The 71,155-nt window shown below is 45.2% G+C and overlaps 1 protein-coding gene and 10 non-coding genes across 11 annotated transcripts; 4 read left to right on the top strand and 7 right to left on the bottom strand.

Annotated features, from left to right (window-relative positions):
• Window positions 1–6,459: 6,459 nt before the first annotated feature.
• trnag-ccc (transfer RNA glycine (anticodon CCC)) lies at window positions 6,460–6,530 on the bottom strand. The gene has a single exon. It is a non-coding gene; the product is annotated as a tRNA-Gly (tRNA).
• Window positions 6,531–12,531: 6,001 nt separating this feature from the next.
• Window positions 12,532–12,604, bottom strand: trnav-aac (transfer RNA valine (anticodon AAC)). The gene has a single exon. It is a non-coding gene; the product is annotated as a tRNA-Val (tRNA).
• A 6,411-nt stretch (window positions 12,605–19,015) lies between these two features.
• On the top strand, window positions 19,016–22,409 carry LOC137336099 (zona pellucida sperm-binding protein 4-like). The gene is made up of 9 exons (XM_068001587.1): window positions 19,016–19,246; window positions 19,828–20,006; window positions 20,076–20,173; window positions 20,249–20,382; window positions 20,463–20,652; window positions 20,845–20,992; window positions 21,129–21,201; window positions 21,968–22,081; window positions 22,156–22,409. Exons 1-9 carry the CDS (start codon window positions 19,024–19,026, stop codon window positions 22,302–22,304), a joined length of 1,308 nt encoding a protein of 435 aa, XP_067857688.1. The 5' UTR covers window positions 19,016–19,023; the 3' UTR covers window positions 22,305–22,409.
• Window positions 22,410–30,744: 8,335 nt separating this feature from the next.
• On the bottom strand, window positions 30,745–30,818 carry trnan-auu (transfer RNA asparagine (anticodon AUU)). Its single transcript has one exon. It is a non-coding gene; the product is annotated as a tRNA-Asn (tRNA).
• Window positions 30,819–36,625: 5,807 nt separating this feature from the next.
• On the top strand, window positions 36,626–36,708 carry trnas-uga (transfer RNA serine (anticodon UGA)). The gene has a single exon. It is a non-coding gene; the product is annotated as a tRNA-Ser (tRNA).
• A 4,257-nt stretch (window positions 36,709–40,965) lies between these two features.
• trnat-agu (transfer RNA threonine (anticodon AGU)) lies at window positions 40,966–41,039 on the bottom strand. Its single transcript has one exon. It is a non-coding gene; the product is annotated as a tRNA-Thr (tRNA).
• Window positions 41,040–45,306: 4,267 nt separating this feature from the next.
• On the top strand, window positions 45,307–45,395 carry trnap-agg (transfer RNA proline (anticodon AGG)). Its single transcript is given in 2 exon segments — window positions 45,307–45,342; window positions 45,360–45,395. It is a non-coding gene; the product is annotated as a tRNA-Pro (tRNA).
• A 4,945-nt stretch (window positions 45,396–50,340) lies between these two features.
• trnas-gcu (transfer RNA serine (anticodon GCU)) lies at window positions 50,341–50,422 on the bottom strand. The gene has a single exon. It is a non-coding gene; the product is annotated as a tRNA-Ser (tRNA).
• Window positions 50,423–53,802: 3,380 nt separating this feature from the next.
• On the bottom strand, window positions 53,803–53,876 carry trnat-ugu (transfer RNA threonine (anticodon UGU)). The gene has a single exon. It is a non-coding gene; the product is annotated as a tRNA-Thr (tRNA).
• A 5,659-nt stretch (window positions 53,877–59,535) lies between these two features.
• Window positions 59,536–59,608, bottom strand: trnav-cac (transfer RNA valine (anticodon CAC)). Its single transcript has one exon. It is a non-coding gene; the product is annotated as a tRNA-Val (tRNA).
• A 5,491-nt stretch (window positions 59,609–65,099) lies between these two features.
• Window positions 65,100–65,173, top strand: trnan-guu (transfer RNA asparagine (anticodon GUU)). The gene has a single exon. It is a non-coding gene; the product is annotated as a tRNA-Asn (tRNA).
• The last annotated feature ends 5,982 nt before the right edge of the window (window positions 65,174–71,155 follow it).

Genomic DNA, 71,155 nt, shown 5'->3' with positions numbered 1-71,155 from the left:
GTGGCATATCTGTTTGAGAGGGGGATGGACACAGGGGACCCCTGCACTACCTGCCTGCATCTCTTACTCTTCCTGGTGGTCACCCATTCACTTCCTGCCTGTATACCCTTTACCTGCGGTGTGACCAACTCGCTAAACGTGCTATCCACGAGTTTCTCTGCATCGCGGATGCTCCACAGTGAGTCCACCCGCAGCTCCAGCTCCGAGATACGATCGGTCAGTAGCTGCAGGTGGACACACTTCCCGCACACATGGTCGGCAGGGACACTGGTAGTGTCCATGACTTCCCACATCTTGCAGGAGGAGCATATCACGGGTGCGAGGTCTGCTGCCATGACTTGCCTTAGCTGAGTTACCCCTTTTAAATTACGTTGAAATTAGAAAATGTTAACTATACTAGGGACCTAGGTTCACTAAAAAAAACACTATCTGCTATAAAACCTGCAGATCTTCCCTTTCTTATTACTTTACTTACAGTAAAATGGTAGAAATACTCACCTGAACCTACTCACCAATCAGCTGCCTCCCCTGTGCCGCGTCACTTTCTGACTGGTGACGTCACCCCGAACTGCCGCTGGTCTCAGAGTCTCGCTCTCAGAGTAAGCTCTGGTCTCACTCTCTCCGCACTGTTTATATCCCCGCTCTGGTCTCACTCTCTCCGCACTGTTTATATCCCCGCTCTGGTCTCACTCTCTCCGCACTGTTTATATCCCCGCTCTGGTCTCGCTCTCTCCGCGCTGTTTATATCTCCGCTCTGGTCTCACTCTCTCCGCACTGTTTATATCCCCGCTCTGGTCTCGCTCTCTCCGCACTGTTTATATCCCCGCTCTGGTCTCGCTCTCTCCGCGCTGTTTATATCCCCGCTCTGGTCTCGCTCTCTCCCGCCGCTCACCGCTCTCAGGTCCACTACCGCTCTGCAAGAAAAGCAAGGCAAAGCAGCACCTCCTTCCCCCAACTCCCACACGTACCGAACTCTCAGCACACTGTGTAATATCCGCACACCCAGTGTTCCGGCTGTACTGGAACAGCTTGGCTAGAGGCGCAGCTAGTTCTGGAGCACAACAGCCGGGATGTTTTCGGGTCCCATAGCCTTTGCTGTGTCCAGTGCCCTCAGCCGTTTCTTGATATCACGTGGAGTGAATCGAATTGGCTGAAGACTGGCTTCTGTGATGGTGGGGATATCGGGAGGAGGCCGAGATGGACCATCCACTCGGCACTTCTGGCACTCACGTGCTGGACTCCGCCATCGTTGAGGATGGGGATGTTTGCAGAGCCTCCTCCTCCCGTTAGTTGTTTAATTTTCCACCACCATTCACGACTGGATGTGGGAGGACTGCCAGAGCTTTGATCGGATCCGTTGTTTGTGGAATCGCTCAGCCCTTTCTATAGCATGTTGCTTCCGCTGTTTAGCATGCATGAAGTCCTGAGTTTTCGCTTCATCAGGTTGGCACCTCATTTTTAGGTACGCCTGGTGCTGGTCCTGGCATGCTCTTCTACATTCCTCATTGAACCAGGGTTGATCCCCTGGCTTGTTGGTAATGGTAGAATGAGGAATATGCCGAGCCATGAGGTGAAAGATTGTGCTGGAATACAATTCTTCTGCTGCTGATGGCCCACAACACCTCATGGATGCGAGTTTTGAGCTGCTCGATCTGTTCTGAATCTTTCCCATTTAGCACGGTGGTAGTGGCACACAACACATTGGATGGTGCCCTCAGTGCGAAGACAGGACTGCATCTCCACGAGGACTGTGCGGTGGTCACTTCCACCAATACTGTCATGGGCAGATGCATTTTCGACAGGTTGATTGGTGAGGACGAGGTCAAGTAATTTTTTCCCTCGTTTTGGCTTCACTCACCACCTGCCGCAGGCCCAGTCTGGCAGCTATGTCCTTCAGGACTCGGCCAGCTCGGTCAGTAGTGGTGCTACCGAGCCACTGTTGGTGATGGACATTGAAGTCCCCCACCCAGAGTACATTTTGTGCCCTTGCTACCCTCAGTGCTTCCTCCAAGTGGTTCTCAACATGGAGGAGGACTGATTCATCAGCTGAGGGAGGGCGTTATGCCGCAATCAGCAGGAGGTTTCCTTGCCCATGTTTGACCTGATGCCATGAGATTGCATGGGTTCCAGAGTCAATGTTGAGGACTCCCATGGCCACTCCCTCGTGACTGCATATCACTGTGCCGCTACCTCTGGTCGGTCTGTCCTGCCGATGGGACAGGACACACCGAGGGATGGTGATGGAAGAGTCTGGGACAATGAGCTGAAAGGTATGATTCTGTGAGTTTGGCTGTGCAGGGCTGCTGCTTGACTAATCTGTGGGACAGCTCTCCAAATTTTGGCTCAATTCCCCAGATGTTAGTGAGGAGGATTTTGCAGGGTCGACTGGGCTTGGTTTGCCTTTGTCCTGTCCGGTGCCTTGTGGTCCGTCCGGTTTTATTCTGATTATGACTTTTTTTAAATCGAGATTTTTACAACTGAGTTGCTTGCTTGGCCATTTGAGCGGGCAATTAAGAATCAACCACATTGCTGTGGGTCTGGCGTCACATGTGGGCCAGACAGGGTAAGGATGGTAGATTTCGTTCCCTGAATGACATTAGTGAAGCAGATTGGTTTTTACGACAATCCGGTAGTTTCATGACCACCATTATTGATATGAGTATTTTAATTCCAGATTTTATTTAATTAATTGAATTTGAATTCTCCAGCTGCTGTGGTGGGAATGGAACTCATGACTTTGTGATTATTGGTATAGGTTTCTGGATTATTCCGTCTCGTAACAGAACCACTATGCTACCGTACCCGTAGGTGTTGCGTTTTATTCATATTTAACCACAGATTGAATTCTTGCTTGTTTCATATTAATTGATTTTTAGTGGATAACACTGCTGTTTGGTTTTGAACCGGGCAATTGTTCGGTTGGATTTAGCGAACGTGATAACCACTACACTACGGAACCTCTACTGTGCAAACAGCTAAAGGAAATGCTCAGAATATAGCGGCCGTCTGCAAATGCTCTCAGTGTGGAAGATGGGTCCGGTTCCCGTCCAGGGAATTAACTTTTACAAAATAGTTTACTATATTAATTACGCAAAACTAATTGAAACTCAGTAAAAAGGCGAATAGTTGTTCAAATCGCCATTAATCAACCAATAACTTTCTGCTTCAGTCTGACGGAAATCCTAACTTTTTTTTTATTCATTCACCAGGCAGAATAAAGAAAGTTCAGAGGGGAAGTGAAAAATGAAACAATAGGTGCAAAGAGAGAGTATGAGAATGGACTGGCGGCCAACATAATAGGGAATCCAAAAGTATACTACAGGCATGTGAACATTAAACGGGTAGTTAGAGCCCTCCTCTGATTAGGGGCCAGAAAGGAGATCTACTCGTGGAGGCAGAGGGAATGGTCGAGGTATTAAATGAGTAATGACATCTATCTTTACCAAGGAAGAAGATGTTTACCAGAGTCTCAGGAAAGGAAGATATAGTTGAGATACAGGATGGGCGAAACATTGATGAAGAAGAGGTATTTGAAAGGCTGGCTGTATTTAAGTAGATAAGTCATCAGGTCCGGATGGGATCGGCCGAGATTGCTGAGGGAAGTAAGGGTGGAAATTGCGGAGGTACTGGCCGTAATCTTCCAAACATCCATAGGTATGGGGGTGGTGTAGAGGACTGGAGAGTTGTAAATGTTACACACTTGTTCAAAAAAGAATGCAAGGATTACCTCAGTAACTATAGGCCAGTCAGTTTAACCTCAGTGGTGGGGAAACATTTACAAACGATAATCCGGGACTGAATTAACAGTCACTTGGACGAGTGTGGATCGATTAGGGAAAGCCGGCATGGATTTGTTAAAGGCAAATCGTGTTCAACTAACCTGATAGAGCTTTTTGATACATTAGCATAGAGGGTAGATGAAGGCAATGCAGTTGATGCAATGTATATGGACGCTTCATAAAATGCCGCACGGTAGGCTTATCAGTAAGATTGCGGCCCATGGATGAAAGGGAACAGTAGAAACATGGAGGCAGAATTTTCCCAATGGATTGATTTATACAAAATATTTTATTGTATTGATTTCGCAAAACTCATTACACTCTGTAATGTTCTAATCGCCATTAATCAACCAGCAACATTCTGTTTCAGACTGAAGGAAATCCTAACATTGTTTTAATCATTCATGGGATGTCAGCGTCGGTGGAAAGGCCAGCACTTATTGCCCTTGAGAAGATGGAGGTGATCCGTCTTCTTGAACCGCTGCAGTCCGTGTGGTGAAGGTTCTCCCACAGTGCTGCAATGTAGGGATTTCCAGGATTTTGACCCAGCGATGATGATGGAACGGCGATATATTTCCAAGTAAGGATGGTGTGTGACTTGGAGGGGGCGTGCAGGTTGCGGTGTTCATATGTGCCTTCTGCCCTTGTCCTTACAGGTGGCAGAGATCGCGGGTTTTGGAGTTGCATCTTGTGGATGGTACACATTGCAGCCACAGTGCGCTGGTGGTGGAGGGAGTGAATGTTTAAGGTGGTGGATGATGTGCTAATCAAGTGGGCTGCTTTTTCCTGGGTTGTGTCGAGCCTCTTGAGTGTTGCTGGAGCTGCACTCGTCCAGGCAAGTGGAGAGCATTCCATCACACTCCTGACTTATGCCTTGTAGATGTTAGAAAGGTTTCGGGGAGTCACGAGTCTCCAGTGTAATCGCATCTTTCCTGTAATGTGATGACCACAACTGCACGCAGTACTCAAGTTGTGGCCTAACTAATGTTTTATACAGTTCTAGCATAATCTCACTGCTATTACAGTCGATGCCTCGGCTAATGAAGGAAAGTATCCTGTATGCCTTTTAACCACCTTATCTACCTGTCCATCTACCTTCAGGGATCTGTGGACATGCACTTCAAGGTCCCTGTGTTCATCTACACCTCTCAGTATCCTCCCAAGCAAGGTAGTTTCAGAGCAACTAATTCTGAAACGTCTTACTTGATAATACAGGTCGTACAGTCAAAACCATTTGATAAAGGGAGACTAATATTGGTGACTGGAAATAGTTAGTGTACAAGTTGATGTTGCTGTTGCCAGAATAGAAAACGAGATGGGATGGACAGAAGCGGTCTGAAAGATGGCTGATCGGCTGTGGGAGGCAGCGGACATTTATACTGGCTGCACGACGGTAGCGACAGTGCTTTGTTGTTCTCGGGATATGATTATCACTTCGGGGATTTTATTGATTAATGATACGAACGGTCCCGGGTTCGAATCCACGACGAACCTGACAACCACAAGGCTTTTTGTGAAAAGTCACCAATTGGATTCTGATACCTTTTCGGTGTTGCTGTTGGTCGAATTGAATTATATCGAGAGCATTTTTAAGATCCAGAGGAGAGAGTGCGGAAGTTTCCAAGGCGAAACACATGTGAAGTAAATAAATGTCTCAAGCTGATGAGGAGATTGAAGCTCAATGTGAATTTACCTTCAGGCGGCCTCATTGATATTAGATGATAGGATAGAAAGCCACATATCCAAGTTAGCCGATAACACCAAGATGTGCAGCATTGTACGCAGTGCAGATGGAAGAACAATATTACAGAGACATTAATATAATAAACGAATGGGCAAAACTGACAAATGTATTTCAATTTAGTCCAGTGTGAGGTCATCCACTTTGGACCTGAGGAGGATATTTCAGAATACTTTCTAAATGATGAAATGCTCGAAACTGTGGAGGTCCAAAGGGACTCAGGGGTCCAGCTACATAGTCATTAGAATGTCATAGACAGGTGCAAAAAAATAATCAAAAAGGCGAATGTAATCCTGGCCTTTTTTATTTAGAGGCATAGAATACTAGAGAATAGACATTATGCTACAGCTATTCAAAGCTCTGGTTGGACCACACTTGGAGTACTGTGTTCAGTTCTGGGCACCGCACCTGAGGGAGGATATATTGACTGTGGAGGGAGTGCAGTGTCGATTTACTACAATGATACCTGGACTCCAAGGGTTAAATTCCAACGAGAGATTACACAAACTCGGGTTGTTTCCCCTGGAATTTGGTAGGTTCAGGGCTGATTTTATCGAAGTTTTCAAGATATTAAGGGGAATTGTTGTGGTAGTTCGAAAGAAACTATTTCTGCTCGTTGGGTGCCTGGGACGAGGGGACATCGCTTAAACATTAGAGTCAGCAATTTCAGGAATGAAGTTGGGAAACACTTCCACAGGCAAAGGGAAGTAGAAGTTTGGAACTCTCTTTCGCAAACAGCAGTTGATGCGAGCTTAATTGTTAATTTTAAACCTGAGATTGATAGGTTTTTTTGAACCAAAGGAATTGATGCTCAGGCGGTTTTATGGAGGGAGGTCACAGAACAGCCATAATCTCATTGAATTGCGGAACAGTCTCGAGGTGCAAAATGGCCGACTCCAGTTCCCAAGTTGCTCATTGGTGCAGAATGCAAAACGATTCTGCATTGGCCGGGAATCGAACCCGAGTCCCTCGCGTGGGAGGCGAGAATTCTACCACTGAACCACCAATGCTGGCACATCTGTTAACTGCAAATGTCCACTTAGTTCTCTTCGCTCTCATAGTGAATGAAAGCAGCAATTTGAGTCAAGTTTACTGATGGTCGAGTGTGCGTTGTGACGATATCGAGACAGTCGACAATATTCAGCGCAGTTGATTCTGCAAATTGTTGCTTGATATTACAAGTCGTACATTCAAAACGATTTTGATAAAGACACTCTAATATCAAGAGTAATGGGACCTGGGCGTGCATGTTTTGAAATCAGGGCAAGTTGATAAGGCGGTTTACAAATCATAAAGGATACTTTGCTTTGCAAATAGGGGCATTGAATACAAAAAAAAGGAAGTCATACTAATCCTTACAAATTTGTGTTTAGGCCTCAGCTGGAGTATATTGTACGGTTCTGGGCACCACACTTTAGGATGAAAAGGCATTGAAGAGGATTCAGAGCAGGTTGGCCTGGATGATGCCAGGGATGAGGGACTTCAGTTATTTGGAGAGATTGGAGAAGCTGGGATTATTCTCCTTACAGCAGAGATGGTTAAACGGAGACCTAATAGCGATATTCAAAATAATGAGGGGTTTAGAAAGTACAAGTAGGGAGAAACTGTTTCCTCCGGCAAGTGGGTCGGTAAACAGAGATCATAGATTTAAAATAATTGGGAAAAGAACTAGAGCGGAATTGAGGAGAATTTTTTCACACGGAGGGTTTGTTAAGATCAGGAACTCACTTCCTGAAAGGGTGGTGGAAGCAGATTCCACAGGATCATTCAAAAGGCAATTGGACATGTACATGAAGAGAACTAATTTGCAGGGAAAATCTGGGGTGTGGGTCTAATTGGACAGTTCTTCGAAAGATCCAGCACAGGTACCACGGCGGAATGGCCTCCTTCTGTGCTGTAAGCTTCTGTGATTCTATGATTACCTCCTGAATCATTACAATTGATGCTATTCAGTGTTGAGGAACCAAGAAAATTATTAACGTGATATTCGTCATCTCCATTCCCTTACCAATATCGCAGATTATAATGTACAGGCGGGGGTGGGACTGAATGGGGGATAGACTGCGGAAATTGGAATGGAAGCCCAGCAGAATGAACTTGGTTTCATCAGTTTTGTTAATTTTCCTACCAGTTGCCCGAAGCAGGCGGTGAATCTTCTTCTCGAGAGAGGATCGTCATTTCAGTTCAGAAGGAAAAATGTATCAAGAAAATCGGGTGACACAGACACGGAATGATCTGGGACTTACGGCACATCCCTTTTAAACAGACACAAACACGGAATAATCTGGGACTTACGGCACATCCCTTTTAAACAGACACAAACACGGAATAATCTGGGACTTACGGCACATCCCTTTTAAACAGACACAGACACGGAATGATCCGGGATATAAATCACAATTGTGGTCGATTAGTTTCTCTTCCGCTGATCACAAGATCAACTCTTTTTACCAGGACACCGCTGTCCGGTTGATGCGTCGCGATCTCCCAATCTCTGCACCTTCGTGGAAGGAACTGTTGCTGATTGCAGCAAACAACCCAAAAAGCTCGGTCTGCCGTTTCGGGAAGCACGGGACTCACATCCACACCTTCTGGATGGAGTGAATGAGAAAAACAAGACTTGAACACAATACCGACGAGTCTGGATTCGAACCCACTCGTGCGAAACACAATAGATTAACAATCCGTTGCCTTAACCTCTCGGCCACCGCATCACAAGAGTAGGACTCCGAAAGTCCTTTTATTCAAAATGAAAATACTGGCTCAGTTGCCAATCTGAAATAATAACAGTCGATGCTGGAAATCGTCAGCAGGTCAGACAGAATCTATAGATACAGAAACAGAGTTAATGTTTCAGTTCGATGATCTTTCGTCTGAGCTGAGTCAGAATAAAAGCGCTTTCATTTTCTTTTTTTGAATGCAAAGCCCTGGACTCTGAGGACAAGAAAGTCTGACCATACAATGTGACCTGCCCATGCACCCAAATCGAGAATGTTGAAAATACCCAGTCAGCAGAAAACTTCGGTGGAAGAACAGATTTTGTCACTGCATGCAGCGTGGGGAATTGCCAGGATGCCAAGCATTAGGATTCACTCGATATTTTGTCAGAGAGGCCGTTGATGAATTTCAGATGGAACAGCAACATGTTGAAATCCAGTCGGTGTGTGAAAGAAAGCGAGTGCTGATGGAAGGGGCTGGGAGTTCACCAGTGTGGGGCCGTGTGCCCAAACACAGCAGTTAAATCCGATTCTCAATTAGTGAACCCATCCAAAAGATCTGTTTGTTTGGTTGAGGTTTTTTCTTATTCGTTCATGGGATGTGACCGTCGCTGGCGAGGCCGGCATTTATTGCCTATCGCAAATTGCCCTTGAGAAGGTGGTGGTGAGCCGTCTTGTTGAACCGCTGCAGTCCGTGTGGTGAAGGTTCTCCCACAGTGCTGTTCGGTAGTGAGTTCCAGGATTTTGACCCAGCGACGATGAAGGAACGGCGATATCATGTCGATGAAAACATAAATTACAAAGGGAGATTGATAGATTAGGTGAATGGGCAAAATTGTGGCAAATGGAATTCAATGCAGACAAATGTGAGGTCATCCACTTTGGATCAAAAAAGGATAGAACAGGGTACTTTCAAAATGGGAAAATGTTAAAAACAGTGGATGTCCAAAGGGACTTAGGGGTTCAGTTACATAGTTCATTGAAGTGTCATGAACAGGTGCAGAAAATAGTCAATAAGGCTAATGGAATGCTAGCCTTTATATCGAGAGGACTAGAGTACAAGGGGGCAGAAGCTATGCTGCAGCTATACAAAACTCTGGTTAGACCGCACCTGGAGTACAGTGAGCAGTTCTGGGCACCGCACCTTCGGAAGGACATATTGGCTTTGGAGGGAGTGCAGCGTAGGTTTACTCGAATGATACCCGGACTTCAAGGGTTAAGTTACGAGGAGAGAGTGCACAAATTGGGGTTGCATTCTCTTGAGTTTCGAAGGTTAAGGGGTGATCTGATCGAAGTTTATAAGATATTAAGGGGAACGGATAGGGTGGAGAGAGAGAAATTATTTCCGCTGGTTGTGGATTCCAGGAGTAGGGGGCGCAGTCTAAAAATTAGAGCCAGACCTTTCATGAGCGAGTATAGAAAACATTTCTACACACAAAGGGCGGTAGAAGTTTGGAACTCTCTTCCGCAAACGGCAATTGATACGAGCTCAATTGCTAAATTTAAATGAGCGATCGATAGCTTTTTATCAACCAAAGGTATTAAGGGATATGGGCCAAAGGCAGGTATATGGAGCTAGATCACAGATCAGCCATGATCTTATCAAATGGCGGAGCAGACACGAGGGGCTGAATGGCCTACTCCTGTTCCTTTGTCCTATGTTCCTATATTTCCAACTCGGGATGGTGTGTGACTTGGAGGGGAATGTGGCGGTGGTATTGTTCCCATGTGCCTGCTGCCCTTGTCCTGCGAGCTGGTAGAGTTCGTGGGTTTGGGAGGTTCTGTCGAAGAAGCCTTGGCGAGTTGCTGCAGTGCATCCTGTGGATGGTACACACTGCAGCCACTGTGCGCCGGTGGTGGAGGGAGCGAATGTTTAGGGTGGTGGATGGAGTGCCAATCAAGCGGGCTGCTTTGTTCTGGATGGTGTCGAGCACTCATCCAGGCAAGTGGAGAGTATTCCATCACACTTCTCACTAGCGCCTTTTCGATGGTGGAAAGGCTGTGGGGAGTCAGGAGGTGAGTCACTCGCTGCAGAATATCCAGCGTCTGACCTGCTCTTGTAGCCACAGTATTTATGTGGCTGGTCCAGTTAAGTTTCTGGTCAATTGTGACCCCAAGGATGTTGATGGTTGGGGATTCGGCGATGGTAATGCCGTTGAATGTCAAGGGGACATGGTTAGATTCTCTCTTGTTGGAGACAGCCATTGCCTGGCATTTGTCTGGCGCGAATGTTACTTGCCACTTATCAGCCCAAGCCTGGATGTTGTCCAGTTCTTGCTGCATGCGGGCACGGACTGCTTCATTATCTGAGGGGTTGTGAATGGAACTGAACACTGTGTAATCATGAGCGAACATCCCCATTTATGGCCTTAGGATGGAGGGGAGGTCATTGATGAAGCAGCTGAAGACCATTGGGCCTAGGACACTGCTCTGTACTGTACACTACTTTTTAAAATATTACAGATAAGCAGATCACTTGAGCAGTCACAGCTGTGACTTTGACTTTTCTCCCTCTCCTCCAGATCTCCCCCGCAACTGCCACTAACCAACCGCAATCTTCTGTAAAACTTCTCCACGAGAAAGTTCCGTGCCTCAGTTTTCAGATGAAATAACGTCCATCTCTTCAGTCACGGACAGCCCAGAGAGACTTTCTGAGTTTCAGGTCCCACTTTGCCTCAATCCTCCTTGAGGTACCATGAAAAAATGTCCTTCAGTTAATAATAATACAAATAAAAGTTCTTATCTTTTGGGGTTTTGTTTAGATTCCACGGCTTTTAAAGATCATTGCGGATATTTGACGAAGCGCCTCTTGATTGGCGGCTTCTCTTTGACAAAGATCCAGAAGCGATCATTGAGAGGCTGAAAATCAAGCTGTTTGATAAAAGCACTGATACTTCGGTATTTATCTAAGCAGTATGGGTTCTGGAAGTGCTCAGGTTGTGAGTTCAAGTTTCACCTTCAACAATCAAACCTTTCAATCCGGGCATTTTGACTGGAGTTCAAAGTACAACTGGTATGTTCCATGACGCATCTGCTTCTTAGTGTTCCCATGTGGGCACTTGGGTTCCTCTGGCCTTCCGTCTTGCTTGAGCAGATGCGAGTTTCGTTGTTTTCGAGGGAGAGGGGGATCTCAGCGTCAGCTGTCATGGCAAAGGGGCCGGGATGAGATCTTTAAATCGAAGGAACCAAACATACGATTATTCTTTTCGTTAAGCGGATATTCATCCGTTGCAAATTTCGTGCGGGGAAAATTTGGAAGGGAAATCTGCTGCCTGGTGTCACTGTGTAACGGATGAAATTATTCAGCTTACAGATGTTAATACGCTGAAAGGTCGAGAGGCCTTTTCCAGCTCCCGTGTGGGACAAGTTCAGCTTTTGGGCCACTGGGTAAAGTGTTATTTTAATTCGTGCCAACGAATGACAAGACATTTGTCACAAACACGAAGAATTTTAAACTCACGAGTTCACTGTCCATGTTTCTTAGAAAATGTTCAATAAAATCAAGGATACCCCTCAACACGTGACTGAGAATTTTATAACAGGGACCCTCACCCCCGTTCGACGTCTTAGAGGGATGATTCAGAGTCCTCTTATGAATATTTAAGATGGGAACTTAACGACGAGCGAGCCTGGGTAGCTCAGTCGTTAAAGCATCAAACTTTTAAAGCGGGTAGTGATATCAGAGTCCAGTGTTCAAGCTATAAATTTTGAAACAGCTGGTAAGTTCTGCCTTTGTTGCGGAGCAACAGCTCCGGGACAGACGATGCCTGTGATGTGTTGTCAAAGCTTCGGTGGTGTCTTGTTTCCAGGGATGGGCAGTAATGCGCTGTCTGTAGCGGGAATTGCAGCTTCCCGCCAGCAACGTGTGATTGGAGAGAGCGGGGCCGAAAGAGGGGCTTAATGTTGTTTCTGTCGTGGCCTCAATCAATCCGGGAGCTGGGGAACATCAAACATCGAAAAACTGATGTTTGTTGCGGCGGCCGCAATGCTGTCTTTAACTGTGGTTATTAACCGAAGCTGCACTTCAGGAGCCTTTAATGATCTCTCACAAATCAGCTGAAATTATTCGCAATGTGCAGCTTTGAGAGGGGCTTTCTGCACCGTCAGTTCAGGAAACGTGAGTGAGTGTTAAACACTGTCTGTATATGTGTAGTGTTTGAGTTTGGATTGAACTATACAGAGAATGGAAAATATACCTGTTCTGTGAGGTGTGGTATTTTATTCACATTTAACCACAGACTGAATTATTGCTTTTTTCACACTTATTGAATTTTCGTGGGTCACGTTTTCAAAATGTTTCTGCCCGGTTTCGAACCGGGGACTTTTCGCGTGTTAAGCGAACGTGATAACCACTACACGACAGAAATGCTGGTGCACACGATCGTATAGGAAGCCCTCAGAAGATAGCTGCCGTCTGCAAATGCTCTCAGTGTGGGAGACGGGTCCCTTTCCCGTTCAGGGGATTAACTTCTACAAAATAGTTCACTGTATTAATTTCGCAATACTCATTAAACTCTGAAAAAAGACGAATAGTTGTTCAAATCGCCATTAATCAACTAATAACTTTTTGTTTCAGGCTGACGGAAATCCTAACTTTTTTTTTCATGTATTCATTCACCAGGCAGAATATGGAAAGTTCAGAGGGGATGTGAAAGAGGAAATAAGAGGGTCAAAGAGAGAGTATAAGAATAGACTGGAGGCCAACTTAAAAGGGAATCCAAAAGTCATCCACAGGCATGTAAACATTAATCGGGTCGTAAGAGCCCTACTCTGATTAATGACCATAAAGGAGATCTACTCATGGAGGCAGAGTGGGTGGCTCAGGGACTAAATGAATACTTTGCATTTGTCTTTACCAAAGATGAAGATGCTGCCAGAGTTACAGTATAGGAAGATATAGTTGAGATACCAGATGGGCGAAACATTGATTAAAAAAGAGGTACTTGAAAGGCTATCTGCACTTAAAGTAGATAAGTCACCCGATCCGGATGGGATGCATCTTAGGTTGCTGATATAAGTAAGAGGGGAAATTGCAGAGGTACTGGCCATAATCATCCAAATATCCAAAGATACGGCAGTGGTGCAGAGGAGCGGAGAATTGCAAATGTTACACCCTTGTTCAAGAAAGAGTGCAAGGGTGAAGCCAGCAACAAGAGGCCAGTCAGGTAACATCAGTGTTGGAGAAACTTTTAGAAACCATAATCCGGGACAGAATTCACAATCACTTGGACGAGTGTGGATTGATTAGGGAAAGCCGGCACGGATTAGTTAAAGTCAAAACGAGTTTAACTAACCTGATGGAATATTTTGATGAGATAACAGAGAGGGTAGATGAAGGCAATGCAGTTGATACGGTGTATATGGACTTTAAAAAGGCATTTAATAAAGTGCCCCACTGTAGGCTTATCAGTAAGATTGCGGCCCATGGATAAAGGGGGCAATAGAAACATGGATACAGAATTGGCTAAGGGACAGGAAACAGAAAGTAGTGGTGAGCGGTTGTTTTGTGGACTGGAGGGAGGTGTACAGTGTTGTTCCCCAGGGGTTAGTGATGGGACCACTGCTTTTCTTGATATATATTAATGACTTGGACTTGCGTGTACTGGGCACAACTTCAAAATTTGCAGATGACACAAAATTTGGAATGGCGGTAAACACTGTGAAGGATAGTGATACACCTCAAGAGGCGATAGACAGACTGGCTGCATGGCGGACACATGGCAGATGAAATTTAACGCAGAAACATGCATAGTGATACGTTTCGGTAGGAAGAACGAGGAGAGGCAATATAAACTAGAGGGCACAAATCAAAAAGGGGCACAGGTTCAGAGAGTTCTGTGGGTTTATGTGCACAAATCTTTGAAGGTGGCAGAGCAGGTTGAGAAAGCCGTTATAAATCATACGGGATCCTGGGCTTTAGAAATAGAGGCATAGAGTAAAAAAGCATGGACGTTATGATGAACCTTTATCAAACACTGGTTTGGCCACAACTGGAGTATTGTGTCCAGTTCTGTGCACCGCACTTTAGGAAAAATGTGAAGGCCTTCGAGAGGGTGCAGAAAAGATTTACTGGAATGATTCGAGGGATGAGAGACTTTAGTTACTTGGATAGACTGGAGAAGTTGCGTTGTTCTCCTTGGAACAGAGACGGTTGCGAGTAGAATTAATTGAGGTATTCAAAATGATGATGGGTCTCGACAGAATCGATGGAGAGAAACTGTTCTAATTGGCAGAAGGGTCAAGAAACAGAGGACATAGATTTCAGGTGACTGGCAAAAGAACCAAAGGTGACATGAGAAAAAAGTTCTTTACACAGCGAATGGTTAGGACCTGGAATGCACTGCCCGAGGGCGTGGTGGAGGCAGATTCAATCATGGCCTTCAAAAAGGAACTGGATAATTACTTGAAAGGAAAAGAATTGCACAGCTACGGGGAAACGGTGGGGGAGTGGGACGAGCTGGATTGCTGTTATATAGAGCCGAATGGCCTCCTTCCGTGCTGCAACCTTTCTCCGAAATCCATGATTTCATGGGAAGTGAACGTCGCTGGCAATGACAGCATTTATTGTGTATCCCTAATTGGCCTTGAGAAGGTGACGGTGAGCCGTCTTCATGAACCGCTGAAGTCCGTGTAGTGAAGGTTCTCCCACAGTGCAGTTAGGCAGGTAGTTCTAGGATTTTGACCCAGCGCCAATTGAGCATGGTGTGTGACTTGGTGGGGAACGTGCAGGTGGTGTTGTTCCCATGCGCCTGCTGCTCTTGTCCTTCTAGCTGGTAGAGGTCGCGGGTTTGGGTGGTGCTGTCGAAGAAGCCTTGGCGAATTGCATTGCTACAGTGCATCTTGTAGATGGTACACACTGCAGCCACGGTGCGCTGGAGGGAGTGAATGTTAAAGATGGTGGATAGGGTGCCAATTAATCGGGCTGCTTTGTCCTGGATGGTGCCTAGCTTCTTGATTGTTGTTGAAGATGCATTCGTCCAGGCATGTGGAGGGTATTCCATCACACTCCTGACTTGTGCCTTGTAGATGGTAGAAAGATTTTGGAGAGTCATGAGCTGAGTCACTCGCCGTAGAATGCCCAGCCTCTGACCTGCTATTGTAGCCACAGTATTTAAGTTTTTTTATATATATTCGTTCATGGGATGTGGGCGTCGCTGGCGAGGCCAGCATTTATTGCCCATCCCTAATCACCCTTGAGTGGTGGTGGTGAGCTGCTTTCTTGTACCGCTGCAGTCCGTGTGGTGAAGGTTCTCCCACAGTGCTGTTAGGCAGGGAGTTCCAGTATTTTCACCCAACAGTGATGAAGGAACGGCGATATATTTCGAAGTCGGGATGGTGTGTGACTTGGAGAAGAACGTGCAGGTGGTATTGTTCCCATGAGCCTGCTGCCATTGTCATTCTTGGTGGAAAAGGTCGTAGGTTTGGGAGGTGCTGTCGAAGAAGCCTTGGCGAATTGCTGCAGTGCATCCCAAAGATTGTACACACTGCAGCCACTGTGGGTCGGTGGTGAAGGGAGTGAATGTTCAGGGTGGTGGATGGGTGCCAATCAAGCGGGCGGCTTTGTCCTGGATGGAGTCGAGCTTCTTGAGTGTTGTTGGAGCTCCACTCATGCAGGCCAGTGGACAGTATTCCATCACACTCCTGACTTGTGCCTTGTATATGGGGAAAGGCTTTCGGAGTCAGGAGGTGAGTCGCTCGCCGCAGAATACTCAGCCTCTGACCTGCTCTTGTAGCCGCACTATTTATATGGATGGTCCAGTTAAGTTTCTGATCAATGGTGAACCCAGGATGTTGATGATGGGGGATTCGGCGATGGTAATGCCGTTTAATGTCAAGGGGAGGTGGTTCGACTCTCTCTTGTTGGAGATGGTCATTGCCTGGCACTTGTCTGGCGCCAATGTTACTTGGCACTTATCAGCCCAAGCCTGGATGTTGTCGAGGTCTTGCTGAATGCGGGCTCGGACTGCTTCATTATTTGAGGGATTGCGAATGGAACTGAACACTGTGCAATCATCAGCGAACGTCACCATTTCTGACCTTATGATGGAAGGAAGGTCATTGATGAAGCAGCTGAAGATGGTTTGGCCTAATGCACTGCCCTGAAGAACTCCTGCAACAATGTCTTGGGGGTGAGATGATTGGCCTCCAACAACCACTCCCATCTTCCTTTGTGCTAGTTATAAATCCAGCCACTCGAGAGTTTTCCCCTGATTCCCATTGACTTCAATTTTATTAGGGTTCCTTGATGCCACACTCGGTCAAATGCTGCCTTGATATCAAGGGTCTGTACCTCTCACCTCACCTCTGGAATTCAGCTCTTTTGTCCATGTTTGGACCAAGGCTGTAATGAGGTCTGGAGCTGAGTGGTCCTGGCGGAACCCAAACGAGCATCGGTGAGCAGTTTATTGGTGAGTAAGTGCCCCTTAATAGCATTGTCGACGACACCTTCCATCACTTTGCTGATGATCGAGAGTAGACTGATGGGGCGGTAATTGGCCGGATTGGATTTGTCCTGCTTTTTTGGACAGGACATACCTGGGCAATTTTCCACATTGTCGGGTAGATGCCAGTGTTGTAGCTGTACTGGAACAGCTTGGCGAGAGGGGCGGCTAGTTCTGGAGCACAAGACTTCAGCACGACAGCCGGGATGTTGTCCGGGCCCATCGCCTTTGCTGTATCCAGTGCACTCCAGCCGTTCCTTGATATCACGTGGAGTGAATCGAGTTGGCTGAAGATTGGCTTCTGTGATTTTGGAGATATCGGAAGGAGGCCCAGATGGATCATCCACACGGCACTTCTGGCCGAAGATGGTTGCAAACGCTTCAGCCTTGTCTTTTGCACTCACGTGCTGGGCTCTGCCATCATTGAGGATGGGGAGGTTTACAGGGCCTACTCCTCCCATGACTTGTTTAATTATCCACCACCATTCACGACTGGATGTGGCAGGACTGCAGAGCTTTGATCTGATCCGTTGGTTGGGAATCGCTTCGCTCTGTCCATAGCATGTTGCTTCCGCTGTTTAGCTTGCATGTCGTCCTGAGTTGTAGCTTCACCAGGTTGAAACCTCATTATTTGGACGCCTGGTGTTGCTCCTGGCATACTCTTCTACACTTCTCATTGAACCAGGGTTGATCCACTGGCTTGTTGGTAATGGTAGAGTGAGGGATATGCCGATCCATGAGATTACAGATTGTGCTGCAGCTGATGGCCCACAGCAACTCATGGATGCCCAGTTTTGAGCTGCTGGATCTGTTCTGCATCTATCCCATTTAGCACAATGGTAGTGTCACCCAACACGTTGGATGGTATCCTGAGTGCGAAGACGGGACTTCCTCACCATGAGGACTGTGCAGTGGTGTCATGGAACAGATGCATTTGCGACAGGTAGATTGGTGAGGACGAGGTCAAGTAAGTTTTTCCCTCGTGTTGGTTCGCTCAACACCCAACGCAGGCCCACTCTCGCAGCTCTATCCTTCAGGACTCGACCAGCTCGGTCAGCAGTGGACATTGAAGTCTCCCACCCAAAGTACAATCTGTGCCCCTGCTACCCTCATTGCTTCCTCCAAGTGGTGCTCAACATGGAGGATAACTGATATCATCAGCTGAGGGAGGACGGTAGCTGGTAATCAGCAGGAGGTTTCCTTGCCCATGTTTGACCTTATGCCATGAGTTTTCATGGGGTCCAGAGTCAATGTTGAGGACTACCCAGGGCCACTCCCTCCTGACTGTATGTCACTGCACCGCCACCTCTGGTCGGATCTGTCCTGCCGGTGGGACAGGACATACCCAGGGATGGTGATGGAAGAATCTGGGACGTTGGCTGAAAAGCATGATTCTGTGAGCATGGCTGTGTCAGGCTCTTGCTTGACTCGTCTGTGGGACAGCTCCCCCAATTTTGGCACAAGTCTCCAGATGTCAGTGAGGAGGGCTTTGCGGGGTTGCTGGGCTTGTTTTGACCTTTGTCGTGTCCCGTGCCGAGTGGTCCGTCCGGTTTAATTCTTATTATGACTTTTTTTTCAGCGGGATTTATACAGCTGAGTTGCTTGCTGGGCCATTTCAGAGGGCAATTAAGAATCAACCACATTGCTGTGGGTCTGGAGTCACATATCGGCCAGACCGGGTCAGGTCGGCAGGTTTCTTTCTTTGAAGGATATTCGTGAAGCAGATGTGTTTTCACGACAATCCGGTAGTTTCATAGTAACCCATTACTGATACCAGTATTTTAATTCCAGATTTTATTTAATTAATTGAAATTAAATTCCTCAGCTGCCGTGGCGGGATTTGAACTTATGACTTGGAGAATTATTCAGCCAGGCCTGCTTGATTACTATTTCAGTAACATTACCACTCTGCTACCGTACCGTATCTGGACAATAACATATTGATTTCACTCTGTTTATTAATTAGTATTAAAAAACCCGCATTCCCACCGGTCACACGGAGATGGGGCCTATTTTTAATAAACTATTATAGGTGACGTTGGTTCTAAAAAATAAAGGTGACTAAAAAAGCAAAAAAAAAAACAAATAATGCGATTTGGTTCCAGTTTGGTTGTGATGAAGAAATAAAGTTGTCGTTGGACCCAGTCTCACCTTTATTCTGCCATTAAAAACAGGCCCATCCGTGTGAGCCGTGCGAATGCGGGTTGATGTTCGGGAGCTCGTGGGCCACGGACTCTGCCTCAGGCTGATTGGGACATTCCGTTACTGCGGGTTAAACAGCGCTGCTATAAAAAGGGGGAGTCGGCTTTCTATTATCATTTACTTAGGAGAGTTCGCTTGTTATAATGGAGGGGTTGGGGATGCTCGGTTTGTTATTTGTTGTAATCTGTTCAGCTCAGCCGCCCTCTCTTCTTTTCCCCGCCGATAAATGTTGGTTATCTCCTGAAAACCGCAAAGACTGCGGATTTCCGGGAATTGAAGCTAGTGAGTGTGTGCAGAGAGGCTGCTGCTTCGATGCGGGGAATCGGGATGCGCCGCCGTGTTTCTATTCACTGGACAATCTGCCAGGTGGGTGTATTCTTGGTCCGTCTATATTCTGGGCCAAGACTTTCCAGGGTCACCCGCAATCCAGCTGCTCTGCTTCCCTGGACAGTTTCATCTCTCGCCTTGTCCGACAACGCCAGTTGGAAATTCAAACGTTTCCAGTCCGGAGAGTGGAACCGGTGGTGGGATTGGGAGCTTCCAATCCCGCAGAGCAGATTTGATGGTGGGATTGGGGGGGCTGTTAATCAGATACAGAAAGGGCAATAGTTAATCGCCCTTTGACCCAGTATCTGCAGTTCGAATCATTCTACTGTTGCTCCGTGACTTGGGAGTCACACTGAGGAAGGGCAGAGTGAACGAGCTCCGGCCCCTGCTGTCACTGACCATTTGGATTTGATATTTGATTTCTATCGGAGATGCGGGCAATTTAAATCCAAGCAGCGCGGTGATGAGCTGTAGTTGGTCCACTGGTTTCCATTAGACAGATAATGGGACGGGACGGGATAGAAACTGAAACATGGATGGGGTTTGTCCCCCCTCCCGGTAACGGTCCCCTTGACCCTCCCCGTGGGGCAACTAACCGCCTTTCATTGACTCTCTTGCAGTCTGCACCAAGGATGGGCGGGTCCTGATCGCGATCTCCAAGGATTTGACGCTGCCTCCTGTAAACCTAACAACCCTCCATCTGAAGGATGGAGACGGAGCTGAGTGCAGTCCAACCGTGGCCTCTGCAGACACTGTGCTCTTTCAGTTCGCAGTCACTGAATGTGGCGCTACTCAGCGGGTAGGTATTGCGGGCTGGGAGCCCCATCGATGGCTCAGTTCGGGACTGATGGTCTTCTGTCTCTTGTAGCTGGACGGGGTGAACATCCTGTATGAAACGGATGTGTTGGGTGAGTTTGAGATCTTGGATGGCGCTTTGGGATCGGTGACCCGGGACAGCCCTTTCAGGTGAGAATAGGAGCACATTCAGCGGGTAGAGACAGTGAGGAGCTGAATTCTGCAGCCGTGTCCGTTCTCTTGCAGGCTCCATGTCCAGTGCAATTACAAGGGAAGCCAGGAGTCTGATCTGCAGGTGAAGCCCAGAGTTTACACCCTTTCTCCACCACTGCCTGCCACTGAGGCCGGGATCCTGCTTCTGGAGCTGAGAATAGCGAGAGGTAACGAGTGCTCGCTGATAGTAGTGTCCAACTTCAAGCTCTCTCCAAATAGTGCCCACCCTTCATTTTTCTCTTTCCAGATGGTGGCTACCGGAGCTGGTATGTGGCCAGTGACTACCCGATCCTGAGTGTGCTCCGGGACCCCGTGTTTGTGGAGGTTCGTGTTCTGAACCGGAACGATCCGTCCCTTGTGCTGGTGCTCAATGACTGCTGGGCGACCCCCACCCCCGAGCCGTATTCGGGGATCCGATGGGACCTCCTGGTGGACAGGTGAGGGAGTGTGGGGATTGGGGAGGGTGCGACATGGGCGGATGTTAATACAGATCGTCACTGGAGTCCGAGTTAATGATGGCGGGGGGGGGGGGTGCGGAGAGATAGTCCTTCGAAGTTGATATTTTGTTCCAGACGCTGGTGGAATAGGTTTGATGTAACCGTGTGACTCCCTCTCTGTCTCTGTTCCAGGTGCCCCTTTGCTGGTGATAACTACAAAACCCGCCTCCTCCCGGTAAACGCTGCTTCCCATTTGCTGTTCCCAACTCACCATAATCGTTTTGTAGTCCGCACGTTCGCTTTCTGGGACCGAGTTTCGGGCCGGGCTCTGACCGGGGAGGTGAGTTTCCTTCAGTGCTTCTTTCCCGGTCACTTGGTATCACTTGTTCCCTGGCTCTTAAGTGAGTCGGTTGACTAGAAGCATCAATCTGCTGACTAACCTGTGGGACTGACCATACCGCACTGTCCCTTTGCAGGTTTATTTCCACTGCAGTGCTGAGGTTTGCTACCCTTCCACCGGAGAGAACTGCACGGCTCCCTGCAGCCCCAGTAAGTACCTGTGATCTGACTAGAGACTCCACCCTGATGGGGAGGGGTGGGTGTGGGACATCTGGACATGGGGCTCCCACAGCAAGGGGCCGAACACTGGGCACAGGGTGAATGTCCCGAACCTGGCGGTTCTGGGAACTTGTCCAGTTCCATTCGGTGCAGGTTTCCATTCGAATAGCAATCTAGGGCAGCGGGTCAGTAATTGTGAAGGATGCTCTGATCCTTGAGCTGGGATGAATGAGGTATTTTTGGTTCCTTGCTACTTGCCCGGATGCTGAGCTGCCCTCCTTGCCGACCCCTGAGGAGCAGAATCCTCCCATTTTTGGCATGGGTGTGTTCCACATCCGGTTCGGAATAGTCCACCCTTGGCCTTGGAGAACATTAAACCAGCATCTAACTATCATTCTGACACTGGGAATTCAGGGTGGAACCGAACCGTTGTCCCGGGGCCGGACACCTGGCCAATCGTGAGTGTCTCAAAACTGCGGGTCAAAGTAGTGCATCGAACAGTGTCTCCTTCACCAGGAGACCAGACTGGCCATTGTGGCAGCAGCAATTGCGAACTCTGCTCAGTTTGCACGTCCTTCTGAGAATCCGTTTGGTGAGAACCGGATGGAATCATAGCCGGAACTGTAATCTCCAAACTCTGTCCGGTACCCAGGGCCCTGACGTGTTTTGCATGAGGCCATCTGATTCAGGATTTCCAGACAGCTGAAGATTTAATCATTCACCATGAACTCTTGTCTCTTTCTCTCCTTCGCCCCAGAGAGGCGAAGAAGTGCCGATGACCAGTCTGGGGTATTGGTGACCGCTGATGGACCCATCCTTTTCCTGGAAGGTGAGGCGAGATTGGCTGCTCTGATCCACCAGGACGAGAAAGGTAAAGCAGGGAGCTCCACATGTGTCTCGTGATGGAGTAACTGGTGCCCATCTAACCCTGGCTTCTCCCCACAGATACTGCTGTTGATTCCCCCTTCCGTGTTCCTGGATTCGCGGTTGGGGTAGCGCTGCTCTCCGTGGCCCTGTTGGTCGGGACTGTTGCTATATGGAAAATGGAGCAGGGCCGCAGGGTGGGCTCCGAGTGCAGCTCCATGGAACTGTAGATGTCTGTTGGATAATAAAATCCTGTTATAGATGATTGCTGGTCTCGTGTTATCTTCCAAATGCTCGCTGGGTTGTACTCTTTGCAGTGAGTTAACTTGGTGTCTGGTTTGAGAGTTGTTTTTGCTGCAGCCAACAATTGCAACCTTCCCCAATTCGGAATGAGATCCGGGTCAAAGCTATGGTGGGTTTGTCGTAAAATGGTGCCGGGAAGGAATTACTCGTTCCCTTGTCTCTAACTCTGCTCCTGTGGGTTGGTTCTGGGCCCATATCTCTGGAATTGCCACTTCCCTGAGGGCATCGATTGACCAGTTTGCCAAGCCGGGAGAATGTTCGGCTCTCTCCTTGCACGACCACTGGTTGCTGGTCTCTCTCCGGCTACAGGAGCAGGAGAATAGACGAGATGATTGCGTGGCTACAGGGATGGTGTAGGAGGGAGGGATTTAAATTCGTGAGACTTTGGGACCGGTTCTGCGGAAGATGGGACGGGTAACACCGGACCGGACCGATGTCCTCATGGGGGCTGTTTGCTGGTGCTTTTGGGGCAGGTTCAAACTAGAATGGCAGGGGGATGGGAACCAGAGCAGGAAGACGGAGGAGAGGGAAACAATGATAGAAACGAAACAGAACGGGAAGAAGCAACAGTGGCAGGCAGAGAAAACATACTGATAAACACATGGGTCCATAGTGCAAAATAATAAGATGACTAGCAATCTTGAACAGTCTCAAGGTGTTCATGTGCGGATCATTTGCAATAAGGTTGATTAATTTACATCGCAGATAGGTATTAACGGGTATGATATAGTTGCGATTATGGAGACATTGCTGCATGGTGACTAAGTATGTGAACTGAACATCCAGGTGTATTCAATATTTAGGAAGGACAGGCAAAAATGGAAAGGAGGTGGGGTAGCGTTGTTAGTAAAGGAGGAAATCAATGCAATAGTGAGTAAGGATATTGGCTCGGAAAATCACGATTTGGAATCTATGGATGGAGTTAACACCAAGGGGCAGAAAACGTTGTTAGGAGTTGTCTATTGGCCCCAAACAGTAGTGGAGATGTAGTGGAGGGCATTAAACAGGAAATTAGAGAAACAGGCAAGAAAGGTAAACCATAATCAGACTTAAATTTACATACAGCTTGGTCAAACCAAATTAGCAATAATAGTGGGGGAGGAATTCCTGGAGTCTAGAAATAAATTATGTACACTCATACATTGAGGAACCAACTAGCGAACAGGCGATCTGAGATTGGGTATTGTGCGATGAGAAAGGATTGATTCACAATCTTGTGCGGGCTCCCTGAGGGAAGAGCGTCCGTTACATGATAGAATTCATCATTAAGATGGAGAGTGAAGTAGTTAAATCCGAAACTAGGGTGCTGAATCCAAATGAAGGAAATTACGAAAGTGAGTTGGCTCGGATAGATTGGAGAACTTGACAAAAAGGGATGACGGTGGATATGCAATGGCTAATATATAAAGAACATGTGGAGAAATTATAACAATTATTAATTCCTGTCTGGCACAAAAATAAAACAGGAAAGGTGGCTCAACCGTGGCTTATAAAAGAAATTAGCCATTAGTTCCAAAGAGGAGACATGTAAAATTGCCAGAAAAAGCTGCAGGCCTGAGGATTGGGAGCAGTTTAGAATTCAGCAAAGGTGGACTCAGAGGGGGAAAAGTAGAGTATGAGTAATCTAGCCGGCAACACACAAACTGACTGTAAAAGTTTCTATAAATGTCAAGAGAAAGAGATTAGTGAAGACAAATGTAGGTCCCTTACAGTCAAATGCGGAACAAAGAAATGGGAGAACAACTAAACACATACTTTGGTTCTGTCTTCAAAGGAGGACACAAACAACCTTCCAGAAATGATAGGGGAGTAAGGGTCTACTGAGGGAGAAACCGAAGGAAACCAGGATTAGTTTTAAAGAAAAAGTGCTCGGGAAATTAATGGGGCTAAAGGCTGACAAATCCCCCGGGCCTGATAATCGACATCCCAGAGTACTAAACGAAATGGCCCTGGAAATAATGCATGCATTGGTGATCATCTTCCAAAATTCTACAGACTCGAACAGTTCCTACAGATTGGAGGGTGGCAAATGTTACCCCACTATTGAAAAAACGAGGAAGAAAAAACATGCAATTACTGATCAGTTAGCTTAACATCAGTCGTGGGGAAAATGCTCGAGTCTATTTTAAAAGATGCGATAACAGAACGCTTGGAAGGCATTAACGGGATTGGACAAAGTCAGCATAGGTTTATGAAAGGGAAATTATGCTTAACAAATCTACTAGACTTTTTTGAGGAGGTAACTTGTAGAATAGATAGGGGTGAACCAGTGGATGTGGTGTACTTGGATTTTCAGAAGGCTTCTGATAAGGTCCCACACAAAAGGTTAGTGTGCAAATTTAAAGCACATCGGATAGGGGGAATATACTGGCATGGATTGAGAATTGGTTGACAGACAGGAAAGAGTAGGAATAAATAGGTCTTTTCCCGGGTGGCAGGCAGTGACCAGTGGGGTACCGCAGGGATCAGTGCTTGGGGTCCCAGCTATTCACAATATATGTCAATGATTTGGATGAGGGAACGAAATGTAACATTTCCAAGTTTGCAGATGACACAAAGCTGGGGTGGAATGCGAGCTGTGAGGAGGATGCAGAGAGGGTCCAATGTGATTTCGACAAGTTGGGTGAGTGGGCAAGAACATGGCAGATGCAGTATAACGTGGATAAATGAGGTTATCCACTTTGGTTGTAAAAACAGAAATGCAGATTATTATCTGAATGGTGATAGATTGGGAAAATGGGGAGGTGCAACGAGACCTGGGTGTCCTTGTACACCAGTCGCTGAAAGCGAGCATTCAGATGCAGCAAGCAGTTAGGAAGACGAATGGTATGTTGGCGTTCATTGCAAGAGGATTTGAGTAGAGGAGCAGGAATGTCTTACTGCAGTTGTACAGGGCCTTGGTGAGACCCCATCTGGAGTATTGTGTGCAGTTTTGTTCTCCATATCTGAGGAAGGATGTCCTTGCTATGGAGGGAGTGCAACGAAGGTTTACCAGACTGATTCCTGGGATGGCAGGATGATGTATGACTAGGCCTATATTCACTGGAGTGCAGAAGAATGAGGGGTGATCTTATCGAAAGATATAAAATTCCATCAGCACTAGATGCAGGGAGGATGTTCCCGTTGGTTGGGGAGTCCAGAACCAGGGGTCACAGTCTCAGGATAGGGGGTATGTCATTTAGAACCGAGGTGAGGAGAAATTTCTTCACTGAGGTTGGTGAACCTGTGGAATTCTCTCCCACAGAAGACAGTGGAGGCCAAGTCATTAGACGTGTTCAAGAAGGAGATAGATATATTTCTTAATGCTCAAGGGATCTGGGGAAAAAGCGGGAACAGGGTACTGAGTTAGACATCAGCCATGATCATTTTGAATGGCGGAGCAGGCCAGATGGGCCGAATGATTTATTCTTGCTCTTATTTTCTATGTTTCTAAGAAATTGATAAAGATACAACAGTCTGAACCCCCAACAGAATATGACGTGTAGCATAGATATTAATGAGAGGAAGTGAGAAGCGTTCCCGTGAATTGGCTCCGTGGCTTAGTTGGTTAAAGAACTCTGGTCCTAGATTCAACTCCCCGTGGTGCTTTTGTGGAATTTATGATGTGTAGTGAATTTGACCAGCAAAAACATCGTGCGGTGTTTGTACTTTGTTCAGGGTCCAATACGGAACTTCTCAGAATATCTCTTCAAAATGCCCTTTTATTTTACAGACTGACCTCTCATAGAATGTGAGCGTAACATCTTAATGTCAGGACACGTTCTTGTTTCTGGGCTCGTTGAGGTCGGGTATAATTCTCGATTCGAGGTTCATATTCCGGAGAATCCCCAATTTAGCCTGAGAATTTTTATCTTGAGTTGCGGTTCAGACTTTGCAAAGAGGGAAAAGAAGTCCACAAATCACTCCGCCTCAATCTCAAACGCTTTCGGAAGAAGTTCAGTTCAAACAATCACCACCTTTCAAGGCACGTCAATGACCTACACTTTCATTGAACGAGCTTTGCTTGCAATTGCATTCGACCTTGAAACCGGTCTGGCCTTTCATCTCACTGAAGCAGAGTCTGGCCGCTTTGTATCTGTGAGCATGTCACTGACGAGGTTTGCTTGATATTGGTCTCTTTCAATTTTAAAAATTTTACCAAGCCTCGGAGAAGAAACCGAAAAACTGAGTAGGGAGAGGTTGGATAGACTGAGACTTTTTTCCCTGGAGAGTAGGAGGTTTAGGGGTGAACTGAAAGAAGTCTATAAAATAATGAGGGGCATCGATAAGGCAGATAGTCAAAATCTTTTCCCAAAGGTAGGGGAGTCTATAACGAGGGGGCATAGATTTCTGGTGAGAGGGGAGAGATACAAAAGGGTCAAGAGGGGCAATTTTTTCACTCAAAGGGTGGTAAGTGTCTGGAACGAGCTGCCAGAGGCAGTAGCAGAGGCGGGTACAATTTTGTCTTTTAAAAAGCATTTGGACAGTTACATGGGTAAGATGGTATAGAGGGATATGGGCCGAGTGCGGGCAATTGGGTCTAGCTTAGTTGTATAAACTGGGCGACATGGACATGTTGGGCCGAAGGGCCTGTTTCCATGTTGTAAACTTCTATGATTCTAATCGAATTGTCCCTGCAAGTGAAGAATTGAAGGGATTGGTGCAACAAGCAGATCTGGAAAATGCACAGGTGCGGTCGCTCAGGAATTTCAAATCCACCCTCTCGCCACTCAGCGATCATATTAACTGAACTTTACACTGGCCCAGTGTCACCGCGCTGAAATCGAGTATTTCTCCGGCACGTTTCTCTTAACTTCACAGTTGCTGGTTTAAGATTGAAGACCGGCTCGTTGGATTTTCACTCCTGCAAGCTTCAACCAATCATTTTGGAGAAGTAAACTGACAGTAGACAACTGTTATATTGGTGACTGCAATCTTAAAGTTTAGCTCAGTGAGTTATTGGTTTAGCAGGTGATCTCTTCGTCTTTTTCGGTGGTGCTATCACTTAGCGAGAAAGTTTGATGGTTCGAACCCTTATTTCATTGTCCCGAAGGATTCATCGCCTCAAATTTCCAGGGTTTCAATGTGTGTTTGGTCTGCAAGAAAATGTATCGTGATCATAGCCGGCTGCGCAGGGCTGATATTCCACCACTTACCCTGTGGTCGGAGAGCAGGCACATGAAACATAGAAAGGAATGGAAATCACAATTCAGAACCCATTTCTTTTATGCGGGTTTATTTTAAATCAGTTAAATCCTGCCTCAAATAGTCGACTCAGGACTGTCACACAAACAGGTTAAATCTTCATAGAATATTTACGACAGTCATTTTTAGACTGGACGCCGCACGGCCACTTTGCTGTCAGTGAAGGGAGACAAGAAAGACCAAAGTGCCGTTTGCCCCTCTCAGTGTGGCCCTGAAGGACTGTGTCCAGGCTGAAGTTCTGTTCCCACCGGATGATCCTCCCCCCAGATTGTCCTTTCAAAGCTCCAGTCAGGTGATGCTAAGCACTCACGTGGGAAAGACCAAAATCTACAACAAAGTGTTTAAAACAAAGCTGATTTATTTAACAGATATCCAGAATATTAAACTCCAGCCCAGTTATAGGGGTTATTAACATCAGCAGAAACAAACACCAAATATCAGAATGAACATGGTTCAGTCCTGGATATGATTAACAGCAGATGCCGACCCCTGCAGTCACTTGTCAACTCGCTGGTGTCTCAGCACGTCTGATAACTGAGCGAATCCCTTCACACACATGGAATCATAGAAAGTTACAGAACAGAAGGAAGCCATTCGGCCTATCGTGTCAATGCCGGCCGAAAAAGAGCTATCCAACTTAATCCCACTTTCCAACACTTGATCCATAGCCCTGTAGATTACGGCACATCCAAGTACTTTTTAAATGAGTTGAGGATTTACTGCCTCGACCACCGTTTCAAACAGTGAGTTCCAGACCCCTAACACCCTGTCCGCTTCTGTGTATCCTGTTACTTTTTCACTGCTGTCCGGAAGTCGATGAACAACTCCCACCAAAGTCTTGTATTCTATTCTGTTACTAATTTCTACGCAAAGCCTTTCTACTGCGTGCTCACCTTTACTGATACGTCTTCTTTCTTATGCAGTAATAATATCCCTCCTCAATATCGCTACTCCACCACCTTTTCCAATGTCCCTATCCTTTCTAAATGGCTTATAACTTGAAATATTTATCTGCCAATCATGCCCAGTTTGTGGTCAGGTCTCAGTGATGAGCACTACGTCATGCACTATAAGCTGAATTTACGCTTCGAATTCACTTGTTTTATTTCTTATGCTACGTACATTAGTGTATAGAACGTTTAATTGGGCATTGGAACGTGTCCTACCCTTATGCCCTGATGTTGTGTTTAACACACTTGGTAAATAAGGTTGGTGAGCTGCAGACACAAGTGGTAACATGGGATTATGTTATAGTGTCAATAATGGAGACCTGGCTCAAACAAGCGGAGGAGTGGCCACTTAAATATTCCTGGCTACAACGTATTAAGGAAAGGCAGGGAAAAAAAGGAGGTGTGTGGGGGGGGTGGGGTGTAGAGGGGAGCAGGTACGATTGATCAAAAATACTGTTACAGAGGTAGAAAGGGTCGCCATGCTGAAGGGTTCAAAGGCAGAATCTATTTGTTTAGAATTAAGGAACAATTGAGGAGCTATTGCGCTGGTGGATGCATTCTTTAGGCGACCAAATAGTGGGAAGGAGATAGAAGAGCAAATTGCAGAAAGATGCAATAATTTTAAAGTAGTGATAAAAGGGAACTTCATTTATCCGAACAGAGACTGGGAAATGGCAGTGTAAAAGTCAAAGGGGGCGAGCAATTCCTGAAATGTGTCCAAGAGAACTTTCCTAATCCGTATGTTTTCAGCCCAACGAGGAAGGAAGCAGTGTTGGATTTATTTCGGGGAAAGAAGTGGGGCAAGTGGAGCATGATTCAGTGGGGGAGCATTTGAAGCAGGTTTAGTGTAGTGCTGGAAAATGCAAGGAAAAATCAAGTATGAAAATACTCAACTGGGAAGAGCGAATTTCAGCGAGTTGAAAAGGGATCGGGTCCAGGTGGATTGGAATCAATGATTGGCAGGGAAAAGAGTAAATGAGCAATGGGAGTCTTTGAGTGAGGAGATAGTTCGGGTACAGACTGGACACATTCTTACTCGGGGAAAGGTTGGGCATGCAAAACTCGAGCTCCCTGGATGACAACAGAGTATTTGAGTCAGCATTCTGAATACCAATGTCCGGACAGGTGTGCCCGCGGTTATCAACCACAACCTCGTCACCTCCACGCTGACAGATAAAAAGCGGCCGCATTCTGCTTCAGTGAGATGAAATCCGAGAGCGGTTTCAAAATCAATTGCGATTGCAAGTAGAATGCATTCAGAGGACGTGAGATTATTGAGACACCTCCAAACACCCTGCCAGTTTGAACAGCAGCTCAAGATCAAAAGTCGGGGGGTAAAAAAAATGAGGGCTCGTCCGGGATTTGAACCCGAGATCTCTCACATATTTCAAGCAACAAACCCGAAGCGAGAATCATACCCCAAGACCAACGAGCCCGCTTGGGGAAAAACAAGCAACAAGCAGTAGTTTCTGAGTAACAGCGGCCACTTTCCCCAAATCTCCTTCAAAGTACCGGAAATAAAAATGTGTCCGGACATAAGTGAAGAATCATAAAGCAATTTCTTCACTGTTGGGTTTTCTTTAGGGCTCCTGACGCTGATAAAGATGATTGGGGACAGTTGATGAGTTAATGGTTGCAAGGGTGCAGATACTCCGGTGCAACGGTGCAGATACTCCAGTGTGAGGGTGCAGATACTCCGGTGTGAGGGTGCAGATACTCCGGTGTGAGGGTGCAGAGACTCTGCTGCAAAGGTGCAGATGCTCGGATTTAAAGGTGCAGATACTCCGGGGTAAGGGGGCAAATACTCGGATTTAAGGATGCAGATACTCGGATGTGAGGATTTGTTGCCGTGACAGAAATGCGGCTTAGAACTGTTGTTATTATCCAAGGCAGCGCTGCAGGATCCTTTCATGATCTCTCACAAATCAACTGAAACCCATCGGAATGTGAATACAATTTTGCGTTTCCAAAATAAAAGGGAGTGACATTCATTGTGGAAACAGTCTGGTGTCTCTCACTGCAGAAATATCCATGTCAGAGTAAAGCGCCTCTCCTGCAACCTTCGGACCTTGTCTGTCAAGAAGAATTCAGATTTCCGCGAAGCGAATCACAGGTCAAATGGTGGAAGATCGGCCGTGCTCAGCTGGCCATCGAAACCGGGCATTTGTTTTGCAGCCAAAACAAACATCAGAAACCAGGAAATGCGAGACCATGAAAATGAAAGTGACCCGACCGTCCCTGGGTGGGCTCGAACCACCAACTTGTCGGTTAATAGCCGAACGCGCTAACCGATTGCGCCACAGAGACAGCATACGTGTTTTACTAAACCACTGATTCAACGAGCTAAAAATGCAGGTTGCAGCGATCAATACAACCTCTCTCGAGTGTCAGTTTACTTTTCCAAAATAAAGTGTGTGAAATTTGCACGAGTGAAAAACTGTGCTCCATTATTCCTGAACATTAAACTCACCTTGCCATTAAACACCTGTATGTTGGAAGACTCAGTCCCCTCGTGGTCGAGAGGATTGATTTCTCGAGCTGTGATTCGCCATTCTCTATTCCAGTAATATTCAGGTTTGCTGAAAATGAGATGAGATGAAATGAGCAGGTCCGACGGTGTCTACAAAGTTGTCTCTTGCACTTACAGTGAAGCGGACTGCAGTTTTCACTCTTAAACCAGTAACGATGATGTTAAGAAAAAGCGTGGCCGAGAAATACCCGATTTCAGCGCGGTGACACTGGGTCAGAGTAAAGTTCAGTTCATGCGATTGCCGAGTGGCGAGAAGGTGGATTTGGAACTCCTGTGAGGCTGCGCTGCGAGTTGTCCAGATCTGCTTGGAGCGATATTCACTTCAATTCATCACTGACAGGGACAATTTGATTCTAAGTTTCTTTTTCTCTGCTGCTTGGTGAGATTTCAAAAGTTGTAAACGACCCCAAACTCGTCACTTACACTCTGACAGATGCAACGCGGTCACACTCTTCACTTCAGTGAGATGAAAGCTGGGAGCGATTTCACGGTCGAATGCAATGGCGAACAAAACTCATTCCAAGAAAGTGCTGTTCACTGAGGTGCCTTTAAATTCCTGATTGTTTGCACTGAACTTCTTCCCAAAGCGTTTGAGATTCACGTGGAGCGATTTGGGGACTTCATTTCACTCTTTGCAAAAGTTTCAACCGCAGGTCAAAATCAAATGTCGAGGGCAGAATGAGACGCCTTCATGAAATTTGAGAACCAGAGAAGCAGACTTTAGAGCAAGGTTCTGTTTATTGTGAAAAAGCAGATAAAATATTCATTCCGGAACGATCCAGAATCTGATCAGCTCGAAAAGTAACGGTTACCCCGTGATTTGAACACGCAGCCTTCTGGTGACGCAATAAGTAATGAAGATTGAAGCAGGAAGTTGAAAATTGGGAATTGATTGATTCAGTGAGTGGGCAAAACTGCCGCAAATATAGTTCAATGTGGGGGAGAGCGAGGTCATCCACTTTAAATCTAAGAAAGATAAATAAGAATGTTGTATAAATGGTGAGAAACTGGGAAGTGTGGAGGAGCAGAGATATTTCGGGGTCCAAGTGCAGAAAGCGCTGCCAACTAGCGTACAGGTACAGAAATTAATTGAAATGTCTAATGGACCGTCAGTACGGCCGGTTAACTCAGTTGCTTCGAGTGTGTTGCAACGCCTCAATCACGGATTCGATTCTTATAATTTACTTTATTTATTTCGGCTTTCTTTAACTTTTTTAAAATCGAAGCCTACATAAAAAAATATATAAAGACAGATTCGAGGGGACAGTTTTTTGAATAATATCCATTGCCACTTTGCCCCTGGACCGGAGAAACACGTCTTTCTTTTTATTCGTTTTTTTGTTAGCAACTGAACCTGTGACGCAATGGCTAGTGTGTTGGACTTCTATTTGTTTTGTTTGATAAGCCATTCAAAGGTTCTGCATTCGAGTTTCAACGACGTTGGATTTTAGTTCGGGAGCTGGGAAGTGAAATTTTGCACCAAAACCGCAACAGGATCATTAATGTCCGTCAAGGATGTGAAACTGCCCCCGACACTTCATCTTACACAAGTGGCTCCAGTCACACCCGAATTCATGATTCTTAAACCACTCCGAGCTGGATTGGCGAAACTCTATCAAGAAGGAGACTCATCATCTGCTCAGGCCGAAAGTCAATCTGCTGGACTTCCGGCTCTGTCAGTCTGCATGTTCCTTCAGACAGGTTTCTAACTGGACACATGCATCCTGCTGCCGTGGCAGCATTGGTGCTTCAGGGTAGAATTCTTGCTTGAGGAAATTCTGTTCCTGTAAAACTAGCTCCTGAGGTGTGGGATGGAAAGTATCCTGGCTGAGCGGCCTCTGGCGCTGGTTTGAAGCTCCAGTTGAATTCCACGATTTGAAGATGGATCAAAATCATAGTTTGTGTCTACAAAACTGCAGCCTCCCTCCTGTAAACAAGTAATACTAAATATCTCATCTGCTCTTGCAACCGCGTAGTCCGGAGGAACCACATGGCAATTCAGATAAGTAGATGCATTTTGGATCAAACCAATTGTACCTTCAACTCCGGTCGAAATGTTCACAAGGAAAAGGATTGCTTGATCTTGGTGAGACTCGAATTAAAAACCCCGGCATTTCCCGAGCCTGTAACTCATATAAGGACCGATTGCGCCGCTCGAGCCCGGTCACTCTGATCACCTGTCCCACTCTGCTGGAAAGAATCTTAAGGTGAGATGTCCTTACCTGTGGAAACGTGTCCTGTGGATACTTAGTGGTATAATCTGGGCGACATGGACATGTTGGGCCGAAGGGCCTGTTTCCATGTTGTAAGCTTCTGTGTTTCTGTGATTCTGATTGTCGGAATGGTCGGGAACCAGAGGACACAGATTTGAGGTGATTGCAAAAGAACAAAAGGCGATATGAGGAAAAACTTAATTACGCAGCGAGTAGTTCTGATCTGGAATGCGCTGAATGAAAGGGTGGTGGAATCAGATTCAATCGTGACTTAAAAAAGGAATTTGAAGTAAAAAAATACAGAGCACCGGGAAAGGGCCGGGGAATGGGACTATTGGATTGCTCTTATGAAAAGCCGCCACGGGCTGGATTAGCCGAATAGCCTCCTTCTGTGCTGTAACCATTCTATGATTCGATGGACAGAAGCGGTCTGAATGAATGGGCGATCGGTTGTGGGTAGCAGGGAAATTTTCGACTGGTTGTACGGTTGTGTTACCGACGGCTCCTTGTTCTCGGATTATGGTTTTCATTTTGGGCGTTTCACTGATTGATATGTGAGAGGTCCCCAGTTCAAATCCCAGAACTCTCCTGTTTCACTATTTCCAGTGAAGTTTCACTCATTTCTTTCTCACATCTTTTCAGCGTTGCAGAAAGCAGGATTGATTTAATTCTCGAGCATGTTTGAGGTCCAGAGGCAAGAATGCAGCCGGTTTGTCGACGCAACACACAAGGAGAGAGTAAAATGTCTCACGGCGGTGTGCAGATTGAAACTGAAGGTGAATTTATCCCAATTCAGGCGATCTCAGAGGTGCAGAATAAAAATGCTCCTTAATTGGTCGGGAATATGAACCCTGTTCCCTCGCGTGCTAAGTGCAAATTCTACCAGTGAAACAGCAACGTTTTCATGGTATCGGGCTCTCTGTGTCCAGTTGGAAACCTGTTTGAAACAACATATAATTTCACAAATCTCCTCTGAGTACCTTGCGCATTCTGATTTACAGCCGTGCATTACGAGCACTCGCTGCTTGTGATGGCCGAGTGGTTCAGCCGTTACATCTAAAACTCGACAGGGTCTTTCGGTGAAACATTGGAATGCTGCTCGCGGCGCTATTGTTTACAGTTTTGTTCAATGCTCAAATAAATATGAACTGGAGATAACGGGCCTCATTTCCTTCTCTCAGACAGATCCTCCACCGCGGCAGAGCCTTTTAATTGGGAGCCCTATGGTCTCTTGCAAAATTTCAAGGTGCGTGAAGAAAACTTCACAATAATCCACAACTGGAGTATTGTGTCCAATTCTGGGCACCGCACTTTAAGAAGGATGTGAAGGCCACAGAGAGGATGCAGAAAAGATTTACTGGAATGGTTTCAGGGATGAAGGACTTCAGTTACGTGGAGAGACTGGAGAAGCTGGGGTTGTTCTGCTTTGGGCAGGAAGGTTGAGAGGAGATTTGATAGAAGTGTTCAAAATCATGACGGGTTTAGATAAAGTAAATAAACAGAAACTGCTCCCGTTGGCGGAAGGGTCGAGAACCAGAGGACACAGATTTACGGTGGTTGACAAAAGAACCAAAGGCGATATGAGGAAAAACGTTTTAAATCAGCGAGTAGTTATAATCTGGAATAGATCTCCTGAAAGAGTGGTGGAAGCAGATTTAATCGTGACTTTCTAAAAGGAATTGGATAAATATTTGAAGGAAAAATATTTGCGGGTCTATAGGGAAAGAACGGGGGAATGGGACGAACTAGATTGCTCTTAAAGAGAGCAGGGGCAGGCTCAATGGTCCGAATGGCCTCCTTCTGTGCAGTAACGATTCTATGAATGGATCATTCCATCTTTCTCAATCTTCATTTGAAATTCTGCTAACTTGATATTCAGGCTTTTTTTTCCATACTTTTTTCTCCCGACCTCTCCCTGTCTCTGTCTCTCTGTGTTTTCCCCTGATGGACTTCTCAGGCTTCATTGAACGGACAAAGCTCATCGAACCTGCGACACCAGCAGAGAACGGTAAAGATCGAAAGACTGAGACGGTGGGAAAAGTAAAGGACCAACCCAGATGATGAATTCGGAGCCAATGTCCACATATTGATGTCTCTTCGTCCTCATAGTGAAATCATCAGTCCTTTGAGCCCAGTATGAAAACAAAGTCTTGCATTTACAAAGCGCTTTTCACGACATCAAGACGTCCCAAAGCGCTATACATCCAATGAAGTATTTTTGAAGTGTAGTCACTGTTGTACTTGTGGTGGAGTGGATAATCTGCGGATGCCAAGACAGACAACAATGTAGCTTTAGAGCAATTCATTCTGCAATATCTCACTTGATATTACAACTCGCACATTCGAAACGAATGTGGTAAAGAGATGCTAATATTGTTGATATGAAATAGTAAATGTACGTCTTCACATTGCCGTAGATCGGAATAGAAAAAGTGATAGGATGTAGAGAATGGTGGCCGATCGGCTGTGGGTGGCACAGAATTCTGCATTGGTTTCACCCCTCTGTTATCAGTGGCTCGTTGGTCTTGGGGTATGATTCTCGCTTTGGGGATTTGCTGATTTTTATGTGAGAGATCCCGGACGAGCCCTGCGGTGTTACCATTTTTAGATCAAAATCACTAATTGGCTTCTCACGTCTTGTCAGCGGTGTAGTCGGCAGGATTTTCTTAATTCCAGTGCAAGGAGGACAGAATGCAGAGGTTCTGTCGACGACAACACACATGGAGAAAGGAAAATGTCACAAGATGGTGTTCAGATTCAAGCTGAATGTAAATGTATCCCAATTCACGTGACCTCATGAATGGAGAATGAAAATGCTCCTCCAGTGGGCGGTGATAGAACCCCGGTCTCCCGCACAGACAGCAAGAATTATATTACTGAAATAACAAAGTCCGCACAGCAGCCGGCGGCATGGGTTCAATTCGAAACCGATCTAAAAGAACATACAGTCTCAGGGTTCTCCTGTCATAACCTTCTTCATTCTCTTCTGCAGCGGTGTCGGATTTGTCGCTTGCAGCTGCGAGTAGTTATAATCTGGACTTGCAATGTGATTTTCCAACCCAGCTTCGATGCAACACACGTGGAGAATGGAAAATGTCTCGAAATGGTGCGCAGATTGAAGCTGAGGGCGAATGTCGCACAATTCACGTGATCGTATGAATGGAGAATGAAAATAATCCTAAACGAACCGGAAATCGAACCCCGGTTTCTCACGTGATAAATGAGAATTCTATCACCGAAACAGCAAAGTCAGCACATTAACAAGCTGTAAGTTTCCAGTTGAAAACCTGTCTGAGAGAACAAAGTGTCACAGATCTCGTGTGATAACCCGACGCATTCTGATTTTTTGCTGTGCATCATTGAGGTTTCCAGCTGTGATGGCCGAGTGGTTAAGGCGTTGGACTTGAAATCCAATGGGGTTTACCCTGCACAGGTTCGAATCCTGTTCGCAGCGCTATTTTTAAAAGTTTGTTCAGTGTTCAAATTAATATGAACTTGAACGAACGGACCTTGTTCGCTCCCTCAGAGAGGTGCTCCATCGCCAACGACGCTTTAAACTCGGAGCCCAATGATCTCTTGCAAAATTGCAAGACACGTGAAGGAATCTCTCCCAAGCTCCATTCTAATTTCTGCTCGTTCGCAGAACTTGACATTTATACAATTTGTTTCTATGTTTTAATCTCTCCCTGTCTCTGTCTCTTGAATTTGCCTGTTTTCTCCTGATGGACTTCTCAGGCATCGTGAACAGCGAAGAATGATGGAACCTGCAACACCAGCAGAGAAGGGTAAAGATGGAAAGACTGAGACGGTAGGAAAAGAAAAGGTGCAACCCAGCTGATGAATTCGCAATTAATGTCCACACATTTATGTTTCTTCCCCTCACAATGAAAAAATCAGCAATTTGAGTACAGTACACTTATGGTAGAGTGTATAATATGTCGATGTTGAGACCGACAATCGAACCATTGCCGTGGTGATGAAAGCGCCGAATCCTAAACACGAAACCCCAAGGAAACGCTGAAAATTCTTTGCTGCGAACAAGCAGAGCAACGCGGCCTTTCCTACTTGGCCCTTTGTAATTCAGGTCATTTTCCTGCCAGACAAACTGCTCGCACAAAATGGCATTTTCTGTTCGAAATAATATCGCAACAGAGGTGATGTTCAGGCAATGACATCACCAAGTGCAAGTAGGCATGGACATGAAATGGAAAGTGAGGTAAAATACGACCACAAGCTGCTGATGGACATGTTTCCATTTCCAAAATTCACGCACCGAATGCAGCTCCTGGGAAAGCTGCAAGGCCACGCAGGTCCATCGGGAATCATTGAAGCAACTGACAGTTTAAAGTGGCATCTCCTGCTGCTTCTGTGGGGAGTGAGAGAGAGGCACTGTCGGTATTTGCGTACAGTTTGATTTTGCACAGAACTGCACAGAGAAACAGCAAATATGCCGGGGCTGTGAGATGTTCTATATTATTCATATTTAGCCACAGTCAGAAGCTGAAAAGGAGAGATAAGAGGCCTGAGAATAAACACAGAGCTGAATGAATCATGAAAGAGCGAATGAAAAAATAATGTCATCAGTTCCACTTTGTCTCGTGCGCAATCTTGGGAGCTCCCCAATGGCCTGGTGGTGAGAATTCGGTACTCTCACCACCGCGAGGTTCGATTCCAAGTTCGGGAATTAACTTGAAAAAGAGTTATGGACTTATTAAATTAATTACATGAAGCTAATTAATTCCTGTTCGTAGTTGAATCCCTGTTTTAATCACCATGAATCAATCGATAACTTTCTATTCCAGACTGAAGGCGATGTTGACGTGGTTACCGAGAGACGGTCAAAACTTTAATAAGATTTTTATGCTTTGAATGTGATGATTTTTTTTCATTTTAAAGACTGCATCTTAAGAGTGGGATTAAAAACGCAGTGGAGTCGTTGTTAAATTTAACATTATCTGGCAATTGTCGCTGTTTATCACAGGAGCGCCCGAACTGGTTCTCCGATCAAGATGAAAGTAACGCAACGAGGAACATCTGATACAACACGAAAGGCATCGGGCTATGACAAAAATCCCCACCGTTTTGCTTTTCCAAAATAAAGGGTGTGAAATTTATTCTCTGAACATAGGAACAGTCTGGTCTCGCTCACTACAGAAATCTCCATGTCACAGCGAACCAGCTCTCCTGCTGCGAATGCGGCCTCCCTTCGGGCCTTTCGGGGGGTTGCCTGTCAAGGAGAATTGTAATTACCGTGAAGCCAATGTTCCATTCCTTTATATGATTCATGTGCCTGATTCCCGACCGCAGGGTAAATGGTAGAATATCAGCCCTGCTCAGCTGGCAATGATTCCGGTACATTTTCTTGATTCCAAAACATGCGTTGAAACCCTGGAACTTTGAGGCGATGAATCCTGAGGAAAAATTAAATAAGGGCTCGAACAATCAAACTTTCACGCTAACGGATAACACCGCCGAGAACAGGTGAAGAGATCACCTGTTAAACCAATAATTCACTGGGCTAAACTTTGAGATTGCAGCGACCATTATAACAACTGTCTACAGTCAGTGAAAAATGAATGATTAAAGCTTGTAGCAGTTAAAATCCAACCAGCCAGTCTTCACTCTTAAACCAGCAACTATGAAGAAAAACATGCCGGAGAAATACTCGATTTCAGTGCGGCGACACGGGGCCAGAGTAAAGTTCATTCAATATAATTGCCGAGTGGCTGGAGGGTGGATTTGGAACTCCTGACCGATTGCACCACGCATTTTCCAGATCTGCTTGGATCACCAATCCCTTCAGTTCATCACTTGGAGGGACAATTCGATTCTCGATTTCTTTTCCCTGACGATTGATGAATTTTACAAATTGGAAGCGATCAATATCAAAGCTAAACACGTCACAGACATGCTCACAGAGAGAAAGCGGCCACACTCTGCTTCAGTGAGATGAAAGTCAAGAGCGATTTCACGGTCGAATGTAATGGCTAACAAAATTCATTCAACGGAAGTTCAGGTCGTTGAGGTGCCTTTCAAGTCCTGATTGTTTCCATTAAACTTCTTCCCAAAGCGTTTGAGATTCACGTGGGACGATTTGGGGACGTTATTTCTTTTTATGCAAAAGTTTCAACTGCAGTTCAAGATCAAAATTCGTGGGACCACAGCTGTTCACAAATTGTCGGCGCTGGGACCACTGTTGTTCACAATTTATCGGTTCTGGGACCACTGTTGTTCACAATTTATCGGTGCTGGGACCACTGTTGTTCACAATTTATCGGTTCTGGGACCACAGTTGTTCACAATTTATCGGTTCTGGGACCACTGTTGTTTACAATTGATCAGTGGTGGGACCAGTGTAGTTCACAATTTATCAGTGGTGGGACCATTGTTGTTCAAAATTTACATTCATGATTTGGACACGGGAATCGGAAGTACAATTCCAAAATTAGGGATGACACCTAATTGCGAGCTGTAGTTAATACAAAGGAAAAATGAGAAAAATAAGGACGACATTAACAACTTTGCAAAATGGGCGTGTAAATGGCAAATTAATAACAATATTTGTTGTGCACTCCTTTGCCTTTTTGCCCCCCCCCCCCACAACTCACTCACACTTCTTCAGATTGAATTGTATGTGCCACTTTTCTATCCACCGTTCCGCTCTATCTATATCTTCCTGCAGTCGACAGCTTTCCTCCTCACTATCAACCACAGGACCAATTTTTGTATCATCTGCAAATTTCTTAATCATGCCCCCTGCATTTAAGTCTAAATCGATGATCTTTACCACGAAAAGCAGGGACCTAGTACGAAGCCGCATGGAACCCCACTCGAAACAGCCTTCCAGTCACAAAAGCACCCGTCGACCACAACCGCTTGCTTCCTGCCACTCAGCCAATTTTGGATTGAACTTGCTAATGTCCCTTGGATGCAATGGGCATTTACATTTTTGACCAATCTGCCCTGTAGAACTTTGTCAAAAGCCTCGCTAAAACCCATGTAGACTTCATCAATCGCGCTACTCTCATCGATCCTCCTTGATACCTCCTCAAGTAATTCAATTAAAACGACCTTCCCTTAACAAATCCACGCTGACTGTCCTTGATTAATCCGTGCCTTTCGAAATGACGATTAATACTGTCCCTCAGAATTGTGCTAAATAATTTACCCACCATCGAGTTTAGGCTGACTGGCCTGTATTTACTCGATCTATCCCTTTCTCCCTTTTTAAACAATGGTACAACTTTAGCAATCCTCCAATCCTCCAGCACGACAACTTTTGCCAGGGTGGATTGGAAAATGATGGTCAGAGCCTCCGCTATTTCCTTCCTTGCTTCTGTTAACATCCTGGGATATATTTCATCCGGGTCTGGAGATTCAGGTGGAGCGATTTGAAGACTTATTTTTCCTATTTGCAAAGGTTTGCACCGCAGGTCAAGATCACAAGTCGAGGTCCAAATTTGGACGAGTTCCGACTTTGAACCTCAAATCGTGAATTATGCCCCGACCCCAACGAGCCCAGAAACAAGAACGTGTCCTTAAATTAACGTGTGACAAACACATTCCATGAGAGGTCTGTCTGTGGAATGAAAGGGCGTTTTTGAACAGTCATCTTGCTATCCGTTTCCTCCTGAAACCTGAACAAAGACAAATACCACAGTGTTATTTTGTCGCTTAATTCCACAAATTAGGTAAAATAATGAGCTGCACAAGGCACTGCTGGGAGTTGAACCCAGGATCTCCTGTTTACTAAACAGATGCTTTAACCAATTAAGCCACAGCGCCAATTGATGATGCAACAGCCCCACCTCGTCTCACTAATATCTATCAGCGACACTTCACTATTGGGGGTTCAGGCCGTTTTCTCTCTGTCCATTTCGCTTGTCCGTTTCCCTGTGCATTCCGACACTGACTGGATTTCTCGCTGTGTTTATCTTTGTGCATCCATCAGTGCGTTGATACACGGATGATTATGTGTGATTGTATTTGTTACGTTAAATAAATTAGAGCTTCAGACAATTCTCGCTCTGACATTGGAGAACTATTGGGCCGAACTTTACAGCGAAGTGTTGTTTATTGTGGTGCTGAAACTAAAAAATCCCAAGAGAAGCAAAAAGGGAAAAGGAGAAAAACTTGTGAGGGAAAATGAGGACAACTCTCAAGGTTTTTACAAGTATATTAAGAGAAAGAAGGGAGGCTTAGTGTAATGTGGGCCGCTTGAAGACAGATGGAGGTGATATTGTAATTGAAAATCAGGAAATGGCAGAGTTGCTAAATTTTTAATTTGCATCGGTCGTCACAGAAATGGATGAGGCTAACATACCAGAGACACGAGGAAAACTGTTAATAAATCAAGGGGATTCGTATAAGTAAAATAATGGCAATGGAGAAAATAATTAGGCTGAAGATACACAAATCACCAGGACCTGATGGTCACCATTCCAGATGATTAAAAGGAACAGGTGAGGAAATTTAGTCATGATCGATCAAAACTCTCTTGATTGAGGAATTGTTATTTAACGAAGCGCATCTGATTGGAAGCTTCTGTTTGAGAAACATCTCGAAGTGATAATTGAGAGACCGAAAATGAAGCTGTTTGGCAGGAGTGCTGATGCCGTCCGTTGTTCGCTGCTCTCGTATTGTACAATTGTTAAGCGTGCGTTACTTATTTATAGCAGTATGGGCTCCAGAAATGACCAGGTTGTGAGTTCGAGCGTCTTCGAAAACAACCAAACCTTTTACGCCGAACATTTTGATCGGAGTTCAAGGTACAAATGGTATCTTCCATAACGCATCTTGTTAACAACCAGTCGTTTTTACAATATGCTCTTGTGGGACAAACGTATGGAGGTCAACAATCGACTTCTTAGTTTTCCCATGTGGGCATTTGCGTTCATCTGGCCTACCGTCTTGAAATAGCAGGTGCCAGTTTCGTTGTTCATAGCGGGAGAGGGGGCTTTTAGCGGCATCTCATATGGCAAAGGGGCCGGTACGAGATCTTTAAATCTAAAGAACCAAACAAACAATTCTTCTTTTCTTTAAGCCGATATTCATCGGTTGGAAGTTTCGTGTGGGGAAAATTTGGAAGAGAAATATGCTGCCTGGTTTCACTGTGTCACGGGTGAAATTATTCAGCTTCCAGATGTTAATACGCTGAAAGGTCGAGAGGCCTTTTCCAACTCCCGTGTGAGACAAGTTCAGCTTTTGAGCCTCTGGGTGAAGTGCTATTTTAATTGCTGCTAACGAATGACAAGACATTTGGCACAAACAAGAAGAATTGTAAACTCACGAGTTCACTGTTCATGTTTCTTACCTCTTGTTCAACAGGAACAAGGATTCTCCTCAACACGTTGCTGAGAATTTTATCAAACGGACCTCACGCTCGTTCGACGGCTGCAGGGATAATTCAGAGATCTCCCATGAATATGTACGATGGGAGCTTATGTCGTATCGAGCCTGGGTAGCTCAGTCGGTCGAGTATCAGACTTTTAAAGTGGGCAGCGAGCTGAAGGTCCAACGTTTAACTCCCTGTCCAGGCTCCAGATTTCGGAACAGCTGGCAAGCTGTGACTTTGTAGGGGGATCTGAGATGTGTTGTCAAAGTTTCGATCGTATCTTGTTTCCCAGGGATGGGCAGTAATGCGCTGTCTGAGGCGGTTCCCGATCAGGAATTCAACTTTACTGTATTAGTTCACTGTATTAATTTCGCAAAACTCATTAAACTCTGTAAAAAAGACGAATACTTGTTCAAATCGCCATTGATCAACCAGTAACTTTCTGTTTCCGGCTGAAAGAAATGTTAACTTTTTTATGCGTTAATTCACCAGGCAGAATTTAGGGAGTTCAGAGGGGAAGGAAAAAGGAAATGAGAGGCAAAGAGAAATATGACTATTGACTGACGGCCAACATAAAATGGAATCCAAAAGACTTCGACAGGCATGCATACAGTAAACGGGTAGTCAGAGGAGGGGTGAGGCCGATTAGGCACGATAAAGGAGATCTACTCATGGAGGCAGAGGGGATGGCCTGGGTACCAAATGAGTACTTTGCATCTGTCTTTACCAAGAAGACAGAGTATCAGCAAAGGAAGTTATCGTTGAGATACTGGATGGTCTAAAAATTGATAAAGAAGAGGCACTTGAACGGCTGGCTGTACTTAAAGTAGATAAGCCACCACGTCCGGATGGAATGCATGCTCGGTTGCTGAGGGAAGTAAGGGTGGAAATTGCGGAGGTACTGGCCATAATCTACCAACATCCTTAGATATGTGGGTGGTGCCAGAGGACTGGAGAATTGCAAAGGTTACACCCTTGTTCAAAAAAGGGTGTACGATTAAACCCAGCAACTATAGGCCAGTCAGTTTAACCTCAGTGGTGGGGAAACGTTTAGAAACGATATCCCGGGACAGAATTAACAGTCAGTTGGACGAGGGTGGATTGATTCGGGAAAGGCAGCACGGATTTGTTAAAGGCAAATCGTGTTTAACTGACCTGTTAGAGTTTTTTGATGAGGTAACAGAGAGGATAGATGAGGGCAATTTAGTTGATGTGGTGTATAAGGACTTTCAAAAGGTGTTTGATGAAGTGCCGCATGGGAGGCTGATCATCAAAATTGCGGCCCATGGAATGAAGGGGGCAGGAACAACATGAATGCAGAATTGACGAACAGCAGGAATCAGATTACTGGTGAACTGTTGTTTTTCGAACTGGAGAGAGTTGTACAGTGGCGTTCCCCAGGGATCAGTGCTGGGACCACTGCTTTTCTTGATATATATTAATGACTTGGACTCGAGTGCACAGGGCTCAATTTCAAAATTTGCAGATGAAACAAACCTTGGAAGGGTAGGAAACAATGATAAGGATAGTGATGGACTTCAAAGGATATAGACAGGCTGGTGGCAAGGGCGGAGACGGGGCAGATGAAATTTAACGCAAAAAAATGCGAAGTGATACATTTCGTTCGGAAAAACGAGGAGAGGCAAAATAAACTCCAGGGCACAAATGTAAAAGCGGTAGAGGAACAAAGAGGGGTTTATGTGTACAAATCGTTGAATGTGGCAGGGCAGGTTGAGAAAGCGGTTAAAAAGCATACGGGATCTTGGGCTTTAGAAACAGATGTATAGAGTACAAAAGTATAAAAGTATAGAAGTCAGGATGAAACTTTATAACACACTGGTTCGAACACAACTGGAATTTTGTGTGGGGTTCGGGACACCGCACTTCAGGAAAGATGTGAAGGCCTTCGAGGGGGTGCAGAAAAAAAATACTATCATAATTCCAGGGATGAGGGACTTTACTCACGTGGATAGACCGGAGAATCTGAGGTTGTTCTCCTTGGAACAGAGACGGTTTTGTAGAGATTTGATAGAGGTATTCAAAATCATGAAGGATCGAGGCATGGAAGATGGAGAGAAACTGTTCCCATTGGCGGAAGGGTCAAGAACCAGAGGACATCGATTTAAAGTGATTGGCAAAATAACCAAAGGTGACATGAGGAAAAACTTTTTTACACAGCGAGAGGTTCGGATCTCGAATGCACTGCCCGAGGGTATAATGGAGGCAGATTCAATCATGGCCTTCAAAGGGAAGCTGGATAAGTACTTGAAAGGAAAAAAAAATGCAGGGCTTCGGGGAAAGGCGGGGGAGTGGTTCTAGCTGGATTGCTCTTGCAGAGATCTCGCACGGACTCGAAGGCGCGAATGGCCTCTTTCCGTGCTATCAGCTTTCTATGATTCAATTCTATGTGTTGGTTGCAATGCAAAGGGAACAGAGCGTGCCATAAATCCACACGACTCTCAGTATCCTCACAAGCAATGTAGTTTAAGAGCAACTAATTCTGAAACGTCTTACTTGATAACTCAAGTCGTGCACTCGAAAGCAATTTGGTAAAGGGAGACTAATATTGGTGAATGGAAATATTTAGTGTACAACTTGATATTGCTGTCCACCCGAACAGAAAACGAGATTGGATGGATCGAAGAGGTCTGAAAGGATGGTCGATCGGCTGTGAGAAGCAACCAACTTTTACACTGGCTGCACAACTAAAATAACAGCGGCTCGTTGGTCTAGGGGTATGATTCTCGCTTAGGGAGTTTCATTGAATGATATGCGAGAGGTCCCGGGTTCAAGTCCCGGACGAGCCCTCATGTGTTTCTCCTTTTAGTGAAAAGTCACCAATTGTCTTCTCACATCTTTTCAGTTTTGCTGTTGGTGGAACTGAATTATATCCAGAGGATGTTTGAGCTCCAGTGGACTGAATGCCGAAGTTTCGTCGACCCAATACACATGAAGCAAATAAAATGTCTCAAGAAGATGAGGAGATTGAAACTGAATTTGGATTTTTCCCAATTCAGGCGGATATTAGATGACGAGATTGAAAGCCACATATCCAAGTTTGCCGATGACACCAAGATGGGCAGCATTGTAAGCAGTGCAGATGAAAGCATAAAATTACAGACAGGCATTAATATAATAAATGAATGTGCAAAATTGTGGCAAATCGATGTCAAGTGTGAGGTCATCCACTTTGGACCTAAAAGGATAAATCAGCGTACTTTCGAAATGGTGAAAAGCTCGAAACAGTGGAGGTCCAAAAAGACTTAGGGGTCCATGAAGATACATCATTAAAATGTCATGGACAGGTACAAAAAATAATCAAAAAGGTTAGTGGAATGTTGGTCTTTATATCCAGAGGACTAGAATACAAGGGGATAGGCATTATGATACAGTTATACAAAGCTCTGGTTAGACCACACCTGGAGTATTGCCCTCGGTTCTGGGCAACGCACCTTAGGAAGGATATATTGGCTATGAAGGGAGTGCAGCGTCTATTTACTAGAATGTTGCCTGGACTCCACAGTTTAAATTACGCGGAGAGATTACATAAACTCGGGTTTGCCTCGAATTCAGTAGATGAAGTGCTGATTTGATCGAACATTTCAAAATATTAAGGGGAACTGATGGGGTAAATAGAAAAAAAATATTTCCGCCCGTTAGCGTGTCCAGGACTCGGGGACGCAGCCTAAATATTCGGGTCAGGACTTTCAGGAGTGAAGTTGGGAAACACCTCTGCAAGCAAAGGGAGGTAGAAGTTTGGAATTCTCTTCCACAAACGGCAGTTGATGCGAGCTCAATTGTTAAATGATAGATTTTTGTTAACCAAAGGCATTAAGGGACATGGGGCTAAGGCGATAATATGCAGTTAGGTTACATATCAACCAGGATCTCACTGAATTGCGCATAAGGCTCGAGGGGCGAAATAGTATACTTTTGCTCTTCAGCTCCTCATTGTTACAGAATGATCCTGCATTGATTGGGAATCGAACCAAGGTCTCCAGCGTAACAAGTAAGAATTCGACCCCAAGCACCATCAATGCGCGTGTTTGTAACAGCAGCATGTGTCCATTTGGGATCCGATCTGAATGAACATGCCATTTACAGCTGCGGTGGCCGAGTGTTTAAAGCGTTGGACTCAAAATTCAATTGAGGTTTTCCTGCCCAGGTTTGAATTCTGCTCGCAGAGCTACTGTTTAAAGATCACTTCAGTGTTGAAATAGATTAATTGGAGTTAATTGACCGCATTTATCTCTTTCCCAGAATGAGAGATTCTCCAGCGAGGCCTATGATTTTAACTTGTGTCCAACCTTCTCTTGCAAGATTTCAAGACCCAAGAAGGAATCTTTCCCAATCTGTAACATAAATTCTGCTAGTTTGCAAAACCTGACATTTATACTCTTTATTTTCTTTGCATGCATCTCTCCATCTCTCCATGTCTCCGTCTCTTGTCTCTCTGTATTGTCCACAATGGACTTCTCAGGCTTCCTTGAACGGCGATGGCTGATCTAACCTGCAACAATAGCAGAGAAGGGTAAAGAAAAAAAAGACTGAGGAAGTAGGAAAAGGAAGGGTGCAACCCAGCTGATAATTTCGTAGCTAATGTTTCCACATTCGTGGCTCTTCTTTCTCATAGTGAATGAAAGCAGCAATTTGAGTAAAGTGTACTTCTGGTGGAGTGTAAACTATGACGATGCCGAGACAGACGACAATGTCGTTTCAGAGTAATTCATTCTGTAAAGTGTTACTTGATAATACAAGTCGTACATTCAAAACTAATTTGATAAAAGAGACGAATATTGTTGATCTGAAATAATTACTTTAGAACCTGATATTGCTCTACATCGTATATCGTACAAGAAAGCGAGTTTGGATGGCCATGGTGTTCTGAAAGGATGGCGGATCGGCTGCGTAGCAGCGAAATTTTACAGTGACTGCACGGCTCTGTTACCAGTTGGACTTTGGATCTGATTCTCGCTCAGGGAGTTTCACTGGTACAAATCCCGGTATGAGCCCACTTGCGTCCCCATTTTTCGTCAAAAACCACCAATTGGCTTCTCACATCTTTGAAGCAAGTGCAGAAGGCAGGTTTGACTTATCTCCAGCCGAGCATGTTTGAACACCAGAGGACAGAATGCAGAAGGTTTGTCCACGAAAGACACGTAGACGAAATGAAGATAATCTTTCAAGAAGTTGTACAGATTGAAGCCGGCACATGAATTTATCCCAATTCAGGCGATTTCATGGGTACAGATACAAAAGGTAAAGGAAGCTGCATTGGCCTGGAACCAAACCCCTGGTTTCCCGTCTACACTGAACCACCAATCCACACACGGCTGCAGGCTGCACGTGTAGCGTTGGATACAAGTCTGGAACATGCAGTCTGGCAGAGTTCCTGTGATGAGCCTGCGCAGTCTACAACCGCGTGCTATCTGTGGGTGACCAAACGAGTGGGTCAAGCATGGTCTTGAAATTCACTGAGATTCGAAATCACTTCACACCGCCACTGTAAAATGGTCAAATAAATAAGAGCTGTAGTTACCAGGCAGCGTTTACTTTTTTCAGAAATAAAGTTATAATCCACCCCTATGTGCACGTCTAAGATTTCACGACATTCGACGAATTTCCTTGAAGCTGCAGCTTAAATTCTGCTCAATCACAGAATTGGAGGTTTATACTATTTTTCTTTGCATGTATCTCTCTATCTCTGTCTGCGTTTCTTCACTTTCGGTGTTGCTCCCTAATGGACTTATCAGGCTTCCTTCAACGGCCAGGTCTGGAAACCCGGGATGAGAAAAGGCTGTCGGATCTTCGTTCAATTGTTGGATTTCGACGGGATGAGTTTTGCTATTTTCCGTCTCCGTTTCCGGAAAATATAAACCCAGATGGGATTTCCCATGCTCGGGTCCCGTCACCTTGGGGTATTGGTAATCAACCCGATCTATCACTCGGTCTTAATATCTGTATTCTCATTGCTAAACAATAAAATTACAGTTATTTTCAGGACATATTTTAGAAATTAACACATAACAGACTTATTCGAAAACTAGAAGCACGTGGGATTAAAGGGCCAGTGGTAACGTGGGCAAGTAATTGGCTGAGGGATAGGAGGCAGAGATTCGTGGTGAACGGATGTTTTTCTGACTGGGGAGAAATATGCAATGAAATCCCCCAGGGGTCGGTATTGGGACTATTGCTTTTCTTGTTCTATATAAATGACTTGGATGTGGGAATAGGGGGTACAATTTCGAAGTTTGCGGATGATATGAAAGTTGGCAACGTAGTAAGTAATGAGCAAGATAATAGCAGACTTCAGGAGGACACAGACAGACTTGTGAAATGGGCGGTCACGTGACAGATTTAACGCCGATCAGTGTGAAGTGATGTACTTTTGGATGAAGAACATGGAGAGGCAGTATAATCTATATTGTACAATTTATGGGGGGGTTCCAAGTGCAGAGGGACCTGGGAGTTCATATACATAAAACAGGTTAAGTTGATAAGGCGGTTAAGAAAGCGTATGGGATATTTGGCTTTGTAAATAGGGGCATTGAATACAAAAAAAGGAAATCATACTAATCCTTACAAATCATTGTTTAGGCCTCAGCTGAAGTGTATTGTACAGATCTGGGCACCATACTTTTGGATGAAAAGACAGTGAAGAGGATTCAGAGCAGGTTGGCCTGGATGATACCAGTGATGAGGGACTTCAGTTATTTGGAGAGATTGGTGAAGCTGGGATTATTCTCCTTCCAGCAGAGATGGTTAACGGGAGATCTAACAGAGATATTCAAAATAGTGAGGGGTTTTGAAAGAGCAAGTAGGGAGAAACTGTTTCCTCTGGCAAGTGGGTCGGTAACCGGAGATCACAGATTTAAAATAATTGGGAAAAGAACGAGAGCGGTATTGAGGAGAATTTTTTTCACACAGAGGGTTGTTAAGATCAGGAACGCACTTCCTGAAATGGTGGTGGAAGCCGATTCCATAGGATCATTCAAAAGGCAATTGGACATAATTGAAGAGGACGAATTTGCAAGGTTATGGGAAAATCTGGGGTGTGGGTCTAATTTGGACAGGTCTTCGAAAAAGCCGACACTGGCACGACGGCCGAATGGCGTCCTTCTGTGCTGTAAGATTCTATGATTCTATGATTACCTTCTGAATCATTGCAATTGAAGCTATTCATTGTTGAGCAACCAAGAAAATTATAACGTGATATTCGGCTTCTCCATTCGCTTATGAATATCGCAGATTATAATGTCCAGGCGGGGGTGGGTCTGAATGGGGGATAGAGTGCGGAGATTGGAATGGAAGCCCAGCAGAATGAACTTGGTCTCATCAGTATTAGTTATTTTTCCTACCAGTTGCCCGAAGCAGGCGGTGAAAATTCTTCTCGAGAGAGGATCGTCATTTCAGTTCAGAAAGAAAAAGGGATCAAGAAAATCGGTTGAAACGCACACAGAATGATCCGGGACTTACAGCACATCCCTTTTAAACAGACACAGACACGAAATGATCCGGGCCGAATCATAATTATGGTACATACGTTGACCATAAGATTTACTCTTTTTACAATGACACCAATGTACAATCTGATATTTCGCGACCGTACAATCTCAACACCATCCTGGAAGGAACTGTTGCTGATTTCAGCAAACAATGCAAAATCCTCCGTCTGCCGTTTCGAGAAGGATGGGACTTTCACTGAACCTTCTGGGTGGACTGAATGAGTGAAACAAAACTTGAACACAATAACGACGAGGATGGGATTCGAACCCACGCGTGCAGAGCACAATAGATTAGCAGTCCATCGCCTTAACCTCTCGGCCACCTCGTCACATGCGAAAGCCCCTTTATTCAAAATGAAAATACTGAAATAAAAACTGTAAATGTGTATCTCCTCAGCAGGTCTTTATTCATCGAGACAGAGTTAACGTTTCAGGTCGATGACCATCACACGAGTATTCCAACTCACTCAAATGGCGCCTTGTAGATGGTTGAACGGCTTTAGGGAATTAGAAGGTGAGTCACTTGGCGCAGAATATCCAGCCTCTGACCTGCACTTGCAGCCACAGTATTGATGCGGCTGGTCCAGTTAAGTTTCCGGTTAATGGTAACGACAGTTATGTTGATGGTGGTGGATTCGGCGATGTTAATACCGAATCCCCACAGAAGAGATTTACTGTAAAGATTCCAGGGATGAGGGGCATAAGTTTCATGAATAGGTTGGAGAAGCTGGGGTTGTTCTGCTTGGAACAGAGACGGTTCCGAGGAGATTTGATGGAGGTATTCAAAATCATGAAGGATCCAGACAGAGTAGATAGAGAGAAACTGTTCCTATTGTCGGAAGTTTCAAGGACCAGAGAACATCGATTTAAGGTGTGTTGCAAAAGAACCAAAGGTGACATGAGGAAAAACTTTTCCACACAGCGAGTGTCTCGGATCTGGAATACACCGCCCGAGAGGGTGGTGGAGGCAGATTCAATCATGGTCTTCAATAAGGAACTGGATAAGTATTTGAAACGAAAGAAAATACAGGGCTACACGGATAGGGTGGGGGGGTGGGTCTGTCTGGATTGAACTTGCAGACAGCCGGCACGGACTCGATGTGCCGAATTGCATCTTTTGGTGCTGTGACCTTTCTCTGATTCTATTCTATTTGTGGGAGGCGATGCGAAGCGACCGGAGCGTGACGTAAATCGACCTGCTCATGTACATTCCCTGATAATAAATCCTAGTGTGATGCAAAGAAGAAATTCATAATTATGGTGCATATCTTTTATATTATACTGACTATAAGAGGTACTCGGTTCACCAGGGCGCCATTGTGCACATTGGTTGATACTTCACCGAGATCACACCTCACAGTCCCAACACCTCCGTCTAAGAAACAGTTGGTGGCAATCCAGACTTTGCTGAATTGTGCAAAAAGGTGCAAACCAGCAATGCGGAAAAACACTTCTTATCAAAGAAGGGTATTTGGTGAGGCGGCGAAAATCGAAGGGTGCACAAATTCTGGCAGAAGTGAGATTCGAACCCTCATAATTCAGAGATGGAAGCCAGCAGTTCACACAGCGCAGTTACTCACGCATATGGTGAGTCATTCAGATCTGATGATGAAGGTCATAGAGCTGAAACGTTTCCTCTGGTTCTTTCTCCACAGGCGCTGCCTGACCTGCTCAGCGTTTTCAGCATTTTCTGTTTTCATTTTTGTGATTTCACAATGGCTGTTTTCCTGAAAACACCCAATTTGACCCAAGGACGCAGCTCGCACTTTACTTTCCTCACGCGCTTAAAGTCTGCCGTTTCGGAACAAAATCTCCTCCACGCCGAGCTTTCAAAGGACCTTTCGCTCACGGCCAATCTCCTGTAATCGACACCTTTTCACCATTGCCGCTCTTTTCATTTCTCCTCATTCCTTTTCAATCGGACATTTCCACAGACCTATTAAGATCAAGCGGAACATTTCCGACTTTCCTGCACCGCCCAGATTGCTAAAGTGCAGCTTTCAGCCGTCATTCGCAGCTATGTCGCGCCGTCGGTCTCTCCCGCACATCAACTGCTCGGGGAAAAGCGCCAACGACCATGGAAACAAAACCATGTTAACATCCCCCGTGTCACAAGATACCCCATGGAAATTTCACGGAAAAGTATGCGCTGTCCTTCCGAATGCCAGCCCTGCTTTCTTAGAGCTTGTCTCTGGAGCAGATCGAAATGTATCGATTGGTTTCAAGGCACAAATGAACATTGATGCGAACGGGACATGTGCCCCCGAGAAACAGCGGTCGATGTGGAGCAAACTTAAAGGCGTAAGAATGTGAAAGTGAATGTTAGAGTAGGCAAGGCCGCAGGAAAGTCTCAATGCAATGAACGATGATTGTGGAAGGAAGGAAAAGCTGGAAGAAGCGGCGGGTCTGAATTTTGGATCATCCAACAGAGACACATGAGAGAACAAAAACAGGATAAAGACAAAGGTGCTGGGGCAGAAAGACAAAAAACGAAATAAGAGGAATGAAAAGAGAGTGAAAGAAAGAATGGGAGAGAGGGAGGTGAAAGAAAGAAAGAGAGAAAGAAAGATAGAAGGGAGAGAGAAAATCAAGCGTGCAATACTCACCCCGCAAACGGGCGCTGCTCCCAATCGGCTACACTTCGCCCCACAGACCCTCATCCCATTCACACCATCCTACAATACACTGTCAATGTTGTGCAGTGAAACAGAGAGTTTAAAGGTATAAAGACACACACGTCATCCTACAATACACTGTCAATGCTGTGCAGTGAAACAGAGAGTTTAAAGGTATAAAGACACACACGTCATCCTACAATACACTTTCAATACCTGTGCAGAGAGACAGAGAGTTTAAAGATACAGAGATACTTACACACTATCCTACAGTACACATTAAACATCCGTGCAGTGAGTCAGAGAGTTTACAGGTACAGAGACACTCACAGCGTCCCACAATACACTTTAAATCATGTGCAGTGAGACAGAGCGTTTAAAGATATAGAGAAATTCACCTTTTTTTTCTAAAGTGGCACATCCCAGAAGCAAGAGAGAGCGTGGGTCAGTGTCCCTCTCCTGATGGAGCTGAGGCTTGTCAGTCAAGAGTCCCCTCCTCCCTGTATTGGCCGTGGAGGAAGTGCAGAGTAGATTTAATAGAATACCTTCAGCCTGACCGAGGTTAGGCTGACTGGCCTATAATTACTTTATCTATCCTTTTCTCCCTTTTTATACAACAGTCCAACTTTAGCAGCCCTCCAATCCTTCGGCATATCACCTGTAACCAGGGAGGATTGGAAAATTATGGTCAGGGCCTCCGTTATTTCCTTCCTTGCTTCTGTTAACAGCCTGGGATATATTTCATCGGTGTCTGGAGATTCAGGTGGAGTGATCTGGTGACTTCATTTTCCTCTTTGCAAAGATTTTCACCGCAGGTCAAGATCACAAGTCAAGGTCCAAATTAGGACTGCTTCCGGGTTTGAACCTCAAATCGTGAATGACACCCTGACCCCAACGAGCCCAGAAACAAGAACGTGTCTTTAAGTTAACCCGTTGCAGAAACATTCTATGAGAGGTCTGACTGTACAATGAAAGGACGTTTTAGAAGAGTCAATCTGATGTCAGTTTCCTCCTCAAACCTGAACAAATGCCAATTCCAAAGTGCCATTTTGTCGCTTAATTCCACAAATTAGGTAAAAATAATTAGTTACAAAAGGCACTGCTGGGAGTTGAACCCAGGCTCTTTTGTTTACAAGACAGATGCTTTAACCAACTAAGCCACGGCGCCCATTCATGATAGCTCAGCCCCAGCTCCTCTCATTAATATCTATCAGCGATACGTCACTGTTTGGGGTTCAGACCGTTTCATCTTTGTCTGTTCAGCTTGTTCGTTCACCTGTTCATCCCGATGCTGCCTGCATATCTCGTTGTGTCTATCTTTGTGTGTCCATCAATGCGTTGATATACGGATGATTATGTGTACTTATGTTTGTTACATTAAGTAAATTACCGGTTTGGAAAATTCTTTCTCTGAAAGTGAAGAAATATTGAGAGGAACTTTACAGCAAAGTATTGTTTATTTTGGTGCTGAAAATTAAAAACCGGAAGAGGCCCAAACAGGGAAAAGGAGAAAAAACTGTTAGGGAAAATGAGGACAACAGTCAAGATTTTTACCAGTATATTAAGTGAAAGAATGGAGGCTTAGAGTAATGTGGGCCGCTTAAAGACGGATGGAGGTGATATTGTAATTGAAAATCATGAAATGTAGAGTTGCTAAATATTTACTTTGTTTCGTTCTTCACAGAAAATGAGGCTGACATATCAGAGATATGTGGAAAACTGTAAATAAATCAAGGGGATTCAGTATAAGTAAAATAATGGCAATGGAGAAAATAATTAGATGAAAGATAGACAAATCTCCAGGACCTGATGGTGACCATCCCAGGGGACTGAGAGGACTAGGTGAGGAAATTGTACATGCTTTAGTCATGATCGTTCAAACTCTCTTGGTTCAGGAATTGTTCCTTTGATGGAAACAATTTCAATGTCACTCCATTATTTGGGATGGGTAGCAGAGATGATGTTGGAAATTATAGACCCATTAGTCTGACATCCGTTGTGGGGAAGTTGCCAGTATCCGTTATTAGGGAAAGAAAGATTGAGCACTTGGATAAACATGAATTGATCAGAGAGAGCCAGCATGGATATTTTGTAAGTCAAGTCTAACAAAACTAGTTGAACTTTATGAAGATATAACTAACGTGGTAGATAATGGAGTGTCCATGGTTGTTATATGATATTGACTTCCAGAGGTATTCGATAAGGTACCATATAAGAGACTGTTAACGACAATGACAGTGCGTAGAATTTAAGGCAACCTAATGAAATGGGTAGGGAGTTGGTTAGAAGGTGGGAGACAGAGACCCGGCATATAAATGACGTAGACCAAGGAATAGAGAGCCGTATATCCACGTGTGTCGCTGACACCAAGATAGGTGTCACAGTGAGTCATGTAGATGGAAGCATAAAGTTGCCAAGGGAAATTGATAAATTAAGTGAGTTGGCAAAACTGTGGCAGATGGAGCAACATAGAATTACATCGAATGTACATCACGGAAACAGGCAATTCGGCCCAGCTAGAAAATGCCGGTGTTTATGCTGCAAACAAGCCTCCGCCATCCCCATTTAATCTAGCCCGATGAGCAAACCATTATATTCCTTTCTCCTCCATTTCTTTTTCTAGCTTCGCTGTAAACGAATCCATGCTATTCGCCTAAACTACTCCTTGTGGGAGCGAATTGCACATTCTAACTTCTCTCTGGGTAAATGTGTTCCTCTTGAATGCAATGTTGAATTAAATAGTGACTACCTTATATTCATTGCCTCAATGATTTGGAGTTCCCACCTCCACAAATGCAAACACCTTATCTACGTCTAACCTATCAAACCATTGGATAATCTTAAAGTCCTATATCAGGTCGCCTTCTCTTTTCTATGCAGAAGAGCCCCATTCTGTTCAAACTTTCAATATGGAGAAGTGTGAGTTCATCTACTTTGGACTGAAGCAAGATAGATCAGAGTATTTTCTAAATGGTGAGAAGCTAGGAACTGTGGAGGAGCAGAGAGATTTAGGGGTCCAAGTACAGAAATCGCTAAATCCAGTGGAATGGTAGAAAAATTGATTTAAATGTCTCATGGGATGTTGGCCTTTATCTCAAGGAAGCTGGTATTCAAAGGGGGAAAGTATGTTACAGATAGAAATCCCTGCTGAGACCCCATTTAAAGTACTGCATTCAGCTCTGGGCACCACACATCAGGAAGGAAATATTGGCCTTGGAGTGGTGCAGCGCCGAATGACCAGAATGATACCGGGGCTAAAATGGTTAAATTATGAAGACAGGTTATGCGGACGTCGGTCCTCATTTTTCTCTTAAGGATCCGGCCCCATCCGTTTACTGTTGACGGGAGCGCGTCTGATACTAAGTCAGTCAGAATCGGATGCAAATCACATCACGGGCACAGCGGGTCTGGGACTGGCGACTGGTTTTACATTGAGGCTTTTTTATGGGATAGGCTGTACATTGTTTGTATAATAATAATACGTTTGATACAATGAAGGTTTTTTCAGTTATTTCCCATTTCCACTCTCACCAGTTTTATACAGTAACAGGTAACAATGTTTAAGGGATGTGATGTACAGTGTTGGTGGAATCAATGTAATTTAACTTGATATATTGTAGAATCTCTTGTCTATCCCAGGCTCTTACCTCAGGCTTAGATCCTCACCTAGTTTAAAACCAGTCACTCACTGATATAAATAAACCAGTAACAACCCCGAAACCTCAGCGGGTATATTTGTTCCGATACTAAGTGACGGTCCCAATTTCCACTGAAATTCACGATCAGCAAATCCCAGAGGCTGTTTTGGGTTTGACAAACTGTGAAACAGATTGTTTTAAAAGCCGGAAAGAGGGAAAAACTGGTGGTTGATATTAAGTGTTATACATTAACTCTTTCTGTTTCCGATTTACAATTTATCTTTGTGTGTGACTGACAGGAGCGGCTATAACGGAGCCCATTGACTGGGTAACGAGCTGCACTGAATCATTGTCCTGTGTGACAGACCGGCTCGTTAGACCTGTTCATTTCGTCTCATCTCATTGTCAGCAAACAGGAAATTACTGAAGTTAAGGCTGGTGAATAACAGCTCGAAATATCAATCCTCTCCACCATTGGGGACAGAGTCTTCCGAAAAACAGGGATTTTCACTCGTGCAAATTTCATCCACATTTTCTGCTCTTCATTTCTCTGATCTGTTTGATGCGGCTTTGCCTACAATTCACGACTTACATGAAAACCTCAATTTCACAGTCGATTTTCGGGTCAAGAGGCATGGTGAGATTTCAAATAATTGAAATCGACCCTTATTAACGCCAATATCGTCACCTGCACGTTTGACAAATGCAAAGCGGCTTCACTCACGGTTTTGTGCACAACTCATTCAAAGATACTTTCGGTAATTGGAGGGTCTTTGAAGTGATGACACGAACATAACAGTTCGCGCTGCCGTTTTCCGCAAGACACTTCAGATTCATGTGGAATGATTTCGGTCTGGCGGTTAAATCCGTTCCCTCTTCACAAATCCCCCTTTGAACCTGTATCCTTTAGTATTTTTGAGAACCGATACCAAATCGGTTTTCCCTGTACTGTACATTACTTTTTTAAAATATTACAGATAAGCAGAGCACTTGAGCTGTCACAGCTGTGACTTTGACTTTTCTCCCTCTGCTCTTGATCTCCCCGGTAACTGCCACTAACCACAATCTTCTGTCACACTTCTCCATCAGAAAGTTCCGAGCCTCGGTTTTCAACTGAAATAACGCCCATCTCTTCAATCAACGACAGCTCAGAGAGAGTTTCTCAGTTTCATTTCACACTTTATCCAAATCCTCTTTAAAGCACCATCAAAAGTTGTCCTTTAGTTAATAATAAGATCAATAAAAGTTCTTATCTTCTGGGGTTTTGTTTCAGATTCCAGGGCTTTTAAAGTTCACTGCGGATATTTATCGAAGCGCATCTTGATTGGAGGCTTCTTGGAGAAATCGGAAAAAGATCACAAAGCGATAATTCAGAGACGGAAAATGAAGCTGTTTGACGGGAGCACTGATAGGACCGATTGCGCGCTGCTCTTGTGGCGCAAGCGCTCAGCGTGCGGTACTTTTATGAACTCCAGAAATGCCCAGGTTGTGATTTTGAACCTCATCTGGAACAATCGAACATTTTGAGTTCAAGGTGCAACTGGTAAGTTCCATAACGCATCTACTTCTTAGTTTTCCCATGTGAGCTCTTGGGTTCCTCTGGCCGACCGTCTTGCAATAGTAGGTGTGAATTTATTTGTTTATAGGGGGAGAGGGAGAGATTAGCGACAGCTGATATGGCAAAGGGGCCGGTACGAGATCTTTAAATCTAAAGAACTAAACATACAATTCTTCTTTTCGTTTAGCGGATATTCATCAGTTGGAAGTTTCGTGTGGGGAAAATCTGGATGGGAAATATTCTCCCTGGTGTCACTGTGTAACGGGTGAAATTATTCAGCTTACAGATGTTAATACGCTGAAAGGTCGAGAGGCCTTTTCCAGCTCTCGTGTGGGGCAAGTTTAGCTTTTGAGCCGCTATAGAAAGTGTTATTTTAATTGCTGCTAACGAATGACAAGACATTGTTAAATAATAGCTGCATCATTAAATACATTTAAAACAGAAATAGACAGTTTCCTAGAAGTAAAGGGAATTCGGGGTTACGGGGAGCGGGCAGGAAATTGGACATAAATTTAGATTTGAGGTTAGGATCAGATCAGCCATGATCTTATTGAATGGCGGAGCAGGCTCGAGGGACCGATTGGCCTACTCCTGCTCCTATTTCTTATGTTCTTATGTTCTTATTTGGCACAAACAATAAGAATTGTAAACTCACGAGTTCACTGTCCATGTTTCTTACATCATGTTCAACAGAAACAAGGATTCTCCTCAACACGCTGCTGACAATTTTATAACAGGACCCTCACCCAATTTCGACGTCTACGATGGATAATTCAGAGTCCTACAATGAATATGTACGATAGGAACTTAACAAATTGCGAGCCTGCGTAGCTCAGTAGATAGAGCAACAGACTTTTTAAACGGGTAGTGATCTGAGGATCCAGTGTTCTGGTTGTAAATTTTGAAACAGCTGGCAAGTTCTGTCTTCGCAGCGGAGCAACAACTACGGGACAGACGATGCCTGCGATGTGTTGTCAAAGCTTCGGTGTTATCTTGTTTCCCAGGGATGGGCAGTAATGCGTTGTCTGAAGCGGCAATGGCAGCTTCCTGCCAGCAACGTGTGATCGGACAGGCGGCCTGAATGCTGTTGCTCTCGTGGCCTCACTCAATGCGGGAGCTGGGGAACATCGAACATCGAAAAACTGATCTGTTTGTTGCCGCGGCTGCAATGCAGTTTATAACTGTATTTATAAACCGAGGCAGCGCTGCAGGATCCTTTAATGACCTCTCATAAATCAACTGAAAACAATCGCAATGTGCAGCTTTGAGAGGGGCTTCCTGCACAGTCGGGGCATGAAACGTGAATGAGGGCGAGACACTGTCTGTATATGTATAGTATTTGAATGTGTATTGAACTATACAGAGAATGGAAAATACATCGGTTCTGTGAGGTGTGGTATTTTATTGATATTTTATTGTGGCATTTTGTGGTATTTTATTGTGGCATTTTCACATCGTTCACCTGACGAAGGAGGAAGCCTCCGAAAGCTTGTGAATTTAAAATAAAATTGCTGGACTATAACTTGGTGTTGTAAAATTGTTTACAATGGTATTTTATTCATATTTAACCACAGACTGAATTCTTGCTTTTTTTCATCCTTCTTGATTTTTAGTGGGGAACTTTTTCAAAATGTTTCTGCCCGGTTTCGAACCGGTGACCTTTCGCGTGTGAGGCGAACGTGATAACCACTACACTACAGAAACTCTGCTACACATTTCGCTATAGGAAACCCTCAGAAGATAGCTGCCGACTGCAAATGCTCTCAGTGTGGCAGACGGGTCCCTGTCCCGTTCAGGGAATTAAATTCTATAAAATAGTTTACTGTATTAATTTCGAACCGGGGACTTTTCACGTTTATAAGCGAACATGATAACCAGTGCACTACAGTAACTCTGCTGCGCCCGTTGTTTTAGGAAACCCTCAGAAGATCGCTGCAGTCTGCAAAAGCTCTCAATGTGGGAGACGGGTCCCATTCTCGTTTCGGGAATTAACTTCGACAAAATAGTTCACTGTTTTAATTTCACAATACTCATTAAACTCTGAAAAAAGTCGAATAGTTGTTCAAGTCGCCATTAATCAACTAATAACTTTCTGTTTCAGACTGACGGAAATCCTAACTTTTTTTTATTCATTCACCAGGCAGAATATGGAAAGTTCAGAGGGGAACTGAAAGGGGAAATAAGAGGGGCAAAGAGAGAGTATAAGAATAGACTGGCAGCCAAAATAAGAGGGAATTCAAAAGTCTTCCACAGGCATGTAAACATTAAACGGGTCGTGAGAACCCGACTCTGATTCGGGATCAGAAAGGAGATCGACTCATGGAGGCGGAGGGGGCGGCCCAAAAATGATTCTGCCCGGTTTCATACAGGGGACCATTCACGTCGTCGGCGAATGTGATAACCCCCAAACTACAGAAACTCTGCCGCAGACGTTGTTATAGGAAAACCTCAGAAGATAGCTGCCGTCTTCCACAGGCATGTAAACATTAAACGGGTCGTACGAACCCAACTCTGATTCGGGAGCATGAAGGAGATCGACTCATGGAGGCAGAGGGGTTAGTCCAAAAGACTATAGACCAAACTCTGGAACGTGGGTTGAGGCTCGATGCCTCTTTTTCGGACGGCTCAGACACGAAGGGCCGAATAGCCTCCTTCTGTGGGGTAACGTTCTATGATTGTATGATTCCATGATATGATTGCCGTCGGTCTCGGAATGGTGTTAATATACAATCTACTATAAGTATACTTTAATCAAATTGGTGCCTCTGTTTCACTGTGAGAGAGAAGAGGCATTAATGGGTAGACATTGGCTGCAGCAGCTGGATTGCCCCTTTACTTTTCCTCCTGTCCCAATCTTTCTTTAACCTCCTCTGCTGGTGTTGCAGGTTAGATCAGCCATCGCCGTTCAAGGAAGCCTGAGAAGTCTATCAGGGGATAACACAAGAGACAGAGACAGGGAGAGATAGAGAAATGCATGCAATGAAAATAAACTGTATAAATAGAATTATACACCCATTATTTTTTGAGTTCGTTCATGGGATGTGGGCGTCGCTGGCGAGGCCAGCATTTATTGCCCATCCCTCATTGCCCTTGAGGTATGGTTACAGTACAGAAGGAAGTTATTCAGCCAATCGAGCCCGTGCAGGCTCATTGTAATAGCAATCCAGTTAGTCCAATTCCCCCGCTCCTTTCCGGTAGCCCTGCATTTTTTCCCTTCAAGTACTTATCAAATTCCTTTTTGAAAGCCACGATTGGATCTGCTTCCACCATCCTTTCAGGCTGCGCGTTCCAGTTTACAACTACTCGTTGGTAAAAAAAGTGTTTCCCCATGTCGCCTTTGGGTCTTTTGCCAATCACCTTCAATCTGTGTCCTCTGCTTTTCGACCGTTCCGCCAATGGGAACAGTTTCTATTTATTTACATTATCAAAACGCTACATTATTTTGAACACTTCTATCGAATCTCCTCGAAATGTTCCCTGCTCCAAGGAGAACAACCCCAGCACGGGGTAAATGCGGTCAATTAGCTTCAATTCATTTATTTGAGCATTAAACAGCTCTTTAAACGTTGCTGTGACATTATGGTAGCGTGCCCTCGCGGTCTCAGGTGTTCCATCAAATTTCTACGGAGGCGTGGGTTAGAATTTCTGCCAATGTTCATTTTGGCCTATTCGCAGAAAACCCGATTGTCGTGCGATGGAGCAGAGGATGTGAAAGAAGCTGAAATGAGTGTGCAGATATTATTTTCATCACAATGACTGGACACGTTTCCACAGTGCCTCTCACCTTAAGGTTCTTTCCAGCAGAGTGGGACAGGTGATCAAAGTGACTGGGCTCTTGCGGCGCAACCAGTCAGTGCGCGGTCCATATATGACAGTCCAGGGCCGGGAAATGGCGAGGTTGTTAGTCGAGGCCCACCGAAACCAACCAATCCTTTTCCTTGTGAAAATTTCGACCGGAGTTGAAGGTACAATTGGTGTGTGCCAAAATGCATCTAGTTATTTGCATCGCCGTGTGGTTCCTCCGGCGTATGCTGTTGCAATAGCAGATGAGAACATTTCGGACTGAGATGAGGAGAAATTTCTTCACTCAGAGGGTGGTGAACCTATGGAATTCTCTACCACAGAAGGCTGTGGAACCCAAGTCACTGAATATATGTAAGAAGGAGCTGGATAGATTTCTAGACACAAAAGGCATCAAGTGGTATGGGGAGAGAGCGGGAATATGGTATTGAGGTCCAGGATCAGCCATGATCGTATTGATTGGCGGAGCAGGCTCGAACGGCCGAATGTCCGACTCCTGCTCCAATTTTCTAAGTTTCTATTTACAATCGGTGTGTTTCGTAATGCATCTAGTTATTTGTTCAACCATGTGGTTCCTCCAGCCTACTCTGTCGCAATCGCAGATGAGATGGTTAGTCTTCTTAGTTTACAGAGGGAGGCTTCGGAATTGGAGCCACAAACTATGATTTTGATCCATCTACAAATTATGGGATTTAGATTGAGCTTTAAACCAGCGCGTTAGACCGCTCAGCCACGATACTTTCCATCTTGCGATCTTCACGTGCTACTTTTACAGGAATAGAATTACTCCAAGCAAGAATTCTACCCCTCAAGCACCAATGCTCGCACGGCAGCAGGATGAATGTGTCCAGTTAGAAACCTGTCTGAAGGAACATCCCGTCTGACAGAGCTGGAAGTCCAGCAGATTGTCTTCCGCGGTAAGCAGATGATGAGCCTCCTTCTTGAGAGTGTTTCGCCAATCCAGCTCAGAGTGGATTAAGCCTTATAAATTCGGGTGGGACTGGAGCCACTAGTATAAGAGAAAGTGGATGGGGGCTGTTTCCCTTCCTTGACAGATATTAATGATCCTGTTCCGGTTTTGCTGCAAAATATCACTTCCCAGCTCCGAAATCAACGAACTAAAATTTAACGGTGGTGCGATGCGAACACACAATTTCTGAGCGAAAAGTCCGATGTGCTACCCATTGCGCGACTAAACCGGTTATGAATTATATGATTTCACATTACCCATATGCTGCTTATGAACTTTTGATGCGGTAGAGCAAGTGGTTCGAAAGCTCAGTGGGGTTTCAAATGAACTCCTGAGAAAGTTTGTCAATGCATAGTGCTCTCTCTCCCTCTTTCTCTTCCTTTTGCTCTCTCTCGCTTTCTCTCTTGAGCTCTCACTCTCCCCGTTTATCTATAGAAGGGTCGAATACAAAGAGGTGGAAGTTATGTTACAGCTGCACAGCTGGTGAGACGCCATCTGGAGGACTGCATTCAGTTCTGGGCACCCCAACTCAAGAAGTATGGATTAACCTGGAGGCTCGAGGGGCTGAATGGCCTATTCCTGTTCCTATTTTGCAATGAATGAAACAATAATTCAAGAATCGAGACGCTAATGTATTAGGATGAGTGAGTGAAGAATGTTTTCTGTTTGAAGTACTGATTTCATTCATTGAATATCCTCAGTGACTCAGCTCAGTGCAGTCCAGTCCAAACACCTGCTCGCACAAAGTGGCATTTTCTTTGAGAACACGAAAGACGTGTTCAGGCCATGACAGTACCGAGTGCGGGTAGGCCTGCGCGTGAAATGGAAAATTGAGGTGAAATACTCCCACAAGCAGCGGGTGTCTCTGTTTCCATTTCCAAAATGCACGCACGCACCGGCCGAATCGATGCAGCTCCTGGGAAAGCTACGAGGCGAGGCAGGGCTGCAGTGGATCATTTGAAGCAACTGGAACGCAAAAGATTCGGCCCGTTTCACGTGGCATCTCCTGTTTCTGACTATTCTTCCCCTCCCGCTTCCTCTACTCCTCCAGCTGCCAGGTGAATTAGATGCTTGATGAAAACACAGGGGAATTCATGAATCCCATCCTGACCTGGGCAGCAGGGAGAGAGAGGGAAAGAACAGTGCTGGCCATTGAGAAGGGATGGATTTTGCACATGCCGGGAAAATAGACACAAAGATCTCATCTCCCTGCTTCTTTGGTATGTGGGATATCTTAATGCTCAGGTGATGATATCACTGCCCCCAGGCCCATGATCTCCACTCGCACTCTCCTTCCAATCTCGCACACCTTTGCTTGGGTTTGAAATCGTGTAAGTTTTCACACTGGGATTCAATTTGAAGAAAGCGATGCTGTGATAACCTGGGACTATTGAGGAGTTGCAGTGCAAGAAGGCTAATGATAACAGTGACAGTTCTGACACTATGAGCGACAGTTAAAGGTGAACAACATTTAAAGTCTCATGCAGCAGGTCTGGGTCCAAATCTTTCACGTGGCATCTCCTTCTGCTCCTGTCACTCATTTACCTCCACGTAGAGTTCATTTGGAATTCCTGTGCTGCTGCATTGCGCATTTTCCAGTTCTGCTTCGAACAATCGGGACTTTAAAGGCACCTCTGTGACCTGCACTTTCTTTAAATGAGTTTAGTTCGCTTTGCTTTCGACTGTGAAATCGCTTTCGGATTTCATCTCAATGAACCAGACTGTGACCGCATTGTATCTGTCAGCGTGTAAGTGGCGAGGTTGGGGTCAGCACGGGTGGTTTTCAACTTTTGAAATCTCATCAATTACAAGAGAAAAGAGACATTGAATCAAACTGTCCCTGTCAGTGATGAACTGAATGAATATCGCTCCAAGCAGATCTGGACAATGCGCAGTGCAGCCGCACAGGAGTTCCAAATCCAACCTCTCGCCACTCGGCAATCGCATTAACTGAACTTTACTCTGACCCAGTGTCACCGCGCTGAAATCGAATGTTTGTGGGCCACATTTTTTCTTCACATCATAGTTACTGGTTTAATGGTAAAAACTGCCGTCCGCTGCACTGTAAGTACAAGAGGCACCTTTGTAGACACCGTGTAGTGTCACAGACCTGCTCGTTGGACCTGCTCGTTTCATCTCCTCTCATTTTCACCACACCTGAATAATACTGGAATGGAGAATGGAGAATCACAGCTCGAAAAATCAATCCTCTCTTCCACGATGGGACTAAGACTTCCAACATACAGATGTTTAATGGCAAGGTGAGTTTAATGTTCACAAATAATACAGGACAGATTTTCACTCATGCAAGCTTCAGACCCTTTATTTTGGAAAAGTGAACTGATAATCGAGAGATGTTATATTGATCGCGGCAACCTGAATTTTTAGCTCGTTGAATCAATGGTTCAAAAACAAACGTGTCATGTCTCTGTGGCGCAATTGGTTAGCGCGTTCGGCTGTTAACTGAAAGGTTGGTGGTTCGAGCTCACCCAGGGACGGTAGGGAAACTTTTACCGAAAGATTCATGGTCTCGTATTTCCTGGTTTCAAATTTTTGTTTCGTCTGCAAAAAAATGCACGGTTTCGATGGCCAGCTGAGCACGGCCGACCTTCCACCATTTAACCTGAGATTGCCTTCACGGATATCAGAATTCTCCTCGACAGACAAGGTCCAAAGATTGCAGGAGAGCCGCTTCACTCTGACATGGATATTTCTGCAGTGAGCGACACCAGACTGTTTCCACAATAAATGTCAGTCCTTTTATTTTGGAAACGCAAAATTGTTTTCGCATTCCGAAGGGTTTCAGTTCATTTGTGAACTCCGCCACTGACACTGCTGAAGGTTGTAGGCTCAGGGAGTGGGGCCTCCAGGAGTGGACTGCAAGAAAGCTGTGTTTCGGCATCCTGACAAATATATGCCGAGGAACCAGAGGAATCCTTACGAAGGAACCGTCTGGGATTTTACCTGTTAGTTTAGGTCTCAGGGTGAATGATTCCTGACTCCCCGAACTGTCTTACGTTTAACTCAGGTCAGATCAGGATGAATTCAGTTTGCAGGAGGATAGTGTCAAATATCACCCACAATCGAGGGGGACAAAAGCAGCCATTAGAGAAGCTACGAGATCATTGGAAAAGAAGATGGTGCACAATTGTGGGAATAAAAGCAAACGCCTTTTCAGCTGCGTCGGGAGTCAGAAGACCATTAAAGATAGTTTAGGTCCACTGAAAGGCAGTTCAGGACAGATTCCCGGACTATGGCAGAGCTGTGAAATGATTATTTCTCATCAGCCTACACTCCTGTGATTGATGCTCAGATTCCAGCTGTGGGATGTGCTGTCGACAATAACATCATAAATATTAAAATAGAAAGGGATGTCATCTTGGATAAAATACTAAATTTCAAAATAGATTGTGCTCCAGGTCCAGATGATATTCACCCACGGGTGTTTAAACAGATGAGACGGGTGCTCTGTGAGCCCCTTGCCTGTATCTTCAACAGCTCAATAGAGTCAAGGATTGTCTCCTGAGATTGGAAAATAGGTCAATTAGTTCCCATTTTCATTGAAGGGGACAAATCAGAGCCAGGGGATGACGGGCCCATCAGTGTGACAACGATCAGAGGGAAGATGCTTGAAGGGATCCTAAGAGATGCTATTTATGAACACGGGGAAAGAGAAGGGGCCATTACAGATACTCAACGCGGCTTTCGGAAAACAAGGTCGTGTCTTACAAACTTGCTTGAGTTTTTTGAAGAAGTTGCTGGGTAAGTGTATGAGGGTAATGTGGTTCACATTGTCTATTTCAGGGGTGTCAAACTCATTTTCGATGTTGAGCCTGATCTGATATCATGGCACTTGGCCTGGGCCACATTCCGCAAAAGTTATTAAACTGGAAATAGATGAAGATTAACTATATTGGTGCTTACTTACGTTTAGATTTTATTTATTGCTACTGCTGCTCCCGATACCTGGCACCTCTTAGCTTGAACCATTGCATCAACATTTGGAGTAAATGACTGGGCTGTGTGATGTCTTGGATAAAAACATGAGGCGAACTTGTCATTACAGAACTTTGGAAGTGATTTCCACAATTTCACAACTCCCTGTGCAAAGAGATTTCTCTTGATCACTGCACTAAAGCAGAAAGTAGGGGTTAAGGGTCGCTACTCAGACTGGTAAAAGGTGGAAAGTGGTGTTCCACAATGATCGGTGCTGGGACGACTGTTCACAATTTATATAAACGATTTGGACTCGTGAATCGGATGGACAATTTCAAAATTTACGGATGACACAAGTCTGGGGCGGGGTATAGCTGATACTGATCAAGGCTACAAAAATATACAAGAAGACATTCATAAACTTGCAGAATGGGGGTGTAATTGGCAAATTAATTTTAATAAAGATTAGGATGAAGTGGAGCATCTTGGTAGAAAGAACAAGGAGGCCTCATAATGCTTGGATAATAAGAGTCTATGTGGGGTAAAGGAGTAGAGAGATCTGGGGACACAGATCCACAAATCACTAAAATTAGTGATGCAGGTTTAAAAGGCCATTAAAAAGCAAACCAAACACTGGGGTTCAATTCTAGAGGGATAGAATTGGAAAGCTATGTTAAACTTGTATATAAGCTTGATTAGACTACACTTGGAGCACTGTGAACAGTTCTGGTCTCCATATTATATGAAGGATATAGAGTTACTGGAGAAGGTGTAAAAAGGATGTCAACATTTTAGTGGTCGCTGGATTTGGGGTCTCTGTCTAACTGATCCCTGTACTGGGTGTCCCAATGTAAATGATCCCTGGACTTGGCGTCTCAGTGCAAGTGGTCCCTGGATTTGGCGTCTCTGTGTAAGTGGTCTCTTTATTTCGTATCCCTGTGTCCGTGTCCTTGGATTTGGTGTCTCAGTGTTAGTGATTCTTGGATTTGGTGTCCCAGTGTAAATGGTCCCTGGATTTGGTGTCTCAGTGTAAGTTGTTCCCGGATTTGGTGTCCAGTGTAAGTTGCCCTGGATTTGGTGTCACAGTGTACGTGGTCCCTTGTGTATTAAGGCATCGCTCGTGGAATTTTTCACCTCCTTCCACTTTTGCAAAAGTTGTTGACAGCTTATTAAAGCCATTAACTGGCTCTCGGGTAGGGCACAGAAAAAATGAGACATCGTCAGTTTCCCTGAGAATGACAGGTCTGAATTCGAGTTAGAGAACATTTAGCAATTGAACCAAACTGGGCGCGTCGGGCCTGAGTTGCGACTTACTAAATGAAAAGTAGCGGCCAGTTTACTTCGCACCATGGGGAAGGGCTGAGCACTCGGGTTTCTGTATAATTTATTTATTTATTATCTTTGTTGCCTCCCTGGCACCAACCTCGATGGGATGACAAAAATTAATTTTCTGTTCACCAATTCCGGCATTCAATGGCGGGGCATTTCCCCACAATCCCCCGCGCCTTTGAATGTGCCCTATCAATGACGACAGGAGAACAGTGCGCAGTGGCAGGACCGGGCCGTGCTCTAAGCATGCGCAGTGCGAGTGGTGGCGAAGGACTGAGGAGGAAGAGGCGAGTCGGAGGCCGGGAGAAGACGGGGGAGGAATGGGACCTGTGGGTAGACGGAGAAGGTTCACAAGCACCTGATGGCATATTGAGGCCACAAATACGGGTCCACAGGCCCAGTGTTTGCACCTCAGTGACAGGCCCGACCAGCAGCCGTCCGAAAAGTGGTGTGACTGGCCGCCATTTTGCGAGCGGAAGTCATGGTAGGATCTTGGCGCATGCGCGGCCATCTTGGCACACGAACAATGAGTGGGCGGGGCTTCAGGGTCCCAGTGACAGGAAGAAAGAGTGGGCGGGGCTTCAGGGTCCCAGTGATCGGGAACAAAGAGTGGGCGGGGCTTCAGGGTCCCAGTGACCAGGAGAGAAAATCATTGCCTCATTTATTTTATTCTCACTCTGCCCACAGCGGGTGCAAAACTGAACCCAATCAGAGGAGATGGAGGGAGAAAACTGGGAGAGGAGGGAAGAAATATTGGAGATGGTGGGATGGGTTTGGATTTCAGCACAGGGAGGAGGGAGAGTGTGTGGGACGGGGATTTACGGCTTTGGCGGAAAAGAGAGGATAGAAAGTTCCATAGAAACTAGAATTGTCTGTTCCAAATTTCGATCCTATATTTAGAGTGATGACTTTTGTAAACCTTTACAGGGTATTAGAAGGGGAGGATTTGCAGACGGGAAATTCAAACCAAAGATCATGTCAAGGTCTGACAGAGTCACTCGATTCACCAGGACCTGAATATCATCGACCTTTGAATGTGGAAGGAGAAATGTTTGTCTTTTCTGTCTGTGGGAGAAGATTTCAAACAACAGTGTGACTGGAAAAACACCGAGACACACATACCCGAGTGAGAGTGTTCCAGTGCACTGAGTGTGGAAAGAGCTTTTACCAGTTACACAGCCTTAAAAAACACCGCAACATTTACAGCGGGGAGAAACCGTACACGTGTCCTGTGTGTGGACGAGGCTTCAACTGATCATCCAACCTGGAGAGACACAAGGACACCCACACCACGGAGATACCGTGGAAATGTTGGGACTGTGGGAAGGAATTCAATTACCCTTCAGAGCTGGAAACTCATCGAAGCAGTCACACTGGGCAGAGGCCGTTCACCTGCTCCACACAAAGCAGGAAAAGCACAGTTTCCGGTCTGGGGTGCGTTTCCTGATCTCACCCGAAGTGGGACTGAGCCCCAAAGAGCAGGAAACGCCCAGGCTCAGTCCCAGGCCTGTGCTGAGTTTTCTATTGTCAGGCTCGTGGTTTCGAGCCCCACTTCGTGTGGTTTGTGTGATAATTTTTAGGCTGATTTCACAAGCGATCCTCAGTTCCAAATTCCCCCGGCAGAGAGTTCAAGGAGTATTTGATATAAATTAGATTCAAGGGCAGTATCAAAAATGTCCTCCTTGATTCTGGACCTTGATCTCTCTCCAACCGCTGACTGCTACAGATTGAACTTTATTTCAATTCACCTGCAGCTCGGGATCAGTGCGGATCAGAGTGTCTTCGGGCCCATCTCTCGCTTCAGAGCCCATCAGTGCCGGGAAAAGAATGGAGAATTTTACAGACATTACGTGTTCTGTAACTTCTCAGGAAAACTAAAGTGTTTTTCACTCCGTGTCCAACTATGTGAGGTCTCCCCTGGTGTGTCCACTTTCTGTGTTTATCAACACTTCGGTGTATTTCGTTCCGTGTCCATAACTGTGAAGTCTCCTCTGGTGTATTAGCATTTTGTGTTTATAAAGAGTGTAAATTATTGACCGGGGGTTTGTGTGTAGGGGGTTTGAGGGTGAGCTCTGATTCCCGCTCCCTGATGGATTGAATGGAGGAAAGAATGAATGAGAGAGAGGCGCGATGTGGGGGACGGGATGATGGAAGAATGTGTCCATGAACCTGGTTAAAAGTGGCCCAAACACAAGATAATATTAAGATATCATCAGCAGAACATGAACATAACCTGAGCTCCGGGATCTGGTCGGGTCCCATTCCCCCGAAGTAAGGAATGAGCGGGAGAGGCAATTCCACCCGGTTTATGTTCTTTTTCCAAAGCAACGCCACACAGTCCAACTTCGGATTGAGCCGATATGGCTTGGTTGAAAATGCGAAAATTTGAAAGCCCTTGGTTCAATTCCGAATTTCAGCAAAATTTGGTTGCTTGGCTCTCGTTCTTTGGATCGAATCTCGCATTAAATTACACTGAAATTTTAACCGGCGCTGGAGGCTTGGGGAAGGAGTCGAGAAGCATCAAGGATGAGAAATATTGATAGCATCTTTATTTCGCTTTATTTCTTTCTGCATTTTTCTCTGTTTTTTCCTCTCTCAGCGCCGGCGACCATGTGATTTGAAGCATTTGATTCCTAAACTGATGACTTTTCCTCATCTCCGCTCTGTCTGTTTCTAACTGCTTGTGATCATCAAAGGGAACAAGCCCCGAGTTAAACGTTCATCAGCAAACCGACAGAGAGATATCACAGCGGGAATAAAACTCGTTGCTTCACATTGTTAGATACTCAGTGACTCAGATTGTAATGTGTGTCAGTAAACATACCCGGACACTGAGTGACACGGATTGTAATGTTTTTCAGTAAACAGACCCGGATACTGAGTGACACAGATTGTAATGTGTGTCAGTAAACATACCCGGATGCTGAGTGACACGGATTGTAATGTGTGTCAGTAAACATACCCGGATACTGAGTGACACAGATTGTAATGTGTGTCAGTAAACATACCCGGATACTGAGTGAAACAGATTGCAATGTGTGTTAGTAAACATGCCCTGATACTGAGTGACACAGGTTGTAATGTTTGTCAGAAAGCATACCTGGAAAAATGGTTCCGGAAATGGAAAAAAATGGAGAGATGGGAAAAGAGACAGACGGAAAGAGATGGAGACACGGAAAGGTGAGTGAGAAAAGAAGGATAAATGAAGAATGAAC

This window comes from Heptranchias perlo, chromosome 20 (assembly GCF_035084215.1).
Source record: "Heptranchias perlo isolate sHepPer1 chromosome 20, sHepPer1.hap1, whole genome shotgun sequence".
Lineage (NCBI taxonomy): Eukaryota > Metazoa > Chordata > Chondrichthyes > Hexanchiformes > Hexanchidae > Heptranchias > Heptranchias perlo.
Note: the sequence above shows the minus strand (reverse complement) of the source record. Positions and strands in the feature narration are given on the sequence as shown.

Coding starts and splice junctions, on each gene's coding strand:
- LOC137336099 (XM_068001587.1), top strand. CDS start 19,024: ATGGAGGGGTTGGGGATGCTCGGTTTGTTATTTGTTGTAATCTGTTCA. Junction 21,202..21,967: donor CACGGCTCCCTGCAGCCCCA/GTAAGTACCTGT, acceptor CCTTCGCCCCAG/AGAGGCGAAGAAGTGCCGAT. Junction 22,082..22,155: donor GATCCACCAGGACGAGAAAG/GTAAAGCAGGGA, acceptor TTCTCCCCACAG/ATACTGCTGTTGATTCCCCC.